The sequence below is a fragment of the Lolium perenne genome, chromosome 2 (genome assembly GCF_019359855.2).
Source record: "Lolium perenne isolate Kyuss_39 chromosome 2, Kyuss_2.0, whole genome shotgun sequence".
In the NCBI taxonomy this organism is placed as follows: domain Eukaryota; kingdom Viridiplantae; phylum Streptophyta; class Magnoliopsida; order Poales; family Poaceae; genus Lolium; species Lolium perenne.
Window position 1 is genome coordinate 162,351,420 of NC_067245.2, and position 72,089 is coordinate 162,423,508.

Consider the following 72,089-nt stretch of genomic DNA (forward strand, 5'->3'; position numbering starts at 1 on the left):
TTGCAGAACATCGCCAACCAAGGCCATGGAAATCATGACCACCCCGGTTCCAAGCTCAAGAATTTCCAAAACACCAACCCTCCGGTGTTTAGCAAGACCGAGGAGCCCCTCGACGCCGACGATTGGCTCCAGACTATGGAGAACAATCTTGAGGTAGCCGGAGTGGAAGCCAACGAAAAGGTCTTGTTTGCCACCCACTATCTCGCTGGACCAGCCCGCGCTTGGTGGACAAGCACCCGTGCCATGAACGGAGGTCAATTCATGACTTGGGAGGATTTCAAACTCAAGTTCAGCAAGTACCATGTACCCCCGGGTCTTATCAAGAAGATGAGGGATGAATTACGTGAGCTGAAACAAGGTCGCATGACGGTGGTGGAATACCGCGACAAGTTTCTCACCTTGTCAAGGTATGCCCCTGATGAGACCGACACCGTTGAAAAGAGGAAGGAGAGATTCCTGAACGGACTGCATGATGAGATGCAGACTGTCCTCGTCAACATCCCCTTCACCGACCTCGAAGCTCTTGTTGATTCCGCCATCCAGATGGAGGGCAAGTTAAACCAAGCCAATGAGAACCGCAAGCGCCGCATGGCAAGTCAGAGTGGATCAAGCCACCCCCAAAAGTTTCGCCCTAGCTCAAGCGGAGGATTCACTCCGAGAAACAACAAACCCCAGATGCAGAATTCTCGCCCCGGTTATCAGAATCGGAGTGGAGGAAACTCCAAGCCAGGAGGCTACAACAACTACTACAACAGCAACAACAACTACAACTGCGCTCCACCCCGAGTCCCTAACAACAACAACACCAACACCAACACCGCTCCCAGAACCGGAAGCAATGCCATTCCCGTTGCGAACAAGCAGGACAAGAGCACTATCACTTGTTATGAGTGTGGTGTAGTGGGGCACTACTCCAACGAGTGTCCCAAGCGTCTTGCCAAGCTCGCCGGCAACACCGCTGCACCTGCTCAGCAGCAACGCCGTGTCTCCACCGGCAAGAAGTTCGTCCCCAACAACCCCAACAACCGCAACGGCCGCCTCTACCACATGAACGCCGAAGAAGCCCAGGAAGTACCAGATGTTGTGCTGGGTATGTTTTCTGTCAACCACATCCCTGCTAGAGTGTTGTTTGATTCTGGAGCATCGCATTCCTTTGTCACCAAAGACTTTGCATCAACAAGTAAAATTCAACCCCTCAGTTTGAAACATGATGATAGTTCAAATTCCCGGATCAACCACCAAAGCCAGAAAATTTTGCAAAAATGTACCAATCAAAATCCATGATGTAGATTTCTTTGCAAATCTAATCATACTTGGAACCAAGGGTTTGGAAGTTTTCCTAGGAATGGACTGGATGTCCAAGCACAATGGATTGATAGACTGTGACAAGAAAGCCATAACCATGACTAGCAGCACCGGTATCGTAGTTGAGCACGTCTCTGAAAAACTACCCAGAAAATTTACCTGCAACCAAAGTGTATCCAAGCCAACTCTGGATCAAATCAGGGTCGTCTGTCGCTACCCTGATGTGTTTCCGGATGATCTACCCGGTATGCCCCCGGATCGGGATATCGAGTTTATCATCGAGTTAATCCCCGGAACTGGACCCATCGCCCAGAGAGCCTATAGCATGAACGCAACCGAGCTTGTGGAGCTGAAGAAGCAAATAGATGACATGTTAGCCAAAGGTTTGATTAGACCAAGTGCATCCCCCTGGAGATCCCCCGTCTTGTTTGTCGACAAGAAAGATGGTGCAAATCGTTTATGCACGGACTATCGTAAGCTTAACGATGTCATCATCAAAAACAAATACCCCCTACCCAAGATCGAAGACTTGTTCGACCAACTCACCGGATCCCGAGTTTTCTCCAAGATTGATCTTAGAACTGGATACCATCAACTGAAGATTCGAGCCACCGACATTCCAAAAACTGCCTTTACCACCAGATATGGGTTGTATGAGTACAACGTCATGTCATTTGGACTGACCAATGCCCCCGCTTATTTCATGAATCTCATGAATAAGATCTTCATGAACTTTTTGGACAAGTTTGTCGTGGTTTTCATCGACGACATCCTCGTCTACTCCAAGTCCGAAGAGGAACATGAACAGCATTTGGAGATTGTCCTAGAAACCCTTAGACAGCACAAGTTGTATGCCAAGTTTAGCAAGTGTGAGTTTTGGCCGGAAGAAGTTGGATTCCTCGGACACATCTTGTCTGCAGGAGGAATTGCCGTAGATCCCGCCAAAATCAAAACTGTTATGGAATGGAAAGCCCCAACCACACAAACCGAGGTCCGCGCTTTTCTTGGATTAGCCGGATATTACCGCAGATTTGTAGAAGGCTTTTCGAGCATCGCTCGACCAATGACTCAACTGCTAAAAAAGGACAGAAAGTTTGAGTGGACCGACAAGTGCGAAGAGAGCTTTCAACAGCTCAAGAGTAGACTGACAACAGCCCCAATCCTGATCATGCCAGATATCGCAAAGCCCTTTGACGTATATTGCGACGCCTCCAAGACTGGACTTGGATGCGTGCTTATGCAAGAAGGAAAGGTTGTATCCTACCTTTCAAGACAACTCAAGCAACATGAACAGAACTACCCAACCCACGACCTCGAGCTTGGAGCCGTGGTCTTAGCCCTGAAAGTTTGGCGTCATTACCTCATGGGTAATCGATGCGAGATCTACTCCGACCACAAAAGCCTCAAATACATATTCACCCAGAAGGAGCTGAACATGAGACAACGCCGATGGATCGAATTGATCAAGGATTACGACATGGAGATTCACTACCACCCCGGCAAGGCCAATGTGGTAGCGGATGCTTTGAGTCGATCGCCGTGCCGCTGAACTCCATGCTCGCAACCGAACAGCCCAGCTTGCACCAAGAGTTTGAACAGTTCAGACTTGAACTTGTTAGTGAAGGATTCCTAGCCAGCATAGAACTGCAACCCACCTTGGTTGGTCAGATCAAGGAAGCCCAGAAGGACAACGCTAGCATTGACGGAATCAAGAAACAGATAGCCGAAGGAAAAGCCCCCGGATTCACCGTAGACGAAGCCGGAGTGCTTTGGTACAAAGAACGTCTCTGCGTACCATCGGACTCTGACTTGAAACAAGTCATTCTGCAAGAAGCCCATGACACCCTTTATTCAATTCACCCCGGAGGTACTAAGATGTACCAGGACCTAAAAGAACAGTTTTGGTGGCACGGAATGAAGAGAGAGATCGGTAGCTATATCGCTAAGTGTAACATCTGTCAGAGAGTTAAGGCAGAACATCAACGACCCGCTGGATTGTTACAACCCCTCCAGATTCCGGAATGGAAATGGGACTCCGTAGGAATGGACTTTATCACCGGACTGCCCAAATCCAGCAAAGGCAATGATTCAATATGGGTAGTGGTCGATAGATTGACCAAAGTCGCCCATTTCATCGCCGTCAAAACCACATATCAAGGCCCCAAGTTAGCTGAACTTTACATCTCCAGAATAGTCGCTTTGCACGGAACCCCCAAATCGATAGTGTCAGATAGAGGATCCCAGTTCACCTCAAGGTTCTGGCAGAAAGTGCATGAAGGACTAGGCACTCGCCTAAATTTCAGCACCGCCTATCACCCTTAGACCGACGGACAGACTGAGAGAGTAAACCAGATACTGGAAGACATGCTTAGAGCATGCGTACTGGAATACGGATCCAAGTGGGAAGACTGCCTACCTTACGCAGAATTCTCTTACAACAATAGTTACCAAGCCAGCCTACAGATGGCCCCATTTGAAGCCTTGTACGGAAGGAAGTGCCGTACCCCCCCTGAACTGGTCAGAAGTCGGAGAAAGCCAAGTTTTAGGCCCAGATGTTCTTCGAGAAGCCGAAGAGAAAGTCCACAAGATCCGCGAGTACCTCAAGACTGCGCAATCCAGACAGAAGAGCTACGCCGACAAGAGACGTCGGGAGATGACCTTTGAGATCGGAGATTTTGTCTATCTCAAAGTATCCCCCTTGAAAGGAATGCAAAGGTTCCAACTGAAAGGAAAGCTTGCACCCCGCTATGTCGGACCTTTCCAAGTCCTTAGCCGCCGAGGTGAAGTATCTTATCAACTGGAGTTGCCTGAAGAAATGTCGGCTGTGCACGACGTGTTTCACATCTCACTTCTCCGGAAGTGCCTTGAAGTCCCTGAGAAGACCGAAGTGTTCAAGAACATCGATCACCGATCGGTGGATATCAACAAGGATCTGACTTACCGCGAAGTGCCGATTCGCATTCTGGAAGAAGCTTACCGAACCACCCGCACCCGAAGCATCAAGTTTTTGAAGATCCAATGGAGCAATCATACCGAGGATGAAGCCACATGGGAACGCGAAGACTTCATGAAGAAGGAGTACCCAGATCTCTTTAGTACCTAACTTTCTTTTCGATCTCGGGACGAGATCTTTTGTAAGGGGGAAGGGTTTGCAACACCCCAAATTTCAATAAAAAGAAAGTTAGAGAATTCCAGAAAACAAATTTTCAAACCAACAAAAACTTTTCTATTTGCACATAGTACCATGCATAGGACTTGTGCATTTGAGTGAGAGTGATATGCCATGATGATTGCTTTTACTTGTATTTGCTATACTCCAAAATCCTAGTGTGATCATATGAAGATCACCAACCAAATAAAACAAAGAGGATGAAAATCCATAAAATGCAAAACCCTAAAAACCCTCACATATGCCCTATGGCATTTTTTATAAATTTTGACCCTAGACCTATTTGGTCTTCACCATTAGTTGAATAATGTTTTTAAACACTTATTACAACTTTTGGAACCAAAGTTTCACAATTCAAATGAAATTCAAACATAATTCTCACTCACATGTGATAGTGGTCAAAACTGAAATTTATAGTCTGATCACCACTTTGAGCCCCTGCAATTCAATTTTCCCAAACCAATTCTTGCTAACTCTTTGCACCATTTCAAAGTCAACATCAAGGTGAACAACTTTGATGAAGATCACCCTGCCAAATTCATCTTGGAGCACTAGCTAGGCTCATCCAAAGTTGCAACATTGTAACAAGTGCAACAATCTCTACTTAGCCATTTTGGCCCATCTTTGAATTCTAATTTTTCCTCCACCACCTCAAATCACCTCTGGTCATTTACAACTAATACCAACACTCACTTTTCAATAACTTTAACCTTTTGAATTAATTCAAATTTGGAGAATTTTGCAAATTGCAAAATATGGCACTATTTGACACTATTTGAAATAGTGTTCTATACACACCCAACCTACACTACACTACCCCAAATGGTCCCCTGGTTGCCTCTCTCACTAACACCAGCAAAGAAACCCTAGGGAGAGAGAGAGAACAAGCAAGACATGGCCATGCCGGCCCATGCCGGCCATGTTCTTCTCCCCCTCTCATCCTTGCACCTCAGCCCTGGCCCTGGTGCCCACACTCGCCACCGCATACTCCTACACCACCCTAGTCCAGCCACGGTCGAGCTCAACGCCGACCATCACCGGAGATCGCGCGCCAAGATCAGCCCTGGATGCCGCTCGCGTCGCGCATGGACGCCACTGGCCACGCGCCGTTCCACCGCCTCGCACTCGCTCTGGCCCCGCTTGCTACGCGTTGAGCACCGCAGTGACACCGCGATGCCGCCAGACACGCGCCCAGCCCAGACCCGTGACCGCCGGCGCCGGAGACGACGACTTGTTCCCGTACGCGCCGCGGCCGTCGCGGAAGCAATGCGACCCTACCAGGCCCTCCCCAACCAAGCTGTCGCCACCGTTCGCCTCGCCTGGACACGTAGAGCATCGCCATGACCACGCCTAGCTCGACCAGCCGCCGGAGAAGCAGCGCCATGGTCGACCTTGCCACTGCCCCGCACCCCTTGCTCAATCCTATAAATAGAGCGTTCCCTGGAAGCAACTGAGCACACCACCTCACTCCCCACCCTTCACCACTTTGCCTAGCACCGTTAGCCACCTCGATCGTTGCCGGAGCAAGGCCAATTGCAAGATCGGAGCCGCGGAAGCCCTGGAGAAATCGCCATTGATCCAGGCCACCTCGAGCCCCGCCACTGCTACCAGCTGCTTCGCCGTCGTCCACACCTTCCCCGAGCACACTGCCATCCCTCGCTGGAGCCGCGGTGAGCTCTCCGACCCCCTACCCTCGCCGCCAACCTCTCTGCCTCTCGCCGGAGAAGACGACGCACCAGCGCCGTCCGATCCCGATCTAATCCTACGCCCCACGTTAAAACTTACCGTTTCGGGTTTTAAGAGAGACTGACGGGTGGCCCCCACCCTGTCAGCAGGCCCGCGTGCACTGGATGCGTTGCTGGGCCGTTTCTCCTTTTTTTCAAATCATTTGGGCCCAGTTAGTTTCCCGCCGGCCTTTTTAGTTTAAACTGAGTTTATTTAATTCAAATGAATTTCAATACTACCTCCACTTTGAAATTCAACCATTTCAAATTGGCTAAACCAAATTTAGTGAATCTTATGTTGTTAGAAAGCCACTGAAATTCTCTACAACATGCCACTGGCCCCATGGTCAATTTCCTTGTATAATTAATGTGACAAAAATAACAAGACAGGGACTTTTCCCTATTCAAATAATTCTTAAAAATCAACCAAAATAGATATTAAGTTAATTCCAACTCTAATAGCTCACTTTTGACTTACACTAATTGTTTTTGCAATAAAATGGTGTGGTCACTTTGCATGATCATACCATGGTTTAATGAATGGATATTTTGACTAGTTTAACTAGTTGATATTGTCCAAAACTATTAAAGTTAAATTGTGTGAAGTGTTACACTTCATTTAAACTTGTCTCACATGGATTCATGGGATGTTTGGACCCCTGGTTCCAAACTCTCTTATATGAATTACTTGAGATTTAAATCAAATGTAGTGTTATTTAAATAGTATGAGGTGATCCACCTCATTTAAATCATTTTCCCAAATGATGATGATGAACATTGGACTTAGGTCAATATGAGTTCATGCATGATTGTTGGAGAAATTAAATCTTAAGAAGGTTTCAATGAGAGGAAATTATTTCTCAAGAACCCTATGGAACACAAAGAAGTGAATCCTATTTAAACCCCACAACCCATGCACCCTAGTTAATTTATTTTGTGTGCATAGAGTAGTTTGAGTGTTTATTTGTGATGTGTGGAATAGCCATTGAATTAGTGAGTAATTATACTCGTATTCAAATTTAGACGGTAGCACCGGAGAGTACGCCGAAGAAGAAGGTTGCTACCAAGAGGAGGAGGAGGAACAGTTTGAGAACTACCAAGGCAAGCTAATATTCTTGCAAAGTGCAAAGCCCCTTGGGGCAAGGCACCATGTTTCTTATCTTTTCTTATGTGAACCCATCCCAAGTTTTTACTTTACAAGTTTTTACTTGTTTTCTAAATGAGTTACTTTTATAGTTAACTTTGGTCAAAGTACAAGTTGGTTACTAGAGTAGTGAGTTAGTCTTCTCCAAGCAAAGCAAGTTAGCACCCCTCAGGAACTAGAGCTAGTGCTAATGAATTAAAACTTGACTACTCTAGATGGGAACTTTGTGATTTTTGAAGGATTTTTGAAACCTTGGAATGAAGATGCATTCCATTGAATGATTTTTGAAGGTGAATATGACCAAGAGAAGATGGTGATTTTTTTTTTATAAAACAATGATGTTGGTTTGAATGCGATACCTTTCCAATTATTAAGTACCCCCACAATACCTGATTATGGGTAGGGCTTAACTGGAAGTTTATGCGTCTTAGTATGGGTTCCCTCTAAACAAGCGTCATCGGGGTTATGCCGAAAGCTGCCTCTACAACAAAAGAAACGATATGGTATGATGCGAAATGAGGTGAATGTCCGGCCCAAGCCCTGTGCAGTTCCCAGGCTGACTGTCTGTCTTCACTGGGAGGCCAAGCTCATGGGGAGAGGTGCTCATACTAGGATTCGTAAGTGAAAGGTTATGGTTGATGATCCGCGTACTGTGTTACGATGATTCGGGGAAATCCCGATGGATGAAATCAAATGTTGTGGCACAAGTGTGCAACCTCTGCAGAGTGTAAACCTATTCGAATAGCCGCGTCCACGGTTACGGACGGTTGGAAAGGCCATACAGTTTCCGATGTCATATCTTTGAAAATGATGTTGAAAAGGATGATGGTGAAATGACTTGTGGTGGATTGAATTGAAATCACCACTTGAATGGTGGGAATGACACTAATGTTCCCACTTGAGTTAGTTAGCATTTGAATAAGCTTTTCCCAAACTTTGTGAACTAAAACTAGCTTTATGCAAATAAAACTAGAGCTTAGCAAACCATACTAGAATGTCTAGCACTTACCTTGGTATTAGTTTGCGAGTACTCAATGTACTCACGGCTTTGTCCCTGGCTATTCAAATGGCCAGAGTATGAAGATGAACAAGGAGACGACCAGCAGGACGCCTACGACAACTAAGCGCCTTCCGACGTCAAGCGTTGGCCTGTGGACTAGAGAGTCCTTGTATCTTACGCTTCCGCTATGTTGAACTATGAACTTGTGTTGTTCGTTGATCAATAGATCAACTATTCATGTAGTATGGATCATGTGATTCCAATTTGTAAGACTTATGGGTTGTAATGAATGATGACTGTGATACTTAACTATTATGCCTCGCAACAACAATATTCCTGGGATTGCGATGTATGACATAATAGGCATTCGGACTTAAAAATCCGGGTGTTGACACCGGGCGAGGCTCCCGGGCTTACTGGATAGTGCCCGGTTGGCACAAGTGCCGCGGCCGGTTGAAACCGGACGGACCCGATGCTGGATCCGGTCGAACCGGGCCTGGGACCGAATGGTTCGGCGGCACGGCCGGTTGGACCGGATCTGGCACCAGCATGAACTTCAGCTTCCCCTCTCGCGCATGCCTCCCGCTCCTCCCTCGCGCGTCCATGGGATGTCTTCATGTCCAGCTCCATGTCCAGCTTCACGTCCATCTTCTGATCCAGCTGCTCCTCTCCTCCTCGTGTGATGCTTGTTCCCTCCTCATACCTGATCATACATAAGTAATAGCACTTAGGTAGTATAAAGTTCTCATCAATCAAAGTATCGTTTAGGAACAAATTCACCTGTTGTTTAAGTAGCTTCGCATGAGCTCGTGTCATTGGTCCAATCCTGACTTCATTGGACTTGAGCTTCACAGCAGGATCATCTTCTTGTAATGATGGAGGTAGTAGTGAGGTAGGGATGTCCTCATCAGCCTTATTGGAGAAGAAGCCAGGCGCTCTTCGCCACTTCCACCACACCTCCTACCACCGAAGACGAACGGCGATGAAGAGGAGAACCAGGAACACCTAGATCTAGCCCATGTGATCTGGACTCCAACTTCGGGCATAACGCCACAGCACATCACCAAGCCGGCAAGATCTACAACTACCTAGACTATGATCGGTGCTTCTCCTCCACCACCTCCGAATGGCATCGCCGCCGGCGAGGGCTTCAGGTTGGCTCGGGACGAGGTGAGCGACTCTCAAGGGGGGCAGGAGCGAGAGCCTTCAAGAGAGGGGAGATGAGAGAGCTGGGGACTTGCAAACTAGATAGGCAAGATGCTCTCATATGGAGATCGTCTAGTCCTTATTAACTCCGCTATAACGAGCTTACCCATGTTCCTACTATTTTTCTTTGATTCCGAAAGGTGTTAGGAAAATATTGGACTTTTTTAGGTCTTGTTTTTTTTTTTGGAAAAGTGACGACCTGAAAAAGAAATATCTTCTTTTGAAGTGGAACATTATCTGTCGGCCTAAAGATCAGGAAGTTTTAGGCATTAAAATAGTGGAGATAAAGAATATGTGATTACTAAGCAAGTATCTATTTAAACTACTGAACGGACAAGGGGTGTAGCAGGAGTTGCTGCATAACAAATTCCATAGTAAAAAAAACTCTATCCTAGGTACAAGTCAACCAACTGATTCACCTTTTTTGAGAGGGATTATGGGGTCAGAGATGAGTTCTTTAGTTGAGGCTTGTTTGTCATTAGGGGACGGGGCTATCACTCAATTTTGGGAAGATGTTTGGATAAGTAACACACCTCTATCCTCTGAATATCCATCCCTATATAACATTGGGCAACATAAAGATGCTACGGGTGCAAATGGGTTGTCCAATACACCGCTAAATGTTAGTTTTAATCAGGTTTTGACAAGAGACAAATATTAAGCATGGTTAAATTTAGTGGAAAATTTGATGAGTATTAACCTGGTCGATGAACCTGATAGGTTCTCGTGGCGTTTAACTTCTTTCATGTCTTTCTCGGTTAAATATATGTACACAGATTTTATGAATGAACATACTAGATTTGTATAGAAGTATCTTTGGAAGTTGAAGGTTCCATTAAAGATAAAGGTCTTCATGTGGTTTCTTCACAGAAAAATTCTTCTCACTAAAGATAACTTGGCGAAACGACATGGACCAGTGTACGAAGGGTGTTTTTTGTCACGCTCGGGGGACTATTGATCATCTCTTTATTTCATGTCTATTTGCTAAACTTATTTGAGGAGTTATTCATTTTACTTTTAATGCTCATCCACCTGCTAATGCAACCAATATGCTTGAGAATTGACTTAATGGGATTGAACCAATTGTTAAGGCTAGAATTCGCGTGAGAGTTTGTGCCTTAGTTTAGGGCGCAATTCAAAAGTGTCGAAATGATGTTGTGTTTAGCAAAAAGAAGTGTGCCAAACTTTTTGCAGGTCATCTACAAAGCCACCTACTAGATTCACATGTGGTCTTTCCTCCTTCCTATCGAGCAACGGGAGCATATGAATTTTGGATGCACTCGGTTGATGGCGGTCCTTCGACTATATTCAACCGGGGTGGCTGGCTGAAATATAATACGTTCCAAAATGATGTTTAGAAAGTTTTGCTAGCTATTTTTCGTTGGTTGATCCATGTTGAAACTTTGTGTGATCGTTGAGATGTAAACTCTAAGTATATAACTTGCAATGAATAAGGTTGTGTGTATGATTTTGATGCAGGGTTTGGGGCTTCGTTCCCCGATTTTAAAAAAGGAAAAAATGGTTTATGGCCTCCCCTCCGATGGGTGAGTTGCGAGAGAGGAACCATCACTGAGAGGTTCTCACCGACCCAGCATCGTTTTCTCTCTTCTTGCTCTCTTCTTGAAAACCATGTGGCCGATGTTTCAGTCTATTCTCAACCACATGTGCTTGTAAGATAAGTGATACTCTATGTTGAATAATGTAAGATCTTTTTTGGTTTTTATAGGTTCATTTTTTGTTCCAGCTACTTTTAGTACGCAGATTCACTCATTTTAATCCGTATCCGGTCCTCTTTGAAATAACTAGACAGTCTTACATTAGTGAACCGACGGAGTAGATTTTTGACAACGAAAATGATAGTAAACCAATAAAATAATTGAAACCACCACATATTTTCAGTACAATTTACCGGAAAGTGACTAGCATAGGTTTAAAATATAGATACAATATGAACTGCGAGATCGTTGCATGGTTGAACACATCGTATCGTGATGATCAAAGAAGCAACCATGATTTAACATATTTTCTCGTTCGAAAAGTGATTGTGGGTTGCTAAAATTGTCAGAGTCGTCAAAAGAAAACCCAACAATCCTATTATTCCAATCCCTCAACACGCTGAGCCTATAAAGAAAGGGTTAATTAGCCTAGATAGATGCCACAATAATTCTGCCTATTTGAGAAATGCCACTACAACTTTCATCTTTTGTAAAACGCCACTACAATTCTCTGTATGTTTATGCCTATTTAAACACATATATTATACAATATACACTCGTATTTCCTTCGTACATATGTGTACATGGTAGTCCCCACCTAAATAAAGCTTTGCAATACGCCAAAATGCAGCCTAGGCCGATCCGCGAAGAGGAAAACATGTATCGCAAATTCTATCTCATAGTCGACTTCATTTTCGTCGTACGCCGAGGTCGCGCGTCCGCGCCGTTGGATGAGATCGGACGATCGCGCGTCGTCCCACGCGGGGCCACCACCTGGTCGTAACGTCCGACCGCTTTTTTGGTGCGTGTAGTAATTTCCCAGGCGGTTCAAATTTCGGGACTCGTGCGGTCGTCGTCATCCATTTCGCCCTTCGCCCAAATCTCTCCCGGAGCTTCGCCAAATCGCCGGCCAAATCGCCGCCGCTCCCCCGCGATTCTCGCCGTAGAGTAGAAGATCCTGTCCGCGGCGGGTGTACACCATGTCGGCTGGCGGCTGATTCGTCGTCGGAGCTCCATTTCCGTCCGCTCGGCGGGGGGAAGGTTTGCTTCGTCGCGCGCTGGTCACATCCCTGCATCGCTCGTCGACGGTGAGGTCTGGTTTGCGCCCTCTCCTCCCTCGACCGCAGCACCCGCATCTGTTTTTGCTCTCTGTGGTTACATCCTTCGCATGTTCTGGCAGGGATTCGGGGATTTTTCGGCTTTTCTCTGTTTGCTGCTACATCTACTTTTGCGCCCGACCTATTCCTGGTAAGTGATGGCGATTTTCATTGAGCATATGTTAGGATCTGTTGAAGCATTCACGGATCTAAGTTATTTTTCGAGGATCTCCCCTCCGCAACTGCTGATTTTAGTTGTAGCAACATATACATGGTCAAGCTCATAGCTGATGTTTGTGGATCCTTTTTTTTTGATGCAAACAATGTTACATTCTAATGGTATGCTCTTTCCTATCTAGTGGTTACATGCACCCATGGTTTTGCATGCAGCGTGCTATGTATGTGGGAATGAAAATGTAACAGTGTAGCACATGGTTATCAAAATCAAATGCTAAGTCTAGTTTAGTCCCTGCAAAAATGGTTATCAGTTGTTTCAGATGGCACAAAGCATGTAGCACATGGTCCACAAACCATGTAACTAAGTCACACAAACCATGATATAAGTATCTGTATTACTGCATGTCACATGATAACTATACCTGGGGGCATGTAACTGAACATGATATGTTTGTGTTCATTGCCAGCAGCTGTAGCTGTGTAAGTGGCCGTAACATATTTTGCTAGATGTAGCAAGGGGAAAGGGATTTTCTATTTTTTTTTGCTAGGTGCATGTAACTGAATCTGGTCAGTATATTACCTCCAGACCTCGACGTAGTATGTTACATGAGATATCTTTACTTAAATTTTTTTTCTGGCTGCTTTAGTGGCATGTAAGGTAACTATAGATTTTATCATCTTACATGCAGTGTTTATCGCATCACGTTGACCTTGTTTAAAATTTGTAGCTCCCACTCTCTACCATCCCTTTTTTCTACGATTTAGTTTTTTGGTGAATGTAACATCATAATGTGTAGGACACAAAATGGAACATGCAGCTTACATATATGCTATATGCAATAATAGATTTGAGCTAGCTTTTTTTCCTTCTGTATATTCAGATTAGTTGTTTTTTGTTTTCAGAGTAAAACTAACTAATTTTCTTAGACAGAAAATATAACTATGGACAACAACGAAGAATCTAGGAACCCCATGGTTTCTCGTTTAGTTATGGATTACCTTAGTCTGCAGCCTGGCCCAGTAATTGGTGTCCTCTTGGTTTGTGTCCGTTTCTCTTCATCACCTGAGGCAATTTTCCATGCACTCCACACAGTCAAAGCTTTGACTACTGCTCCTATCAATTATGTCGTAAACAGCACACGGCATGCTCAACTGATTGTTAGGTGCACAAACCCAGTTGATGCACTAAACCTAGATTACACAAGGGGCACCTTCAAGTTTAATGACACGTTGATCAAATGCATCAACCTCGAAACCATCAGCATGTTACCTTATGATGAAGACGATGTTTACTCATGCACTGTTGAGCATTTCCTTGCATGCCATGAGGGAAATTCTATTATGCACTACCCTAGAGGGTTTGGGACTCCAATCGAAGACATGGACTTGCATTACTACCCCACGTTGTCCGCCACCACAATGGACATTCTTGGTGTACAAGAAGGCCCTTCAGATTCTCTGCTCAGAGTGGAAATCAAGTATTTCAGACGCCCTAGGGATTTCCTGTATGCCATACGAGTTGCCAACCTCCCAAACCATAAGTTTGCTGTTGACCAAGATGGAACAATGTACATGAAGTACGGGACCACATTTGAAGCTCATTACACATCTATCCATCACTTCTACGTGGGTGGACACATGATGATCAAGTTCTATCGAGTAGCATATGTCAACAAAAGGATTGCTGCCCTTGACGCGTCTTTCATGCCAATATATTTCAGGGCTTCAATTGATGATGCATGGGAACGTGTTGTCTAGTGCATCTAGGGGAGGAAATACCATCAGGCTGCACCGGGGGGGGGGGGGGGGGTAGGCTTCGAGTGATCGTTTTTTTTTTGGAATTTCATAACTAGATTTTTGGGAGGATGTTCCCAAATCTTGTTTGTCATATTTCCCCTGTGTTTTTTTACCTATGTTGCAATGTACTTCTGAACATGGAAATGTAATAAGTACTTTTTATTATGTCGAACCTTCATTCTCATTTTGTATTAGTTCCTATGAACGACATTTATGGTCTGTAATTTTTTTATATATGTGTGGATTGTTCGTTTCTTTTTAGAGAGAGTCTATAACTCTTTTCTGTAATGTATTCCATCTCAATTTCTATTACTCTGAAATTTTAAGGGTTCACTTTTTTCTGGGGAAATGTCTTATGCAGGTTACATTTTTCTAATAAATTGTAACTTCTTTTTTTATGCAGATTTTTTGTTACAGGTACAATGACAAGATCTAGTAGTAACAAGAAAAACAAGTTTGTCAGAAGATATTCAAAGTACAACCAGATGTGCCATAAGCTTACACTGAAGCATTCCATGTCACCAGTCCAATTCCTAATCAAGCAAGAGGAAAATGTGCCTGAAGGTAGACCAGCCATTCAATTTGTGAAACAAGAATCTCCAGGGGCTGGTAATGAACATCACCAAGATAATATGGTTAGTCACTTTGTAACATCCTAGTCTAGTGCCTTTTTTGCTCTTTTTTCATTTGTATTTCTGTAACTGTCATAGTGAAAAATACATCCTCTGATTGTTTTCAACTACTTCTTTGCTTTGTTCTGTAGACAAAAAGTAAGAAATTGTTTCAGAGGGCTTCACCTATGAGGATGGTCAGGTTATACCCAAACATTACAGAGGAACAACAGCTGTTGATAAGGAACAATGACTATGGCGGTCTGCTGGATATTAAGTGTTCTAAGTTGCATCCCGATCTGTGCCAGTTTCTAATGGAAAGCTTTGATCCAGCGTCTTGCACATTAGTGTTCCCGGGACGTGGCACAATACCTGTGACAGAAGAGTCTGTTCAACAAGTTATCGGTGTTCCATTTGGAGATATTGATGTCATTTTTGCTCGAGATCGAGACGCAACTGCTTTCATGAAGGAGCAACTATCGCTTACTGGGAGGAAACAGCCAACCCTTACCTCATTAGAAACAAAGCTCACTGCGATGAGACCTGCTAACAGCAAATTTCTGAGGCTTTTCATAACTTTTGCAATGTGCTCTGTTCTGGCTCCAACAACTGGAATCCGCGTCAGCCCTAGAGTATATCCTTCATTGATAAATATTAAAGAAGCAAAGCGGCTCAACATGTGCAAGTTTGTTATAATGATCCTTTGTAAATCATTGAGTGTAGATGCAGACAAGGAACAAGTCAGTCCATGCATGCTGTACCTCAAGGTACCTCTTCCTTCTCCAATTTATTCATATGTTTTTGAAATCTAACTTTTACCCATGCATCGTCTCTTCTCAACATGATTCTACAAAGGAAACGCTTTTACTTACATCCATGGTCTTCTTTTTCTTCTCTTTTTTTATGACAGGTAAAATATCTTGACTCATTACAGTTGCGGGATTTGGATGTAAACCCTGAAGGTACTAGAGTGTCAGTATGGACAAATGAAATGGTTAGAAAAGCTATAAAGCAAGACACTAAAGAAAATGGCTCATTCGGTGCATTACCGGTGAGTTTTTCCCTCTTCATTTAGGTGCTTTTGGTGTTTGTTTTTTCATAAACTCCATTACTCTGACATGTTACATTGCATTTCACACTCATGTCTTTTTTAGAAACAACCTTATTATATCCTTATGTTTTTTTCTCGATATAATTGCAGCTAAAGCAAGAATTCTCAGAAGTACAAGATGCATCGGATGACAGGACAAGAACACATGGAAGTGATAATGAGAATGTGAATGTTGCATCCGATCCAGAGATGAATGAAAGCTGTGGTAATGATGGTTCCATGTCGGAGTCTAAAGTTGCACAAAGCATAACAAGCGGCCCATCTGATGCACCAGCGCAGGGGTATGAAAACAACAATACTGCTAATGACAATGGGCAATCAGAAGAAGATGAATATGTTCAGATGTCACAAAGCATTCTATTCTCAGACCCTCGCAAAATAACCAAGTTCATCGAAAAGAATGCTCCACAAAACGTTACACAGGAAGTAAGTCGTGCAATCGTTTTTTTTATACTTGCACATTTAAATGCTGACCACTATCATTACATCCTTTTTGAAAAATTTATATAAAACACCATTTTCTATGAACAACAATTTTAAATTTCTTCTTCTACAGTACATCTCATTTCTTTCCAATTATCTTCTTTTGTAGGACAAAAGGAGATTTACAGAAGCAGTTGAGTATGCGTGCCATGGTTTTGAAGCTTCCTTGCAGATGCTAGTCAGGAAACTAGCCACGAGCCGAGGTGACCCAACGACATCAATGAACCACAATTCTATGCCAGAGAAATCAATATTACCCAGTCCAAAACAAAGCAAGAGAGCTCCTCCAAGGAAACCAAAGGTACACAAAGACACAGAGTTGCAAGGTCCTAAACATGAGGATGTTGGTACGATTCATTCTCAAGCGGAAACCAAGGATTCAAGTAAAATAACGGCAGATGTAGCTAAAGCAAGACCAAGCAATACTACCAGTAAAGAGAATGTACAAGGAGAATCAAAGTTGGATGTCAACATGCATGCCGCCCAACATCCTTCAGTTGGTGCAGTCATAGCAATTCGAGAGTCAGAGAAGAAAGAGTCTGATCCTGCTCCTGCAAGCTCTGATGCCAAAACCAAAATGCTTGTCAGTGAACATGCGAGTTTGGAAAAAGAAGATGAAGCTTCAGTTGATACGAAGAATCTTCAAAAGGATGAGGAGCATGTAGTTATAGTTAACACAGAAATATCAGCACAAAAGAATGCAGTGTTGCCCATAGAGGACCAGCACACCACGAAACATGCTCTTCCCACTGTAAAAAGTGCTGCCACATTTGATAATCAGCTCAGTGATCATGGAAAACTTGAAGAACAAGCTGAAGTTACAGTAGTGGAGCAGGAATGTGGAAATGTTATTCCACTCGTTGGTGGCAAAGGAAATAAAGTTCTTGAAGATGCAGAGGTTACATTGGCAGATACTGATAATGTCACAACCAACACCCTCAAGTTTACTCACATTGACAGTACAAAAAATGAACACATAGTGGCTTTGATGAGGGATCTGAAGAGGAAAAGATGTAACAGAGCAGAGGATGATGTTGACCAACATGAAATCAATGAAGAAGAAGTTAAACCAGAAACTACATGCATCAATTTTCCTGTCATCGATTGCAACGCAAACATGACTTCATCACAGAAGGAACATGTGGTACAGACAGCAAACAAGTTAGCAGATGACAACACTTGCAGTGAAGAATCAGAATCCAAACTAGAAGAAAATAGGAGGAAGGAGTTCTTGAAGTATGTTGGCACCGAGATACACAAACATCCTGAATTTCCTTTGTTCGAAGAACCTGAGTTCGTTGATATCGGCACACCTATTCTAGATAGGTTTCAGTTAATGAAGAACATACCACAAATGGAACCTTCAATGGATGGGTTGGAAACTGTGCATGATGCTATTTTGAGGCCTGAGTGCCAACAAATTCTTGCTCAAATGGAGCCTAAAATCATACCAAAGAAAAGGAAAGATGTAAGGTTTGTTGACAAAAAAGACAAGAGAACAAAAGTTGAGGAAACCAATGTAACATCACCAGGCAGGTACCGAACTAGGTCTGCTGTGCGTCAAGAGCTCAAGAACAATCCTATGAAGGATGGAATAGGCACAACACCAAGGAAAAATGCAACTGAATCGGGAGGCAGCCCAAGCAGTAGCAATTCGCGCAGGCAGACTAGGTCACAAGTTGCTGCAGCGATCAAATCAGAGGAGGAAAATTCAGTACCAAGGACACTGATGACAGATGTGCCCCAATCCACTGCACATGATCCTGTGAATAGAAAGCTTGACTTCGAAAGCTCTGAATCGAAAAAAAGGGAAGAAGCAATCAGACGGGCTGCAGATCCTCCACTATTTGTTCTCGACACTCCTCTAGATGTGAATGACCTAGGCGAAGGAACTGGAAACAAACAAAACAATCTTAATGGAACTGAAGCCAGGAAGGAAGATGTAGCTCAAGATCGCATGAATCCAAAGTCAAAACAACCAGCATCTAGCATTACACCAGTGCATCATGAGTATGAAAAGAGGATTTCCAAGCCAGGACAGTATGCGAAATCACCTTTTGTCAACTCACAAACTAGTAGAACATTTTATGTCAACAAGTCTGTTGACGAGGTGTATAGCATGGTCTGCCAGCATGGATGGAAACATGCACCAAGGGACCCTTTCAACAAGGAAATAGTTATAGACCTGGATGACATATATGTTAGTCTCGGTGACCTTGCTGAATCTGTTAGGCCAAGGAACAAGTTGTACTACACTGTTGCAGAAATTGGAATCAACATCATCACAAGGGAAAATCAAAACCCCAAAAAGGTCATTATGCCTCTGCGTATAGCTGTAAGTTATGTCCAATTTGTTCTCTTTCTCTTTTTTTGGATAATCAGATAGAACTTGAAATTAGTGGAACACATGTGCACCTAATTGTTCTTTCTCTTTTTGTCAATAGTAATTGGTTTTACTTTTTATCTGTTCGAACAGTCGTACCTAATTGAGGGACGTGATAATCTCAAGGAAGTAACCCGATGTTTCGAAAACAGTCCATCAAACAGATTGGATCACAAAGACATTGTAAGTACTAACCTGATTTTTTTATTACTAATCATTTTCCTGATCAAACCTTTTTATTACTAGAATGTTTTTTATCTTTTCTGATTCCTCATCACAATTCCACATCTATTTTTGTTACATTACATGTTTGTTTCCCTACACTTCAAGCTTTTCCTGGAACACCAAAGGATGCATCAGGCCATTACTGGCTTGTTAACCTGAACATCAAAGCTCAGAGGTTCGAGATATATGATTCACTAGGAAACAATTCCGAGCCAGTAAACATGCACGCTTGCCACTTGCTAATTGCTGGCATAAAGACTAACTGGACCAGACAGTACTCCAACTCAAAGATAAAGATCATGGACTGGCCTATAGAGATAATTGATAGCCCGCGCCAAAACAATGGGTAAGCTTCATAATACTTTTCAATTCAAACGTATAACGCATTTTTTATATTTTTTTTAGAACAATGTAACTTCATTTTACTGTAGGTTTTTCATTTCTCATTGCTTTCTAACAAAACTAAACACACTATCTGTGTTTCATCTCCCAGGTATGACTGTGGTTTTTTCACACTGAAGAATCTTGAAGCATGCCCAAGCAGGACCCCAGCAACGTACTCACAGAAAGACATTCCAAACATAAGGAAGTTGTACACAGATAAATGGTTACGTTTCACGAAGAAAGCAAATTGGCAGTTATTTGTCTAGCAAATGTGGTCAAGTGGTAATTCATATCGCTAACCATGCTCTTTTTTTCCTTTTTTAATGTTACCTATGTATCAATACTGACTTTACATAGTTACTTTATTTTTACTCTATCGAAAAGAATTCAGCAAATGCAATAAAGTATAAGTTGACAATCATAAGATACATTTTTTCGCATGAGAAAACATTCTGTCTCAAAAATCATTTAAATATTCGCAAAAAGGTCTCGTACAAATTTGTTCGACAAGGTAACATGAGGCCTGTAATGTAACACATAATTTTTAAATCAAACACAATGTCCTTCACTTCTTATATATTTTCCTTCTTTTTTCAAATCAATGAAAAAGGCCCAACAAACTGTACTTCTCTGGGTTTGCTAGTCGCACCTCGCACGTACGAGCATCGTGACCTGGTTGCTTGCACACACCACAAAGACCTTGTTTTGGTTTCTGTAACTGTAGACCACCTTTCTTTCTTTTTGAACCTGGGCGCCCTTTTGTCGCTGACATTGGTGGGTTCCTAGCTTTCCGATTCTCCACAGTAGCAGCATCTTCTTCCATAGGTACACTTTCTTGTGACTCATTAGCAGGGTTGGTGTTTACTGGATGCTTGGCGCTCTTCCTTTTTTTGAGTGCATCAGCATTAGCCTTTTTCAAATCTGCTATCTCTTTCTCCATTGCTCTCATGTGCCGTTCAGCTATTTCATTAGTTTTCTCTGAGGCCGCTAAACCAACAGCAAGCTTAGCAAAATCACTGCAGAGGTTACCATATCTAAGCAATCTCATATCTTTTCTAGATAGTTTCTGGCCAACAGGCTTTTCTTGCCTCTCATCCCGCGGTGCAACTATGTCGGGAGGGGGTAGACACCACCTGGGTAGGATGTAGTGCTCTGGGTATTTTGTAACCATCCCTAGATGTGTCATAACTTTCATTGCATGGCAGCACAGGATACCATCCCTGTTAATTTTGCAGCATTCACAATTGTAGATTCCATTAGCTACATCAGCATCGACACGATAACTCCTCCTACCGTACCCGCGCACGGATCCTTGTATTGGGAAAACCTCATGAATGCTCCCTTGTTCAGTAACACCAATGTCACGAACATTGTAGGATGTAATCTTCCGAAGCTCAAGCTGAAAGCGGTTGTAGATGGGCATGGTGTATGTCTGAAGGATCTGCTTCTCCATGGGAAAGTCCCCCCAAAGCCTGACTGTCTTCTCATCACCATCAAACTCATGAGCATCTTCTGTTACATCTATTCTTTCCTGCAGTTTCATGTACTGCTTGAAGAAACGAACAAGGCTATCATGTGGATGAACATACTGCTTAAGAACAACATTAAACCCTTCACTTCTAGATGTAGTTTGAAGGAATGGAAAAAACCGGTGGCGGAAATATGCTGGCACAAAATACTCACGCAAATCATAGAGGTCAAGAAAATGTGTGTTATCTGCAACCCCATGCGTTTCCACCATTTTTGCCCACCGCTGTTCAAACTCTTCCGGTGTCATGCTGTAGTCAATCACATCATTGAACTCTAAACGCAAGTCTTCTCTCTGAGCAACAAAAGTACCAAGTTTTTCCTGTACTTTTTGCATTATATGCCATCTGCAGAACCTGTGTATGATGCCAATGAACACAATGAGGATAGCAGTTCTGATAGCTGCATCTTGATCTGTAATGATGTTCAATGGATGTAGTCCATCCATTGCCTCTAAAACCGCTCAAACAACCACACAAAATTCACAGAAGATTCATTCCTCACAAAACCACAACCAAGCTGGATTGATTGACCATATCTATTTATTCCAATGAAAGGAGCACATGGCATGCTGTACTGGTTTGTCATGAATGTTGTATCAAAAGAAATACAATCATTGTACAGGGGGTAGACATCTCTTGCTTTGCTATCCACCCAGAACAGGTTCTCCACTTTATTTTCTGCATCTAGCTTGAACCTGTAGAAAAATCTGGGATCATTTTTCTTGATTTCTTCAAAGTACTCTAGCAGGTCTGGGATATCTTTAATCCTGTCATAGTTCCCTAGTTTTGCAGTGTAGTTACTAACAGTTTTGCTGTTGTATAGGACATTCTGCTTGCTCCCATATAGCTCCCCCATGATTTCCATGATTCTTCATGAAGTAAGGTTGACTTCATGCAACAAGTCAATGAACTTTTTCTCTTCTGCAGGGATCTTGTTGTGTGATGTCAAGTACTTCTTAAGCGCAAACTTGTCAATCACCTCATGTGTATGCACGTCAACAAACTGAGTTACTTTCCATCTAGCACCATCACGTTTTACTCGAAGCTTTGCTTTGCAGTCGGTCAGCACAGTTAGCTTACGATTCCTCTGCTTAACTGGGACTGCTTCTTCTTCTCTAGGCTTCCCAGATTTGTTGCAGACATAAACAAATTTATCTAGCTCACCATCTTTAGCACATCTCCTAGATGATTCTATCTTCACTGAAAAACCAATGTGGTGAGCATATCTGTTGTAGTGCTGCAAAGCTAGTTCAGGTGTGTCAAACATCATGCCAACAAATGGAACCTTTGGAACATATCCTTCAGGCGTTGACTCAACCTCAGCTTCACCATCGCTTTCCTCACTAGAAAGTGTAACACCAGTCCGTGCACGCGAATCAGCTTGCTGATCATTGTTTGAAGGACCTGCTTCATCTCCTTGGGGATCGACACGATGGCCTCCGACTTCTGGCGGCTGCCCAGTATGTTGATCAGTTGATGTACTAGCTTCAGGAGTTGCATTGAGATCAATGCCACCAAACCAGTATTCAAATCCGCGAGCCCTTGGCATTCTTCTTCAAAAACAAATATCTGCATGGAATCAATGACATGAATCATTAAGATTTTTTGGTTGCACGACATTTTTTAAAGTAAATTTACATCTGATTTTTACCATCTTCAGTTAAATAACATTCTCCTTTTTTTATTTTTTCCCTGTTTTACAGGTGCAAGTTGTAAATATCTTTGTGTTCCGCAGAAAACCAAGGCAATACCAGGAAAGATCATGTGACTGACATGGCAACCAGTATGGGCAAATTTTATGCAGTACTACTTTTACTAATGGCAAACCTGTATGAAACTGATAACCAGTATGAGCATGTAACATACCAGCTGCAGTCTAGTGTTCTTTCTAGCTCTGCCCCTAACTTTTCTGTTCTACCTAGTTGTTCTCCCAGTTACATGCTTTTTTCTTGTGTTCAACATGGTTGTCCTACCTTTGTGTTCTACCAGTTACCTTTGTGTTCCATCTTTTTTTTTGTTATATCCTGTGTTCTACATGCTATCTTTGTGTTCTATGCTCTTTTTTTTAGACTTGTTACTTTTTGTTTGTCCTATAGTTACATTAGTGGCACATGTAACATAGCAGTAATTTATTTCTGTTTGAAGGCAGTAGAGAAGTCACCTACTAAGTGCATGTAACATAGATGTCTAAAGACTTGATGCTGCCATATTTTTCACTAGATGTAGCAAAGGGAAAGGTGCATGTAACTGAATCTGGGCAGTACTGACACTCTAGTACCTTCAGGGTTTACATCCAAATCAGATTTTTCACTAGATGTAGCAAAGGGAAAGGTGCATGTAACTGAATCTGGGCAAGATAGTACCTCCAGTCAACTGATTTTGCAGAGGGATAGACGATGTACCAGGGGGATGGGCTGGAGGTGATTTTCCTGGACCTGCTAGTCGTCAGATGTAGCAGATCCCTCCCCTCAATGTAGCAGATCTCTCCCTATATGTATGTAGCAGATCTGAAACAAGAAAGTATGTAGCAGATCTCTCCCTCAATGTAGCAGATCTCTTCGTCAAGTAGATTGAATCGATGTAGCAGGTTTAACTGGTGGCAGGAACTGGACGAGAGGAGAGAAGTTTTTTTTCAAGAATCTGGATGTGACTGTTCTTCCCTGGTTCATCCTTGTTCTTGGCGTGTTGAAGAAGAAGATGGGGATCCAGCGCACATGTAGCAGGTAAGAAGAAGATGGGATCCGATGTAGATGTAGCTTTATGCTGTGGTCCCCAAAAAAAGTGGCGTTCACGTGGGAGATGATCGTATGCTACGGGGTCCCCACGGTGGGCCGAAAAAGGAAAGTGCGTGGTCCCCACGGTGGGCCAGAAAAGGAAAGTCCACCTGGTCGGACTGACCTTGTTTTACCAGGAATCGAGGTCGACCTCGATGTAGCACAGCTCAACATGTATATAGTTGGATTAAGCATCAAAGTCGAACATTTTTCTTAGAAAAGGAAAGTGGTAGATGGGACTTACTGTACTTTGTGGCCGAATCGACATCATACATTCATGTCTTATGGATCGTGTCAGGTCGTGACATAGGATAGTTGGCTCGTTTACTGCTAGATTGTGTTTAAATTTCACTAAAAAGAAGATCATGTTTAAATTAGAACTGGGAGCTATTCCCATGGTCTTTTTTTCGATAGAGGAAATATATTAATATCGAAAGATACCAATTACAACCAGCCTTTGCAACAACGTCCCGCCCTAGTGGCAGTACGGATGCATACAACCAAAAAAGATAAAAGAAAACTAAGAAACAAAAGTCCCGCTACAGTATTCTAGGCCTAGCAACAACAATACATCCACCACCATTACAACACCTGAAATACAGACTCTCCAAAAGTGACGCCTCCAAGAAGGAAACAGTGCACCAACACCGTCATCGTCCGATCAAAGATCTTAGGTTTTCACCCTGAAGATTGTCCCCGCTCTCAAAACAATGCCTCCAACAAGGTCATTGCCAGACACAACCAGTTAAGGCCAGACCTTGGATTTTCACCCTGAAAGCTAGGACTCTGAACTTCACATGTGTTGCCGCCCCCGCTTTCATACCACTGCTGCGAAGCCCAGAACACCAAGTCAGTCACTAAACAACGCGGAGACTTGAACCTCCATTAGCTAGTCCTCTGATCCGACCTTCATGATATTCTCTTCTTCTGACTTCACCATGGACGAAAATGTCACTTGATGTCAACACATAATAGAGCTTCGTGTCGCTCCCTCCATAACCAAACGGCTGGAATAAAACATTGGGTGCGCACGACCGAATTCCACCCGATCCAGCAAAACTCCAGGCAAAATGCACTGTTCCATTCGCCGGCGGCGCCTTCCGGAACTCAACACTCCGGCCAGATCAAGAAGCACAGACCTCAGGAAACTCTCCATCTTCGCGCAAGCGAAACCCTAAGACCACCACCTTCAAACCGCGAAGCAGACGAACAAGCCCCCTCGCTGCCATCTGCTAGCCAGCGAAAACAAAGGAGGAATCGGAGTAGGCACCATCCGAGACACACTCGACCCAGATCTCAGATCGGGCCTGCCACGCCACGCGGTGTTGGACGCCGGTACCACACCATCCACGACTCGCAAGGTCGCTGCCCCTTCTCGCGCCATCAGCTGAACCGACGGCGGGTCTATGCGGGACCTAGACCCACAACCACCAGCACCACCATCATCGAAGGCCATGGAGGGATCATCCGCCGCCGCTCGTCAAGGGATCTCCGCCCCGGACGCCGTGCGCGCCTCCCCGCAGCCGCCGCCCCAGCCGCCACAACGGATCGTCGCCACCACCACCCCCCGACCCCCTTTGGCGCCGGGGCCCGCCGCCACCGTGGCCGACGCCGACGGCAGCGGCGGAGGGAGGGACGCGAGGGAGGGCGGCGGCTGGCGGCGCTAGCGTTCGCCCTAGCGTCGCCCTGGGGGACGACGCGAGGACGCGTACCGCTTTATTATTCTTTTATATACATTCGGTGCATGCATGCAATTATGGTTCATGTAATCAGACTTATATCCACCTGATGAACCTTGCCGAATAGAAAGTTGCATTGTGCTTGTATTATTGTACCTATATGTGACAGGCAATGTGGTTGACATATTATTATTATATGAACAAAAATTTGTTGTATTGCTCATGCCTTTTTCTGCCAGTGCCCCAGCCCATGTCAGCCTGATTCAGGTGGGGTCCGTCATGTATACGTATGTACAACGAAAATAAAGTATATATGTGTGGTATATGTGTGTAAGTGAGCAAAATGGCATTTATAAAATGTACATAGAATAAGAGAGGCGTTTTTCAAAAGACGAAAGTTGTAGTGGCATTCCTCAAATAACCTACAGTGAATTGGGTCTCGAATTGAGGAATTGGAATTCGGGTCTCTAATTCCAGTCCGTTGGATACGCATAGAATCTGGATCAGGAAAGGCAGCCAAATTCCAGCCCGCTCCCAATTCGGAGGGTCCGACCTCCGTATTCCCTCGGAATTGCCAAGCGGTACGAACGCGAGTCTTCCTGTTGGACCGCGACCTCTCCCGAGCTCACGACATCCCCATCCCTATCCTGGAGCAAGGCGATGGCCACGCGGCGAGTCTTCCCAGTCCTCCGCCCTCCTCTCGCTTCTCCGCCGTGCCCTTCCTACCCTGCCCTCCCCTTCTTATCCAACAACAGCGTCTGCCCTTCCATAGCCCTGCCCCAATCCCTAGGTCATGGGGAACGGCGCAGGATGGGCAGCGTCGGCCGCCGGCGATAGGATTAGCGGCGGGAGGCTGACCCATGCATCTCCCACAGTCAGCGACGGATGGGAACATGGACGCCCGGCGATGTGGTTCCCAGCCACTCCCCTTTTCTCTGGTCCCCTTTGAACCCACCCGCACCTGACATGGGTGATTTTTGTGCATTATGTGCAGGGCACAATCGATCAGGATGGCGCAGTGCAGATCCCGATCGGGGCCTGCTCACCTCCACCCAGGCGTTGCTCGCCGACCACAACACCTTGGCGGCGCAGGTCATCGGATACACCAACAACTCCGCTGCGTTCCTGACATACTTGGTGCTCATCAGCAGCAGCAGACTATCAGCATGTACATCCAAACAGGAATTAGAATTCGATGCTACCATTTAATTCTAACATCAAATAGCATGCACATCCAAACAACAGAATCGAATTGGAGGCCATTTCCTTTCCAACTCAGATTTAGAATTCTCACTCAATTCAATTCTAGGACTCAATTCTGTGCATCCAAACACAGCACGTTTATCCAATTAACCCAAAGAAACTAGGCGAGCTTAGGGCTGTTCTTTTTCAAACATCGGCAGCAACACATTAATCATTTGTGAATGAATGTAATCCTCAAATTACAACACTTCCACGTTGGAACCCACAAAAGAAATAAATAGAAGCCAAAATATAAAAAACATAATCTATATATGAAAGAATTCAATCGCGGTAACAATATTTGAAGGCTTTTGGTAGTCGCCTAGTCTAGCTACCTCAAACACTTACGAGCAAGTGATAACCGAAGAAAATAAAAAGGTACACTCCTCCGAGGCCCCAGGCCCCAAAGCACACCGGCCGGTCATGCATCGATCACAGGACACACATATGCCGATCAATCGACAATCGTACCGCAAGTGTGAAGAACTGGCGCTCAGAACATGAACGCGGCTGCGGCTACGGCGCAAGCCGCTGCAATCGCCTGTGAAACCGCTCCGCTGATGAACGAGGCCGAAGAGGATGGCGGGGCAGCCGGGGACTGTGCGGTGGAGTCGGCGGTGACGACGAGGAACTTCATGCCCTGGGCGCAGTGGTTGCCCACGCCGCAGACGAACCACCTCCTCCCGGCCTTGGCGAGCGGTACGGTGTCGCTGCCGGAGTTCCAGGTGCCGAGCGCGTTCCCTGTCACGTTGCAGGCCTTGAAGTCCGCGCCTGTCACTTCCATCACGTTGTGCTTGTCGGAGGGGTACATGAACGCTGCGAACAAACGCAAAGTTGTTAGCAATTGCGGTACGAGTTCTAAATAAGTGTTGCGGATCGAAGGTGCGTGCTCCCAAAACATACTTAGGCTGTCACCGACGACGAAGGTTTTGCCGTGAGTCCAGGTGGCAGGGTATTTGAGGGTCCAGCCGGCGGCGTCCCCCACAGTGAAGACCTCGGCGGAGGCTGGCGCCAGGAGGAAGGTGGCGGCAATGGCAGCGGCAGCAACGAGTAGCACTTGCCGGGAAGCCATTGGTTACTGTTGTGTATGAAGCGGCAGCAAAGGAGTATACGGTGATGTTCTTGTGTATGACAACCTCTCTGTTTCGCGTAGTTAGTTGCAGATCGACTTGTAGTTGTAGGCTTGCAAGATAAATGCCATTTCGAATGTATTTATAGGGCAGAGGTACCGACCTAGTCAATGATTACTGTGATGATTTCCAAGCGGAAGAAGCTGCAGGTTGATGGCGGCATGCCGGCATTAGCTGGTGAATGACAGGACGCCTATACCATGAGAAAGACAACGTTTGGCACATTGCTATTTCCCCTGGTCGACATTATACTCAGTTTTAGAGTTGACGGTTTCTTCGGTTAGGGTTGACATGTTCTCCAGGGTTCTTTTTGTTCTAGAGTTGAAAGATTATCTTGGTGACCCCTAACTTTGAGTTTTTTTTTTGGATAAAGGGTAATATATAAAAATAAGATGATACCAATGAGCGGTTCGGAAACCACCACCTCCCCCTAGACCCCCCCCCCCCCCTCAGGCCTTCCCCACCCTGCCACCGTTCGTCCCCTCGTCATAACCATCTCCCCCGTCATCGGGTGAAGCCCGGGCGACACCGGCGGCGGCGGATCTTCCTTCACCGCTTCATCGAGGCGGATCGGGGCCCTCCCCTTCCCTGGCGGCGGTGCACCTCGGGTAGCTCAGGTGCGGCGCGATCGTCCTTCGGCTACGAGGATCGACTGTAGGGGCTCTGATGACGGGTCACTACTAGGAAAAGGCCTATAGCTGCAAATATTATTGCCGGTGCACTAAAAAAGATGCCCGCCAGTGCTAAATACTACCGGCGCTCCATGTTTCGGCCATGCCGGTGATGACCCAAGACCGCCGGCAGGAAAAAATTAGTGCGCCGGGGATAAGGCTGAACCAGGTCCGGGCCGAACTGAAAACCGTAGCTCCCCTTACTGTCGGCGCACCACCATGTTGGTGCGCCGGGGGTAATTTGCTTACCACCGGCGCACCAACATGGTGGTGCGCCGGCAGTAAGGTTAGCTGCAATTTTTCCTCTCCACCCCCTGGACCGCCTTAAAAATAAAATCTTTTGAAATGCCCATGTAATATGTCATCTAGTTTTAGTGAAAATTTAAAAATATGAATTTCGATATATTATGCAAAATGACGCCATCTTTCGGTAAAACAGGATTTCTGGTTGCATACAACCTCCGATGAAAACTGTTTATATCAAAATCTATCTACGCGAAATTTCCTATCCGAATCCAACGACCTACGGTCCTTTAGCGATTTTTTTGATTCCCAAAATTTGAAAAAGGAAAATAGAGTTTTTTGAGGTTTGAGATTTGGATAAAAAAAAAAAAGTACCCCCGGCGCACCACCATACTAGGTGCGCCGGCAGTAATCTCTACTATATATGCGCAGACTAGCCGCCTCCTCCTCCTCTTCCATTTCTCCTCCTCTCCTCCTCCTCCTCCTCCTCTTCTCCTTCTCCTTTTCTCCTCCCTGACGGGCTCCTCCTACTCCTCCTCCAGTGACCTCCTCCTCCTCCTCCTCCGACGACGACGACGACCTCCTCCGGCGACCTCAACCTCGGGCCTCCTCCGGCGACCTCAACCACGGGCCTCCTCCTCCTCAACCTCGGACCTCCTCCTGCGGTGACATCCTCCTCCTCCTACACCGGTGACATCCTCCTCCTCCTCATACTCCACCTCGGGCCTTCTCCTCCTCCTCCTCCACCTCCTCCTCCTACTCCGGTGACATCCTCCCTCTGGTGACATCTTCTTCTTCCTCCTCCTCCTCCTCCTCCTCCTCCTCATACTCCACCTCCGGTCACCTCCTTCTCCACCTCCACCTCCGGCCTCCTACACCTCCTCCTACTCCTACCTCGGCGCAACAACGACAGGCCCATATTCATGGTTTTCGAGGACGAACCTGAGCTAGATCCAGATCGACATCTAGATCTAGATTGGCCTTTTTTAAAAAAAATTGAAAAAGCATACCGCCGGCGCACTAGCCTGGTGCGCCGGGGATAACTCATTTTACTGTCGGCGCACCAGCTGGTGCGCCGGGGGTAACCCAATACCACCGGCTTGTTCCCACCGGCGGGCGCTGGTGCGCCGGCAGTAGGATTTTTTGGTGCGCCAACAATAAGGCTTTTCCTAGTAGTGGGTGGTACCTAGTCTGGGTCTCATGGCCCCAGATGGGCTCGAGCGGTCTAGGCTCTACGACGGGTGGGATTCCTAATGGTGCAGGAGATGACTTGGCGGGATCCCGGGACGGCGGCTCTACGGCCAGCTTATTTCATAAGGGCGACCATAGCTTCATGAGCCCATCCGAGCCTGGCTGGACCTGACGGGGCCCGGTGTGCTCCCACTGCTATGTCCGGTCAATGAATGCCTCTCGGCGGTGGAGATGGGTTCCTCCCGCGTGGTTGTGAGGCTGCTATTCCTAGCCCCAACGACGTCGTGTGTCTCTACTATTCAGGCCGCATACGAGTGTCATGAAGCGGCTGATGATGGCGCTACAAGATCATGGTGGCGCATGCTAGGTTGTGGCGCTTCGTTGTGCTAGGGTTTTTTTGTGGACAGGGGCGGGAAAAATCCCTGTCAGCATGTGTGGCCCTGACACGGTCCTGCCTTCTAGTGGCACCATTCCTCCCTGGAGCGCATCGTGGACATCCCATGTCCATTATACTATACATACCGGAGGAAACCCTAGGATCGGTCCTGATGCGGGGTGGCCTTCGGTCACCTCCACACCAAGACCAACAAGTCCCCCAAGTGGACCGATGACACGAGCCCGAGTCAAAGCTCTACATGATGAGGTGAACTCGCTCCTCACCACCCTTGATCTTGGTACCCCTTTGGATGGATTGCTACCTCATGCCGACGTGCTATGTGTCATTAGGTACAAGGCGCACCAAGACCCCGAAGAGGAGGAGACGCCAAGGTCAAGAGAGGAAGGGAAGCCACTGGACATGGAGATGATCTTGAAGCCGAAGCTGACGTCGCTCGAAGCGCTCCAAGGAAGAGACGGAGGCTGGCCGGTCACAGGCCCGGTCAGACCGGACCCGCAACCGGACGCCCCGGTCACAGGCCCGGTCAACCGGGCACAAACCGGACCAGCCCCCTCGTACCGGACAACGACCGGACCCAGGACCGGATTCCTCGCAGAAGTCCGGTTTGCGCCCGGTCAACCGGATCCATGACCCGACAGCCCGGTCACTGGCCCGGTCAGACCGGACCCAAACCGGATCTGATGGGAATGCCCCACCAAACTGCCTTAACTTATCCATTCGCGTACCTGTTCGCCCTTGCTGGCCATGTGTGCCTATATAAGTAGCTGGGACCCCTCCTTTACCCCTTAGACTTGTTTTGAACTCAAACCTACCTTTGAGCTTAGTCTCCCTTGGGTATCATCCCTCTGTAATCAAGGCACCTTGGTTGTTGACTTTGATCTTGTTGAGTGAGATTCTAGTACAAGTTACTCTCTCTCCCTCACCAAGCTCTTCCTCTCCAACCCCAATCTCTCTCCGGGAATTCTACCACGTGCCTCTTCCTCGGAGATTCTATTGGCGTGGTCCATCGAGCCACGGAGGTAAGCATCGGGTGTATCGGGTTGGTGTGCGTGCGTGAGTCTCGGAGTTCCTCGTGTTCGTCGTGTTCTTCGTGTTCCTCGCGTTCTCCCATCTCTCCCCTTGGTTTCGAAGTCAATCCGCGAGATCGGGCCACACACGGGGTCTTAGACCTCATCATATGGTATCAGCAGCTCTTGGTTACCGCGGATTTGACCTTCAACCCACCCGATTTCGTTCCTAGAAAATTTTCCAAAAAAATCCCCAAAAATAGCCCCAAATTGCCTCTTGACCGATCTGTGATTTGGTTGCGTTTTGAGTGGTTTTGGTCCGTGGATCTGGTGTTGTTGTGCTTGATCTACTATTTCCCCAACTTTGAGCCTCCAATTCCATCGTTTCCTTTCGTTTTGGTCGATTTGGATTTGGTTTGGGGAAGAACAGGAGAGAGAAATCTCAAATTCGTGAAACCCGGTTTCGAGCCCGGTCGACCGGGCCACAGACCGGACGAGCCAGCACAGAACCCGGTCGATCGGGCGGCAACCGGACAGGCCGGTCCAGGATCCGGTCCAACCGGGCCCCAGACCGGGCGCATCTTCGCGCCCCTTCGACCTCGTTTTTCGGCGATCACCACCACCACCACCACCACCATCGCAGGTATAACTTGCAGCTTTCACCTTGTAACCCCTCTTCCTTTTGCGATCTATCCCATCGAGCATTGCTTGTCTAGTGTGGCGAGACATTGCACGTGGCCCCGCATTGTGAGGTGTGTATGTCGCGTTGAGTAAGGCATCCAAGCAAACACTCGTGTGGCAAGATAGCAAAAGCGAGGCTAATGCTAACATAGTGCGTGAAAAAGCCCCAAAAACACAAAAAGAGTGCGAGTAGCACCATACATCCATACATCCATACGCCCATACATACAAAAGTGTCCACGTGCCACCAAAGATACAAACGAGTGCAAGTGCCACCATATACAAAAGAGAAAAAGCTTTTAAGCAAAAGAGAGATACGAGAAGAGAGGCCGCGTGTGAATCTTGTTGTCTCTTCCTTTGCAACCGAAGCTTTGGCTCTCATTGTGTTAGTGTGACACCGAGCACTTATACATACACTTTTCCGCTCACTTTTGGTTGCACTAACCCCGCTTATCTCGTGTGTGTGTTCCACAACTTTTTCCGTGTTTATAGTGATCTTCACATTGACATTTGGATTTTTGGACCTTACCCACTTTTAACAACATACTCGATCTTGGATTTGTCTTTTGGCTTTCCACAACACTCGCCTAATACCATATTTGCTAGCTTTTGCGTGTGGTTTTGCGTGTGTCCCCGATACACTTGATCTTACTTTCGGCTTGGTGGATTGCCTCAATACTATCTTACCTTGGTAAGAGTGCGAGGTAGTCTCCTTCCACTAACATACACAACATAGTTCTTGTCTTTCCATCATGGATAGGAACGGAGATACCAATAGGGATGAAGAGATCCTCCGCAACACCGAGAGGTTGGCTACTCAACACAACCTATGGACGCAACGACAAGAGTTCAAGGAGCAACTCACCCTCTTCGAGACGCGCATCGATGAGCAATACGATGAGGTGGCTCACAACTTCTTCGCCGTGAACCAAGACTTGGCTCTTCTTCGTGAAGCTACGGACAACTTGAATGGCCAAATGGCGGCCAACGATGCCAACATGGAGCGGCGCATGGATAGCCTCGAGCGCGCCATCACCAACTTGGGTCGCCATCGCCGACACCGCTCTACTTCCTCTTCATCAAGCTCGCCGCAATATTACTATTCTCATGGTGGCCTTTCGTCCTCAAGCTCCTCTTCAAGGCATGAAGACCATCATCGACCTCATCGCCCACAAGCTCGTCATGAAGACTCCCGCTCCAACTCTAGGCGTGGAGAAATACATCGCCATGCTCGTCCACATGAGCGTCCTCCACAAGACCAAGTCCTTCAACAAGATCGTCACCAAGCGGATCGCCATGCCCACCATGGGCGTGACGGCCAACCCCAAGAACAAGGTCCTCAAGATCAACCTCGGCGAGATCTCCGCCGCCACCCTCGCCATGACCAACGTGGACGAGGAGAGCCACACCATGATCAAGATGAGAGACCCAACCTTGAGCATCGTCATCAACCACGACAAGATCTTCAACCACATCCTCACCGTGAACCAAGTGAAGCAAGTGTGCACCTCCAACGCCAACCCAATGCTATGGTTGGCCGTAGAAGACCTCCTATTCCTCCTCTAGCCGCAAGAGTTGAAGGTGCCCCTCCTCGAAGAAGAACCTTGGAGGATGAAGAGAACATGTTCGGAAGGCTCAAGTTCACCATGCCAAAGTTCAAGGGAGAAGAAGATGCCGAGGCCTACCTCTCATGGGCACTCAAGGTTGACAAGATATTCCGCATCCACAACTACTCCGGTGCCAAGAAGGTGGCTATGGCGTCTCTTGAGTTTGAAGACTACGCCAACACTTGGTGGGAGCAAGTCCTCACTATTCGAGAAGGGAAGGGTGAACCTCCAATTGACACTTGGGAAGAAATGAAGAAAGAGATGCATACTCGCTTTGTCCCCACGCACTACATGACCGACCTCTTCAACAAGCTCCAAAAGTTGAAGCAAGGCACCAAGACCGTTGAGGAGTTCTACAAGGAGATGGAGCTCACTATGATGCGAGCCAACATCCAAGAGTCCGAGGAACAAACCATTGCTCGCTTCTTCAATGGCCTCACTTACCCCATCAAGAGGATCGTCGAGTTCCAACCCTACTCCAACATGGTTGAGTTGGTCCACCAAGCATCGAAGGCCGAGCGCCAAGTGATTGAGGACATCAAGTACTCCAAGGCCAAGACCTACTTCTCCTCCAAGCTTGCTACATCAACTCCTCCTACGACATCAACTCCCCATGCTACAAGTGCCAAGGCCGACGTGTCCTCTACACCATCCAAGAAACCGACTATCCAAAGTCGCATGAAGCAAATGGTCTCCTCCACCGCCTCCTCTAAGGCATCCACGGGACCCTCTAGTGTCACTTGCTTCAAGTGTGGCACCCAAGGTCACAAATCGTTTGAGTGCAAGAACACCAAGGTTATGATCACTATGGAGAATGGCGACATCGAGACGCTTGATGAGGATGAATATGAAGCCCTTGTGCAAGCCGCCGTGGAAAGTGAAGAAGCTTATGAGCAAGAAAGTGGAGAAGATCCTCTCTTATGTGAGCATGACCCAAGTCCCTCACTTGTGGTCACTAGGGTGCTAACAACACAACCTCATGCTATGGAAGAACAACGGTGTAACATCTTCCAAACCCGTGCCAGAATTGGTGGCAAGTCGATCAAGGTCATCATAGATGGTGGAAGTTGCCATAACCTTGCAAGCACCGAGTTGTGTGAGAAACTCAACCTCACCCTCCGCAAGCATCCTCACCCTTACCATATCCAATGGTTGAGCGACAAGGGCAACGTCAAGATACAACATACCGTCACCGTCAACTTCAAGATAGGCCCTTATGAGGACACTATCGAGTGTGACGTGGTACCCATGACGGTGTGCCACATGTTGCTTGGCCGCCCTTGGCAATATGACAAGAAGGCTATACATGATGGACTCTCCAACACATACACCTTCAAGGTCAACGACAAGAAGTTCGAGTTGCGCCCGATGACTCCTAGCCAAATCATCACGGATAATGCGAAGGCTTTAGCGAGGGCACAACTCCGCACCCACCATAGTGAGATGAGAGGAGAGGGAGCGACCCACCACAAAGATAGTGAGCGCCACAAGCCATACATGAGTGAGTCCAAGAGTGTCCTTCTAGCCACCAAGAGTGAGTGGAGAGAGCTCCAAGAGAACCCATCCACCATATTGAACTATGTGCTCATATGCAAGGGACCCTCGTCGGCGACTAACGACTTAACCAACATTCCTCCGTCTTTGTTGTCTCTTTTGCAGGAATTTCAAGACGTCTTCCCCGACGAGCTCCCTCATGGACTACCACCACTCCGAGGCATAGAACACCGCATCGACCTCATACCCGGCGCTCCACTTCCAAACCGTGCCGCCTACCGCACCAACCCCGAAGAAACAAAGGAGATACAACGCCAAATACAAGATCTCCTCGCCAAAGGGTACGTCCGCGAAAGCCTTAGCCCTTGTGCAGTTCCCGTGATTCTTGTGCCTAAACCGGATGAGACGCAACGGATGTGTATGGATTGTCGCCCCATCAATGCCATTACCGTCCGTTACCGCCATCCCATTCCGCGTTTAGATGACATGCTTGATGAACTTAGTGGTGCCACGATTTTGTCTAAAGTCGATTTGCGTAGTGGTTACCATCAAATCCGCATGGCCATTGGTGATGAATGGAAAACGGCATTCAAGACCAAACTCGGTCTCTATGAATGGCTCATTATGCCTTTCGGTCTTTCCAATGCTCCATCTACTTTCATGCGCCTCATGAATCACATCTTGCGTCCTCTCATTGGCAAGAGCGTGGTTGTCTACTTCGATGATATTCTTATTTATAGCAAAAACCTCGAGGACCATGTGCAACATGTGAGAGAGGTCTTGTGCATCTTGCGACATGAAAAGCTTTATGCTAACCTCCCTAAATGCACATTTGCTCAAAACAAATTGGTTTTCCTTGGCTTTGTGGTTTCCGCTAATGGGATTGAAGTTGATTCTTCCAAGGTAGAGGCCATCCACAATTGGCCTACTCCTACAAATGTTGGTCAAGTCCGAAGCTTCCATGGACTTGCCGGGTTTTACCGCCGCTTTGTGAAAGATTTTAGCACCATTGCTTGCCCTTTGAATGAGCTTACCAAGAAGAATGTTCCATTTGTTTGGGGCAAGGCCCAACAAAATGCTTTTGATGAGTTGAAGAAACGCCTTACCGAAGCTCCCCTTCTTGTTCTTCCAAATTTTGCAAAAACTTTTGAGATTGAGTGTGATGCAAGTGGGCTTGGTATTGGTGGTGTTCTTATGCAAGAGGGCAAACCCGTGGCATACTATAGTGAGAAGTTAGATGGTGCACGCCTCAACTATCCTATATATGACAAGGAGCTCTACGCTTTGGTTCGTGTTCTTGAAGTTTGGCAACACTATCTTTGGCCAAAAGAGTTTATCATTCATTCCGACCATGAGTCCTTGAAATATTTGAAAAGCCAACACAACTTGAACAAACGACATGCAAAATGGGTCGAGTTCATTGAGTCCTTCCCATATGTGATCAAATACAAGAAGGGCAAGGACAATATTTTGGCGGATGCTCTTTCCCGCAAAAACACCCTTTTGCTAACTCGCTTGGATTTTCATGTTTTGGGACTTGAAGAGATCAAAGAACTCTATCCTTCTGATTCTTTCTTTGCTCCAGTTTTTGAGAAGTGCTCTGTTGAACGAGGAGTGGATGATTTCTATTTGCATGATGGCTACTTGTTTAAAGCTAACAAGATTTGCATTCCTGATGACCCACAAGTATAGGGGATCGCGGCAGTCTTCGAGGGTAGTATAACCCAAATTTATTGATTCGACACAAGGGGAGGTAAAGAATACTTATAAGCCTTAACAACTGAGTTGTCAATTCAGCTGCACCTGGAAAAGCACTAGCAACAGGGGTGATGTGAAAGTAGCAGTAATATGAGAGCAGTAGTAACAGTAACACAGCAGCAGTAATAGCAATATGAGAGCAATGGCACCAGAAGATAGTTGATACTACTTCCAATGACATGTAGAACAAGTATATGATGATGAGGGATGGACCGGGGTTCCCAGCGATCTACACTAGTGGTAACTCTCCAATAAGTGACAAGTGTTGGGTGAACAAATTACAGTTGGGCAATTGATAGGAATCAAAGCATTAAGACAGAACATCCAGATTATTAATTAGGGATTTCTATTTTCGTGCCCTCGGTTCCTTAGTTGTACTCAGTTTTCCCCAGCCCCTTAGTTTTTCCTCACTTTTCCCCAAGTCCTTGTTTGAAACCCGCAGAAGGCAGCTCAGACGGCAGGATTCCCGTTAAGTTGACCGCTCCGTTCTGACGTGTGGGGCCACGTCGTGTGGGCCCGCGTCGCGTGGGGCTGGTAGAAAGGGACCGCGTGGGACAGGACGAGATTGTGTTTGGTTGCACGTGAGCAGGAGCTGGGTTTTGTCTCTCTCGGCCATTGGCATTTCCCTTTTAAGAGTACCTTTTCTGCCTCCTTCTCTCTGCCTTTTTTCACATAATTAGTATCAAATCTAGAGAAGCTTGCATTTCTGTCTTTCTTCAATTATTATTTGTGCCTTTTGGCCCTGGTTGTTTTCCCAATATGGCAGCAAATCTAGTAGGGAGCCCAATCTAGTACTCCATCTGGTCCATATGTATGTAGTTAAATCTAGAAGCAAATCTACAGGGAATGTACGATAAATTCACAAGGTCATATAGTAGAATAGGGATAGATAATATAGATAATAAGCTGCATTCAGCAGCCAAACATAGTAGGGTTCGAGGTTCTTCACAGCAAGACAAAGCACCATCATACTAACAACATAACAACGAGGGATCCCTAACTAACAACAAAGGGATCCCAACAACAAAATGGAGGAGGCAGCAGCAGATACGTCCAGGACTCGCCTACCCCATCCGCCTCTGCCTCCACTCTGTTGCTCCCCTTGGGAGCCTTGGGCTTGAGCGGAGGCATGCGCCCGCCGGAGATCTCCACCCGCGGGATGCTGCGGAGGTGCATGCCGAGCGCCAAGTGCTTGGCGCGGAAGGAGTTGGGGTTCACCGACGCGCCGACCTTGGGGTTGGTGTGGCCGATGTTCTCGGCATGCGTGAGGACGCAGCTGAAGTCGTTGCCGCCGAGCCTCCTAGTGCGTAAGGGGCACCTGTAGACACCCTTGGCGACGTCGAGGTAGGAGACATACTGGCCGACCTGCAGCCTCCGCAGCACTGGCGAGTCTTGACGTCATGGTGCTCGTCGTCGCTGCCGACGTCGCCGCTGCATACAGCTGATCCATATCAAACGGAATTTATTAGTGAATGAGTTGCAAACGTGCATGATAACAAAGTTAGGAAAACAGAGGCAGCCTCGCTTAGAGTGGACACGATTATATGTCTACAGGACGGTGTAAGCGAACCAAAGCTCATGCACAACAGATTTGTACACGTAAATGGTTCGCTGAACCCTCCCCGTAAAAATCTGTGCCCACCGATTCATCATAGGCAAAGAAACAGATTCCGCATCTGAACTTGAACACATTCCAGATTATTTGCAAAATTAAACGGTTGATATCTTTTGATTCGTGCATAAAATAACTGATTGAGATCCTATGATTACTTGCATAAATTAACTGATTGAGATCCCATTATTACTTGCATAAATTAACCGAACGGCCGAAACCCAAATCTTGAACGAAATCAAGGAGGGATCAAAGCAAAATGGAATAAAATCGGCGCAAATATTAGCCCAATACTCATCCATCCACAGATCCATCTACACCAGCACAAATAGGGTTCAAAAAGGAATGGGGAACAAAAAAGGAAGCAAACCGTAGTTATTACCTCGTTCCATGGGTCCTCTATGGAGGTGTCGTAGCGGTTCGGGGCGGGACGTACGGCACCGGCTCGTAGGGGTCCCATCCCGGTGGGATCTGGACCGCGACCGCGCGGCAGCAGCCTCCGATGCACCGGCGGAGGCGGCGGCGACGTCCGTTGAGGGGACGGCGGCGACGTCCGTTGAGGGGACGGTGTCGAAGAGGGAGGCGTCGCGCTTGGAGCCGACGGCGCCGTGGACGATGGGATTGGCATTCTCCTTGTCCATCTCGCCGGCAGAGGAGAGGGAGAGGGAGAGGGTTTTTTGCTTTGGAGAAGATGATGGGACGTGAGAGAGGCGGCGTTGCGTAGGCGAGTGAGAGTGACAGAGATAGTGGGAGGAGGCGTCTATAAAGGCTAGTGGTGGTTAATGCGACCCGCGTCCTACGCGTCCACCGCCGCACGTCCGCACGTCTTGGACTTCTCGCAATGCGCCACGCGTCCACGATTGCACGTCTTCGACTTCTGCACCGCGACCGGCGTCTACGCGTCAAATATTGCACGTCTTTCATTTCTCGCACCGCAACACGCGTCCTCGAGTCTAACCCTGAAAATTTAGATATACTCAGTTATAACCTCGAGCATTATACTAGCATTTTTTGTGTGCTCAGTTTTCCCCTTGAGTGCTAGTACTGGCTAGTGCAATATGCTCAGTTTTACCCTCAAGTAGCTGGTCAACAGACAGTCAACAAATGGGATTAACTAGTTAAATGAGTCATTTAATGTGCAAAAAATTCCTAAACCTAGTGGCACATACTCATGGAGTCTTTACCACAAATTTCCAGTTCTCAAAACATAGATAAGTCATAGATAAATCAAGTTTTACCACAAATTGCCACTTCTCAAAGGCCTTCTCAAATCACCTAGTAGCTATGAAGGTGCATGGTTTTCCACAATAAGCCCTTCCCAAAACAGCTTTCCCCAAAACATACTTTGTCTAAATGAGGCCACAATTCTCACACTCATGTATATTTGTATTGCAAATAGTTTGAGATAGGCCAAGATGGGTTTTATTCTACAAAACACGCATTTTTCATTTTTTAAATCTCATATTTGAATCCCTTAGTCTGTTTATTACATATGTGCCCTTGGTTTCTTGATACTACTCAGTTTTGCCCTCTCCCTCCACAAATTCTCTCACACGTGCAACATTGCCCTGATTGGTCTAGCCCATGTCACGCGGATCGTGCCCGCCGAATCGTTGATCGTATGATCTAACGGCAGGATAACCCCTCCCTCTCTCTCGTCGGCGGTTACCTTCCACTCTCTAAGTTTGCTAAATGGCGGTTTTCGTATTTATTTTCACGCGCTAAAAATTATAAACTCTTTTAGGCATTACTTTTCACGCAAAAAATGATAAACCATCACCGATTTGTTGTAGCCATAAATTTTCACGCAAAAAATGATAAACCGTCACCGATTTGTTGTAGCCATTAATTTTCACGAAAATCCCAAATGATAAACCATCACCGATTTGTTGTAGCCATTACTTTTCACGCAAAAAATGATAGACCATCACCGATTTCTTGTAGCCATTACTATTCACGGTAAAAATGATAAACGAACCAATCTATCTATCTCTGTATTTGAAGTTTGGAAGGGTTCACCATCTAGTTATGTTAACTTTCGAGGTTTTGATCTGAAAACAAATGGGTATTATAAAGGGAAATAAAAGTTCAAAATATGTAAAAACGAAACAATCTACCTATCTTTGTATAGAAGATCGTCGTATGATTTTTGAGGTCATTTAGAGAAGGTAGAAAAATCCCTTTTGAGAAGGTCGAAAAAACCTAACTTGTTACAAAAGCTGGTTTCAGTGAGACCTAACCAAATTTGGCATACATTATGCCATATCTATAACAACAAGGAATATCTAAAAGGGAAAGTTTCACAAAATTTGAAATTTATGGCGAAAATGATGCCATACATGATGCTGTTTTTCGAGGTTTTGACCTGAAAATCAATTGGATATTATAAAGGGAAATAAAAAGTTCAAAAAATATAAAAACGAAACAATCTATCTATCTATGTATAGAAGATCAGCTGTATGAAATTTGAGGTCATTTAGAGGAGGTAGAATAAATCACCTTGTTAGAAAAGCTGGTTTCAAAGGAGACGAAACGGCATGCGTTTAAGCAAAGTGATTTTTTCGAACATCTCCAAATGATCCCAAATTTGCCATACATGATGCCATACGTGTAACAACAAGGAACCCTATCTAAAAAGTGTCAAAAAGTTTGCCCAACCGTATAGCTCTATCAAAAAGAACCTCACCATGGCGCTAGTATAATTTTGGGCTTACTTACAAACTTTCGTTACCTAACCTTCAACACGAAACTTGTTTCAAATCACTTTTGGCGTACAAGAAACAAATCCCTCCTTGATTCGAGCACCACAGCCTCCAAACTTTGCCGATGCCGATATCGGCATGGTCAGAACGGCTATGCTCGACGCCACTGCTAGGTCACCGTCGGGATATGCACCCTCAATCCCGTCCCCTCATTCGATCACTGACACACCAGAGATACCACCGAGGCCAATGCCGAACGTACATGCTGATGCCAATGCCGAACATGCATCCACGCCGATGTGGGCACAGCCACGCCGCCCCGCTATGTTGGACGCCACAGACCACCGCGAGGTCTTTCCCTTCGCCACCACACTCTTCTAGCACCCATCTATACACGCCAGAAAGGAGAGACACTAGTTTTCTCTACATTGCTCGCGTTCGTGTCGGACACGGTCAGTCAAAGTTTTGAGGTAGTCGTCGATGTCGTTGACCATTTCTTCTCTTCTTTGCATGGTTAAACGCGTCTAGTTCATATCTATCTAATGCGTCTGGTCTCGCCTCATGCAGTTCTTTGTGGACGTCGATCTCATCTCGGCACTCCGCAGGCCACCTCCTCCGTGCCATCGCTGTAGAGCTCCATTTAAAAATCTAATCCTACCCGTGTATTGCCCCTTGTATCAGCGCCATGGCCCCACTTGTCATTTGATATAGCGAAGCCCCACTCGTTCGCGTTTTGGTCAGGGATACAGCGATGCTTACGGTCAAACAAAGATGGATGGTCTAACGTGTCTTTGCAGGCTCTACGTGGCCCCACTAGTCAGAAGATAACGGTCAACCGTCGGGCAACCGGGCGTTACATCACGTGTGATGGTTTCAGACAAACGCTTGGGTAAAACTGAGGAAAAACTAAGGAGCTGGGGAAAACTGAGCACAACTAAGGACCCGAGGGCACGAAAATAGAAATCCCTATTAATTATGTAGGCATGTTTTCCAATTATAGTCGTACGTGCTCGCAATGAGAAACTTGCACAACATCTTTTGTCCTACCAGCCGGTGGCAGCCGGGCCTCAAGGGAAACTACTGGATATTAAGGTACTCCTTTTAATAGAGTACCGGAGCAAAGCATTAACACTTGGTGAAAACATGTGTCCCTCACATCACCGCCATCCCCTCCGGTTGTCCCGATTTCTGTCACTTCGGGGCCTTTGGTTCCGGACAGTGACATGTGCATACAACTTGTAGATACAATCTAAGCAACAATATAGAGCTCAAATCTAAGATCATGCCACTCGGGCCCTAGTGACAAGCATTAAGCATAACAAGATTGCAGCAACAATAACTTCACAAACTTTATAGATAGACTAATCATAATGTATCATCCATCGGATCCCAACAAACACAACACCGATTACATCAGATGAATCTCAATCATGTAAGGCAGCTCATGAGATCATTGTATTGAAGTACATGGAGGAGAGTATACCGACATAGCTACTGCTAGAACCCGTAGTCCATGGGGGAACTACTCACGGAGCATGATGGAGGCGATGGCGTTGATGGAGATGGCTTCCGGGGGCACTTCCCCATCCCGGCAGGGTGCCAGGACAGAGAGTTCTGTCCCCCGAATTGGAGTTTCACGACGGTGGCGGCGCCCCTAGAGTCTTTCTGGAGTTTCGTCAATTGGTACGGTGTTTTTAGGTCGAAAGGGATTTTATAGGCGAAGAGGCGGCGCAGGGGGGCACCTGGGGGCTCCACACCATAGGGTGGCACGGGCCCAGGCCTGGCCGCGCCGCCCTATGGTCTGGTGGCCCTCTGGCCCCTCTCCGACTCTTCTTCGGTGTTCTGGAGTCTTCCGGGAAAAATAGGAGGTTTGACGTTGATTTCGTCCAATTCCGAGAATATTGCCCGAACAGCCTTTCTGGAACCAAAAACAGCAGAAAACAGGAACTGGCACTGTGGCATCTCGTTAATAGGTTAGTTCCGGAAAATGCATGAAATCATCATAAAGTGCAAGCAAAACATGTAAGTATTGTCATAAAACAAGCATGGAACGACAGACATTATGGATACGTCGGGGACGTATCAGCATCCCCAAGCTTAGTTCCTGCTTGTCCCGAGCAGGTAAACGATAAAAAGAATAATTTCTGTAGTGACATGCTACTTACATAACCTTGATCATACTATTACAAAGCATCTGAAATGAATGAAGTGACTCAAGGCAATGATCTATAGTCGCTAACAAATAGATAACATATAGCAAAACTTTTCATGAATAGTACTTTCAAGACAAGCATCAAAAGATTGCACAAGAGTTAACTCATAAAGCAATAGATTCAAAGTAAAAGCATCGAAGCAACACAAAGGAAGATATAAGTTTCAGTGGTTGCTTTCAACTTTCAACATGCATATCTCATGGATAATTGTCAACACAAAGTAATATGATGAATGCAAATATGTAAGTATGTAAGAATCAATGCACAGTTGACACAAGTGTTTGCTTCTAAGGTGGAAGGAAGTAGGTAACTGACTCAACATAAAAGTAAAAGAATGGTCCTTCAAAGAGGAAAGCATCGATTGCTATATTTGTGCTAGAGCTTTGGTTTTGAAAACATAAAGAGAGCATAAAAGTAAAGTTTTGAGAGGTGTTTGTTGTTGTCAACGAATGGTAATGGGTACACTAACTACCTCGCCAACCGGACTTCCAAGAGCGGCTCCCATGAATTATTTGCTTATTTATGTGGCACTCCTTCCAACCTTTCTTACACAAACCATGGCTAACCGAATCCTCGGGTGCCTGCCAACAATCTCATACCATGAAGGAGTGCCTTTTTATTTTAGTTTTATTATGATGATGACACTCCCCCCAACCTTTGCTTACACAAGCCATGGCTAACCGAATCTTCGGGTGCCGTCCAACAATCACAAACCATGGAGGAGTATCTATTTAGGTTAATTAATTTGGGACTGGGAATCCCGTTGCCAGCTCTTTTTGCAAAATTATTGGATAAGCGGATGTGCCACTAGTCCATATGAGAGTCCGTCAAAAGTAAATGACAAGGTTGAAAGCTAAACACCACATACTTCCTCATGAGCTATAAAACATTGACACAAATTGAGAAGAATTTTGAATTGTTTAAAGGTTGCACTCAAGCAATTTACTTTGGAATGGCAGGAAATACCACATAGTAGGTAGGTATGGTGGACACAAATGGCATAGTGGTTGGCTCAAGTATTTTGGATGCATGAGAAGTAATCCCTCTCGATACAAGGTTTTGGGCTAGCAAGGTTATTTGAAGCAAACACAAGTATGAACCGGTACAGCAAAACTTACATAAGAATATATCGCAAGCATTATAATACTCTACACTGTCTTCCTTGTTGCTCAAACACTTTACCAGAAAATATCTAGACCTTAAGAGAGATCAATTATGCAAACCAATTTTAACAAGCTTTACGGTAGTTTTCCACTAATAGGTTTAAACTACATGAAAAACTTATGATCTACTTGAGAGCTCAAAACAATTGCCAAGTATCAAATTATCCAAGACATATGAGGCATTTTCTGCTTCCAACCAAATAAAGATAAGTATTGTAGCTTCCAACTTTTATCATTGAACATTAAAAGTAAAACAAAGAACAAGTGTTCATATGAAAAAGCGGAGCGTGTCTCTCTCCCAAACAAGGATTGCTAGGATCCGAATTTATTCAAACACAAACAAAAATAAAAGCACACGGACGCTCCAAGTAAAGCACATATGGTGTAACCGAATAAAAATATAGTTTCAGGGGAGGAACCTGATAAGTTGATGAAGAAGGGGATGCCTTGGGCATCCCCAAGCTTAGACGCTTGAGTCTTCTTGAAATATGCAGGGATGAACCACGGGGGCATCCCCAAGCTTAGACTTTTCACTCTTCCTGATCATATATCATCCTCCTCTCTTGACCCTTGAAAACTTCCTTCACAACAAACTTCTCATAAACTTCATTAGAGGGGTTAGTACTCAAAAAATTTGAATCCACCTTGGTCCTGTAGTGGCACATTGCAAGAACTCAATAAAACATTAGCTACAGCTCTCTATGTCTAGAAAAGCTCGCTTAAAGTCCACAAGAGACAATGCAAAAAAAACAGAGACAGAATCTGCCAACACAGAACAGCCAGTAAAGACGAATTTTTAATAAATACTTCCGTTGCTCAAATCAGAAAACTCAAAACTAATGAAAGTTGCGTACATATCTGAGGAACACGCACGTAAATTGGCATATTTTTCTGATTTTTCTACAGAGAAAACAGCCCAGATTCGTGACAGATAGAAATCTGTTTCTGCGCAGAAATCCAAATCTAGTATCAACCTTCGATTAGAGGCTTCACTTGGCACAACAAAACACAAAACTAAGATAAGAAGAGGTTGCTACAGTAGTAAACAACTTCCAAGACACAAATATAAAACAAAGTACTGTAGCAAAATAACACATGGGTTATCTCCCAAGAAGTTGCTTTCTTTATAGCCATTAAGATGGGCTCAGCAGTTTTAATGATGCACTCGCGAGAAATAGTATTTGAAGCAAAAGAGAGAATCAAGAGGCAAATCCAAAACACATTTAAGTCTAACATGCTTCCTATGCAAGGGAATCTTGTACACAAATAAATTCATGAAGAACAAAGTGACAAGCATAAGAAGATAAAACAAGAGTAGCTTCAAAATTTTAAGCATATAGAGAGGTGTATTAGTACCATAAAAATTTCTACAACCATATTTTCCTCTCTCATAATAATTTTCAGTAGCTTCATGAACAAACTCAACAATATAACTATCACATGCAGCATACTTCTCATGATTTCCAAACACATAATTTTTATCAACTTCAAGAATAATGGAATAAAAACTTTCAAACTTACTTTTATTAATAATATAACAAGGTAGTTGATCAATCTCAAGAGATATGGGACTCATAGAATAAGTTAAATCTTCTCCAATCCCATTTTCATTAGTAGTACAATTAATAGTATCAAGTAACATAGGACCATCATCTAAAGCTTTATCATAAACATTTGCCAAGCAAAATTCTTTAGTACCATGCATTTCGACATCAGGCACAAACAAAGCATTATCATAAGATTTATCAAAGTAGCATGGATTATCATATATAACAGTAGCATAATTATTCTCACAAGTATTACTCATAGGTACTATTTCAAGAGAATCCACAGGAACATAACATTCAACCTCTTTCGGTAAGCATGGAGGACAATCAAATAGTGTAAGAGATGAAGAGTTAGTCTCATTAGAAGGTTGGCATGGGTAGCTAATCCATTCTTCCTCCTTTTGTTCGTCGCTCTCCTCTTCTTTTTCATCCAATGAGCTTTCAGGTTCATCAATTTCCTCCTCTTTTTCATCCAATGAGCTTTCAGGTTCATCAATTTCTTCTTCCACCGGTTCCTGCAAATTGTGAGTGCATTCTTGTGCATTAATGTGTCTCTCTTTATAATCAAGGATATAAGGATTCCTACTGTAGCATTCTATGCAAGAATTAAGGATAGTAGAGACATAATCTTTAAGGTCCTTACAAATAGCACAAGTTTCATAATTCTCAACCATGAAGGATTCTATCTCGGAGGCTCCCATAAATAAGACAAATTGTTCTACCTCCTCGAACCCATAATGAATATAGCAATTCCGACTATAGCTCTTAATAAAATATTCCTCACTAAAGCCACATTGAAATTTAAGATGTTTAGTATCATGTTGAGAGCAACAGTTTATATCATGGCGTCTAAGCAAGATTCTAGCAATTGTATTTAATTTTTCTATCATAGCACTCATTATTTTACCAGTTCTTGATTCTCTATAACAATTATAACATTCCATAAGCTCCAAGTAGGTTGTTGGTTCTCCCATAACAGCAGTTTTTAATTTTTTGGTTTTTCAAATTTTTATGGATTTTTGGGTATATGAGACAAATAAAACAAGACAAAAATAAACTAAGCAAAAGTAAACTACGCAAAATAATACTAGACAGAAATAAACTAAGCACAAGTAAACTAGGAAAAAGTAAACTAAGCAAAACAAAAAAAACAAATTAAAAACAGAGAGAGAGGTAGAGTGTACTCCCTAGGTGAACTTATGAGTAGAGCTATGCCTCCCCGGCAACGGCGCCAGAAAATAGTCTTGATGACCCACAAGTATAGGGGATCGCGGCAGTCTTCGAGGGTAGTATAACCCAAATTTATTGATTCGACACAAGGGGAGGTAAAGAATACTTATAAGCCTTAACAACTGAGTTGTCAATTCAGCTGCACCTGGAAAAGCACTAGCAACAGGGGTGATGTGAAAGTAGCAGTAATATGAGAGCAGTAGTAACAAGAATACAAAGCAGTAATAGCAATATGAGAGCAATGGCACCAGAAGATAGTTGATACTACTTCCAATGACATGTAGAACAAGTATATGATGATGAGGGATGGACCGGGGTTCCCAGCGATCTACACTAGTGGTAACTCTCTAATAAGTGACAAGTGTTGGGTGAACAAATTACAGTTGGGCAATTGATAGGAATCAAAGCATTAAGACAGAACATCCAGATTATTAATTATGTAGGCATGTTTTCCAATTATAGTCGTACGTGCTCGCAATGAGAAACTTGCACAACATCTTTTGTCCTACCAGCCGGTGGCAGCCGGGCCTCAAGGGAAACTACTGGATATTAAGGTACTCCTTTTAATAGAGTACCGGAGCAAAGCATTAACACTTGGTGAAAACATGTGTCCCTCACATCACCGCCATCCCCTCCGGTTGTCCCGATTTCTGTCACTTCGGGGCCTTTGGTTCCGGACAGTGACATGTGCATACAACTTGTAGATACAATCTAAGCAACAATATAGAGCTCAAATCTAAGATCATGGCACTCGGGCCCTAGTGACAAGCATTAAGCATAACAAGATTGCAGCAACAATAACTTCACAAACTTTATAGATAGACTAATCATAATGTATCATCCATCGGATCCCAACAAACACAACACCGATTACATCAGATGAATCTCAATCATGTAAGGCAGCTCATGAGATCATTGTATTGAAGTACATGGAGGAGAGTATACCGACATAGCTACTGCTAGAACCCGTAGTCCATGGGGGAACTACTCACGGAGCATGATGGAGGCGATGGCGTTGATGGAGATGGCTTCCGGGGGCACTTCCCCGTCCCGGCAGGGTGTCGGGACAGAGAGTTCTGTCCCCCGAATTGGAGTTTCGCGACGGTGGCGGCGCCCCTGGAGTCTTTCTGGAGTTTCGTCAATTGGTACGGTGTTTTTAGGTCGAAAGGGATTTTATAGGCGAAGAGGCGGCGCAGGGGGGCACCTGGGGGCTCCACACCATAGGGTGGCGCGGGCCCAGGCCTGGCCACGCCGCCCTATGGTCTGGTGGCCCTCTGGCCCCTCTCCGACTCTTCTTCGGTGTTCTGGAGTCTTCCGGGAAAAATAGGAGGTTTGGCGTTGATTTCGTCCAATTCCGAGAATATTGCCCGAACAGCCTTTTCTGAACCAAAACAGCAGAAAACAGGAACTGGCACTGTGGCATCTCGTTAATAGGTTAGTTCCGGAAAATGCATGAAATCATCATAAAGTGCAAGCAAAACATGTAAGTATTGTCATAAAACAAGCATGGAACGACAGAAATTATGGATACGTCGGGGACGTATCAATTCCCGAGTCTTCGCTTCGAAAATTGCTTTTGCAAGAGTCACATGGAGGTGGTCTTATGGGACACTTCGGTCGAGAGAAGACATATGCCATGCTCTCAACCCACTACTATTGGCCAAGAATGTACCGCGACGTCGAACGCCTTTGCCGCCGGTGCACCACATGCTTACAAGCTAAGTCTACCTCCAACCCTTATGGTCTTTACACTCCATTGCCTATTCCACATGCACCATGGACCGATATTAGCATGGATTTCGTTCTAGGCTTGCCTCGCACTAAGCATGGTCATGATTCCATCTTTGTTGTAGTGGATAGATTCTCTAAGATGGCTCATTTCATACCTTGCCATAAGAGCGACGATGCTTCACACATTGTTTCATTGTTTTTCAGGGAAATTGTTCGCCTACATGGAGTACCGCAAAGCATTGTGTCGGATCGAGACGTCAAGTTCATGAGTTATCTTTGGAAGTCGCTCATGGCAAAGTTTGGAGTGAAGCTCTTATTCTCATCATCCTCGCACCCGCAAACGGACGGCCAAACGGAAGTGGTCAATCGAAGCCTCTCCACCCTCCTACGCATCCTCGTGAAGAAGAACTTGAAGTCATGGGAGGAATGCCTTCCACACGCGGAGTTCGCCTACAACCGCGCCAAGCACTCGACTACATCAAGGAGTCCCTTCATGGTCGTCTACGGGTTTGAGCCGCTCACGGCACTCGACATACTCCCGCTCCCCCTCCATGAGCGGATCAACATGGATTTCGACAAGCGGACCGCCACCGTGAAGAAGCTACATGAAGAAACAAGAGCTACCATTCAAGAACATGTTCTTCGTCAAGCTACCCGCCTCAACGCCAAGAAGAAGGAACGCATATTTCAAGAAGGCGACCTCGTTTGGATCCACCTCCGGAAGGAAAGATTCCCTCATGAACGCAGCTCGAAGCTCAAGCCAAGAGGAGATGGTCCCTTCAAGGTCCTCAAACGCATCAACAACAACGCTTACGTCATCGACATCCCCACCTCCAAGTACTTGGTGAGCAACACATTCAACGTTGCGGACTTATCGCCATATCATGAAGATGAGGAGGAACAAGAGTCGAGGATGACTCTTTCCCAAGGGGGGGGGGGAGATGATGCGGGGTGGCCTTCGGTCACCTCCACACCAAGACCAACAAGTCCCCCAAGTGGACCGATGACACGAGCCCGAGTCAAAGCTCTACATGATGAGGTGAACTCGCTCCTCACCACCCTTGATCTTGGTACCCCTTTGGATGGATTGCTACCTCATGCCGACGTGCTATGTGTCATTAGGTACAAGGCGCACCAAGACCCCGAAGAGGAGGAGACGCCAAGGTCAAGAGAGGAAGGGAAGCCACTGGACATGGAGATGATCTTGAAGCCGAAGCCGACGTCGCTCGAAGCGCTCCAAGGAAGAGACAGAGGCTGGCCGGTCACAGGCCCGGTCAGACAGGACCCGCAACCGGACGCCCCGGTCACAGGCCCGGTCAACCGGGCGCAAACCGGACCAGCCCCCTTGTACCGGACGACGACCGGACCCAGGACCGGATTCCTCGCAGAAGTCCGGTTTGCGCCCGGTCAACCGGATCCATGACCGGACAGCCCGGTCACTGGCCCGGTCAGACCGGACCCAAACCGGATCTGACGGGAATGCCCCACCAAACTGCCTTAACTTATCCATTCGCGTACCTGTTCGCCCTTGCTGGCCATGTGTGCCTATATAAGTAGCTGGGACCCCTCCTTTACCCCTTAGACTTGTTTTGAACTCAAACCTACCTTTGAGCTTAGTCTCCCTTGGGTATCATCCCTCTGTAATCAAGGCACCTTGGTTGTTGACTTTGATCTTGTTGAGTGAGATTCTAGTACAAGTTACTCTCTCTCCCTCCACTACTAGGAAAAAGGCTATAGTTGGAGGCAGTAGGTACCGGCGCACCACCAAGGACGTGCGCCGGTGACAAGTGTTGCCGGCGCACCTCTTTTCAGCCGCGCCGGGGGTGCGGGCCTTCTGCCGGCGCACCATAGGAGCAGGCTCGCCGGCGCTATTTCCTGGCATGGCCACGGCCGATTCGGGCCAGGCCCAAGAATCATTGCCGGCGCACCGGCCCAGTGGTGCGCCGGTGGAAAATTTGCTATTGCCGGCGCACCCCTGGGCCGGTGCGCCGGCAATGATTCTTGGGCCTGGCCCGGGGGTGATATAGCCGAAAAGGCTATGTGCTGTCGGCGCACCCATGCCCTGGTGCGCCGGCAGTAACCTGGGCAGTTATTTCTGCTCAACAACCACCACCCCCACTACTACCACTCCACACTCCTCCACACAACCCGACCCTTCTCCCAACCCACCTATTTTTTGCCCATTTCTATCCCAAATTTAGCCAATTTGACCAAACAAAATCATATTTTTTTACCAAATCTTCCCTTCCTACATGCATCTCCCACATCCCCCTATGTAGATCTAGATCTACTATCCCGCATTGACCGCTCAATCTAGATCTAGATCTAGAAAGTCGGCTTCCATACGCCGTGGTAGCGGCGCGACGTCTCGATCTTGTTGACGAGTATATCAAACCAATAGGTGATTAATGAACAAATTGAGGAATGAAATCAACGTATATGGACATTAATTTGAAGCAAAGCTCGTGTGTGGCATATATATATATGTTGTGTTTGTGCTTGTGCTTGTGTGTGTTGGCGTTGAAAATGAGTTGCCAACGTTGCGCCGAAATGTTGATTCTTTAAGTTTCCGTTTCGGCACATTTCTGGCGCTCCTATGTCCTACCGTGTAGGAAGGTCATGCCGAAATTTTCCGTGAAAACTACCGACGGATGCATGGTTCTAATCAATTATGTAATCTTACCATGCAGGCGATAATGGTTATCGAGATGAGTGAAAGCATCGTGATGAGATATCTGAAACACGCGATCATCGACATGTATGAAAATAACCGCACGGAGGTATTGTGTCCGTGCCGGAGATGCAAACGAGGGAAATGGTTTGACCCGTATTCAGGCAAATTGCAGGGGCACCTGCTCACTAATGGTTTCATGCATGGACACACTCAATGGATGAGTGATGATGGCGCGGAGGTCAATGGGGCGACGGCAGCAGGTGGTAATAATGGCCGGCAAGAAGGAGGGCATCATGATATTGATGACGATGAAGAGCTTGTCGCACAGGACGATAACCTTGACGACGACAATAACCTTGACGACGACGAAGAGGTGCCGCTAGCTTCAGTCGTGCGGGACCCTCATCTTCAAGATCTGCTTCTCAAAAAGACGAAAGGCGCCAAGCGGAAATCAAAGCTTGAGCAACTCGAGATAGACTCGAATACTCCGTTGTACGACTCAGGTCGCGGGTTGGGGGAGTCTCGCTTGAGAGTAGCTCTCGATGTGCTGCAGATGAAGGCGAAACACGGATGGACGGACACAAGCGTCGACGACATCCTGGAATACGTGAAAGATCTCCTTCCTGCTGGGAACACGTGTCCTGGTAGTCTAGCCGAGGCCAAGAGAATCACGTGCCCTCTCGACTTACCCCACGAAAAGTATCACGCCTGCATCAACGACTGTATCATGTATCGCAAGGAGCACATGGACAAGACCAAATGTCCTGTGTGTGAAGCTGAACGGTACAAGAAAGGGAAGAAGAAAGCTCCTCGGAAAGTTGTGTGGTACTTCCCGCTCGCCCCCCCGGCTTCAACGGTTCTACGCGGACCGCAAGGAAGCAAAGCTCATGCGCTGGCACGCAGAAAGAAAGGAGTCAGTGTTGAATGATAAAGAGCGGATTGAGCACCCAGTGCTGACGCACCCTTCAGATGCAAGCCAGTGGAAAGCATTAGACAATGAATTCGGAAGTTTTGGGGCAGATCCCAGAAACATCAGGTTGGGTGCGAGCACGGACGGATTCAATCCGTTTGGAAACCAGAGCAGCACACATAGCACATGGCCCATGTTTGTATGGATCTACAACCTCCCGCCCCGGCTGTGCATGAAGAGGAAGTACATATAGATGAGTATGCTAATTCAAGGGCCGACACAGCCAGGAAACGATATCAACATGTATCTTGAACTATTAAAGGAGGAGCTTGAAACGTTGTGGGCGGAGGAAGGGGTAGATACATGGGACGCCGTCGCAGAAGAATATTTCCCTTTGAGAGCCGCGTTGATCACGACGGTGCAGGACTACCTCGGATACGGTTACATTTCGTGCTGTGTGTGCCATGGACACAAGGCATGTGTCGTGCATGGAAGAGACGATGTTTTTGCAGCTTGGTAAGGATCCCGGCTCTTCGAAAACAGTTTACATGGGGCATCGAAGGTGGCTACGTAAGACTGACCTCGTGGAGAAAGCGTGGAGATCTGTTCGATGGTACAAATGAACCCCGAGGACCTCCACGTAAGAAGAGCGGCGAAGAGATCGATACATTACTGAAAGGTTGGAAGGAGTGCCCTGCGCCGGGAAAGATTCGTCAAAAGCCTGGAGAGAAGAAGAAGAAAAAGGAAACGACGCCGCTCATTGGTGTATGGAAAAGGAGGTCCGTGTTTTGGGACTTGCCGTACTGGAAAATTCTCGATACACCTCACTGCCTTGATGTCATGCATATTACAAAGAACGTGTGCGAGAGCTTGCTTGGCACTCTTCTCAACATGCCGGACCAGACCAAAGATGGGCCGAAAGCAAGACACGACCTGAAAGTTTTGGGCATCAGGGAAGAGCTTCAGATCCCGCCGGCCCAAGAGGGACAATGAGGAGGAGGCGGACGGCGGTCGAAGCGCAAAAGGATTAAGCAGCCAGACTATTACCGTCCCCCTCCTCGCTTCACTTTTAGTCCGGCCGAGGTCGATCAATTTTTCAATTGCCTTCTAGGAGTCGTGAGTGCCCTTCGGTTACTCCGGCCAATAAGCGTATACATGGACCCCAAGAAACGAAACTTCAGCGGCATGAAGACTCATGACTGTAACGTGATGATGAAGCAGATTCTTCCGGTTGCAATCCGAGGTATAATGGATGACCATGTCCATGCAACGCTGATCGGGCTCAGAACTTCTTCGACGTCATAACTCGGAAGTCGATAAGCGTGAAGAAACTCGCAAGGCTCCAGGAAGAGATCGTGGTGATCCTATGTGAGATGGAGATGTACTTCCCGCCTGCATTCTTTGACATGATGGTCCATCTGTTGATCCATATCATGGATGATATCGTCAGTCTAGGGCCGGCATTCTTACACAACATGATGCCGTTTGAAAGAATGAATGGGGTCATTAAAGGATACGTTCGTAACAGGTCACATCCGGATGGAAGCATCGTCCAGGGCTGGCTCACCGAAGAGTGCATCTCTTTCTGCACGAATTATCTAGACATCGAGGACCCTGTTGGTTTGCCTCAAAACAAGCACGTCCGCAGGTTCGAGGGAGTAGGCCACAAAAATGGAAGGAAGGAACTGCACGTGCACATGTCTGGTCGGACTTCCGACTTTGACAGGGCCAACTTAGTAGCGCTACAACACATTGACTTGATCGATCCTTGGTTGAAAGAGCACAAAACCATGATAGAGAACAGTGGCAAGCCGATGATGATGGAAGCAGAAATATACAGAGAGCACAACTCCTCTTTCGCGCGCTGGTTCAAAGACCACATTGATGCTAATCCACCACCAATGGATTCTGACAAGGATAAACTAGTATTGGCCTTGGCACATGGCCCCGCGCCCAACATCATGACTTACCAAGCGCATTTATATCAACGGGTACACATTCTACACGGAAGAAAAAGACAAGAACAGTGTTTACCAGAAATCAGGGGTAACGATGGATTCCTGGACGGGTGACGTAAAGACTAGATACTACGGAAGAATCGAGGAAATCTGGGAGCTTAACTACGCTGGGGAGAAAGTGCCGATGTTCCGTATCAGATGGGCTAAGAGCGTCAGAAAAGAAGACCGGTATTTCACCACCATGTTTCTACCCGAAGCCAACAAATCAAAGTCCACGAATGCCACCGCGCAGAATGAGCCATGGGTACTGGCAGAACACGTGCACCAATGCTTCTTCATAACCGACCCATCCAGGCCTAGCCGTGTTATCGTGAGGAGAGGCAAGAGGACCATCGTCGGAATGGATGGAGTCGCCAACGAGGAAGACTTCGAAGGACAAGTCGGAGACCCAATGATGGAAGAATCCGAGGACGAAGACACAACATACACCACAAGAAGAAGCAGGACCACGCTACCGAGGTCAGGTCGACCCTTCAAAAGAAGAAGTCACGACACGGGGCTAAATTATTCAACGACGAGCAAGAAAAGCAAGAAGAAAGCGAAACACTCTTCTCAATCGATGATGTAAAACTTTATTTGCAATGTATAACTCATATTTTGTGTAATTCATAACTACTCATATTGTCATGGCCAATATTTTATGTATGACTAATTAATATTGTGTTGGTCTATTTTCTGCATGCATGTATAACTAATATTAATTGCTTGGTTATTATCTTGAAAAGAGAAGGAAATAAAATAGTAACTCACATATCTTGGTTATTAATATGGTGTTGGTCAATATTTTGTGTATATGTAACTCACATATCTTTTTGTTTTTACATAATAACACTCACATATATTTTTGTTTTTGCATAATAACACTCATGTATAACTAACATATCTGAATAAAGAAACATAAAATAAAGAAAAAGAAAAGAAAATGGAATCAAAAAAATAACCAGGGCCTATAGCTATCTGTGAATTTGGTTAAGTCGCAGCTATAGCAGACTAGCCTTATTGCCGGCGCACCAGGGCATTGGTTCGCCGGGGACAAGGTTATCCCCGGCGAACCAATGCCCTGGTGCGCCGGCAATAAGACTAGTCATATGACTTAGTCGTTTCGGCCGAACCCCCATCTTCCCCAAACGTAACCATCTCCCCCTCCAGAGTTCGAGCGCCGCCGCCATCCAGAGTTCGAGCGCCGCCCCAACTCCCCCTCTCGAGCGCCGCCGTTCTGCCCCTCCACCATCCCCTCCACTAGCCCCCACCACCTACCCCCCACCGCCCTCCACCATCCCCATCCACCAGCGCCTCCACGCCGCCGCGGAAGCCCCCAACCAAGCGCCTCCACGCCGCCGCGAAAGAGGACCCGTACGCTACCGCCGTTGGAGGAGGGGACGTCGGCGCCGCCGTTGGAGAAGAAGGAGCCGCGCGCTAGCCACGGTGAGCTTCCCTCTCCCCTTCCCTCTTCCCTTCCCTCTCCCTTCCCTCCGCCTTCGCTCTCCCCTCCTCGGTAGGGTTAGGATTTACCTACTGCTAGTTAGGGCTAGGGTTCCTGCTAGATGCTCTCTAGTTGCATAGATAGATTGCATCATATTGTTCATGTTGAAAATGAAATTGAATCTTATTCATACATTCAAATGAACTACTGCTAAAATTTTTGAATAAGAAAATGGAACAATTAAGTTCATGTTGCTCTCTGGTTAGGAAAATGAAATTGCATCATATTCCTTGTATTTGAATGTATGAATTGTGGCTGAATACAATGCAATTTGGTGAAAATGTAGTAGTTTCAATTTCAAAGCTTCTTTCTCTGTGAACCAATTCAACTAATGATGCACATACTGCTAGGATCGACCAAAATTGCATGAAGGGCTTGCATATGCTTAGGTTTAGTTTCTAGGAACATGATTTTGGCCTATGGTCACCATGTCCTACACAAATATATCTATTGAAAATATATTTAGATGTACATGGTTCTCTGTAAATGAATTGGGTGAAGTGAAAATAAAAATGCTACTGGTTTAAAATGACAAATGAAAATTTAAAATGCAGTAGGTTTGTTTGCTAGTTGCTATTTGCTTTAAATAATGAAATGCAGTAGCAAATTCTTGGTTCATTTAACTTGTTGGTAAATGCTTGCAGTAGGTTAGTGTTAGCAAATGAAATGAGTTAGTTCTCTGGCTATTACTAAAAAATGGTTCATAAAATGCCAGCAGTAGGTTTAGTAGTCATTTTTGAAAGGAAGGGCTAATGGAAAGTAAGCTCTGGTTCATAAAATGCTACCAGATATTCTAACAATTTTTGCTCTGTTATGTTAAATAAATATATGATGTGCTGTTGCAAATGGACAGTAGCTAGCTAGGTTCATTTAGTTGATTTATAATTGGAGCTTTCTGATAATCCACAAATGAAAACTGGTGCTATGTTCCTTATCTGGTTCATTTAAAATGATCCATATATATGCCACTGCCATATATATATATGCCACTGCCATATATATAAAATGATCTGCCATATATACCTAATGAAAAATGCTAGCAGTAATGCTAAGTTGTTGCTGGTTATATTTGATGTGTTGTTGCAAATTTCTCTGGTTATATTTGTCTCTGGTTGGAAATGTTGTCTCTGGTTATATATGATGCATGTGCCGTTGCAAATGTTGTCTTTGGTTAATTTCATTGCTGAAATATTTGAAGTGCAGTGCTACTGCTACTAATTTCTGAAATATTTGAAGTGCAGTGCTACTGCTATTGCTAGGTAATTAATGCTATGCTACTGCTAGCTCATATTCATTAGGTATTTAGTTCATTAGGTGGAGTTCATTGCTGGTTACTATTTAGGGTTTCAATTTATGTTTCACTAGGCAGTACACTAAAATGAATTAGTTATGCTACTACTAGTTAGTGCTAGGTAATGCTATGGTACTGCTATATTGGCAGAGACTAAAGTGGTCAAGTTCTATTGTCTCTGGTTATATTTGTGCTGTTTTAGTTGATAAAGTGGTTCTTCATTTAAATGCCTACTGCCAAGAATTGGTTGATATATAAAATTCACTATGTTCATTCTCTGGTTTTAAATGGATGCTGTCAAGTGTTATTTTTATGCTGATGTAAAATGCCACTGTAATGTATATGCTGAAATGCTACTGTAATTTATATGGTGATGGTTATGGTGATGGCATGGTTATGGAGATGGTTATGGTTATGGTTGAGCTCCGGTGAAAATGTATATGTTTGCATTTCTGTTACAGGGATTGAGTTGCTATTGAGTGCCGGAATGTCGATTCATTTCCGTTCCGGCAATTCTAGCACTCGGCATGACCAATTTTTAGCAAAGGTCATGCCGAATTTTTCCGTGAATTCTAACTCTTTTTCATCTTCTATTAGTGCAAGCCACCATGTCGTCTCAAGAAGAGTTATAGGAGCACTACAATAGGCACTTCTTTAGGACGGAGGAGGATGCCAAGGCCGCTGGTGTTGGCGGCGACGAGGACCATGAGATGGAGGATGCCGCTGGGGGTAGTGCCGACGAGCCGAGCGGCAACGAGGCAAGCGCCGCCGCCGGGGGTAGTACCTACGAGCCTAGCGGCGATGAGGCAACCGGCGCCGCCGGGGGTGGCGGCGAGACAAGCGGCGACGATCCTAGCGGCGCCGCCGGGAGTAGTGGCACCGGGACAAGTGGAGCCAAGAGGCCGCGGAAGGCAAGGCGCCAAAACATGGTCGGCACCGGCAGAGACACAGTCAAAGAGGTGGACCCCGCCAGTGGTTTGCCGGTGGAGCCTAAGGATGTTGCCAAGGGGTACGGCAACCAACTGGCATGTATCCTCCGAGAGGTCGTCAATCTCAACGAGACGGACCTCCGAGCTGAGAGCAAAGCGCCTTTGCGAGCCCAGCTCATTGCGAGGTTGCACGCACGATACAAGTTCCTAGGCGACTACGCCTCCAGTCATCAAACCAACAACATTGTGAACTCACAAGCCCTCCTGAAGTTCACCAAACACCTCAGCAGCTATAAGTACATGGTGTGGAAGCTGATTGCTGAGGGCAAAGGTTTCGAAGAGGTCCACTCCGCCTTTCCGCATGTCACCTAGGCGGACTTTGATGCTTTTGTGGCCAATGAAGAGCTACAAGCAACCAAGAATCGCAAGTTGTGGGGGAAGGAAATGCGGGAGCTTAACATCGGCAACCACAACCTTGGGAGCCGTGGGTACGAGGGAAAGGAGCCCTATTGGGCGAAGGAGGACGAGGCGTATGTAAATGCCGGCATTGAGAACCCCTGGCTCAAGTACAAGGACCCGCTTGAAAGAAGATTCATCAGGTCCCGGTACCATAAGAAGAAACTAACCGGGGAACTTGTCACGGACCCGAAGGTCGTAATCGACATAATTTGGTTCACGAACGACCAGAAGGTCCTGGCGTTGGAGAAAAAACTGGTAAGCAATTTACCGGTTTAATTAGATCAAGTATCGTTCATATAATAGTAGCAATATTTCTAAATGGTTCGCGTTTCTTCCGCAGGAAGAAGAAAGACAAAGACTTTCTCAAGGCTCCCAAGGTGACGAAGGCTCCTCGTCCCAGGCGTCGACGGGCAGGGTAGCCTGGGACAAGCCTCTCGTACGGGCGCTAAACATCGTTAATGAGCATTCACCGACGAGAAGGCCGCATAGAGGCCGTGTGGCTGGCGCCGGTACAGGCTACAAGCATGGTCACTATGGCTTGTCGTCTGCGGCCGATAAAAATGCGCGTAATGAGAGGAAGCAGCGGGAGGCGGAGGAAATGAGGGAGTCAATCCTAGCCCAAGTCCAAGCTGGTTTGGTACCGCAACTGGTACCGCAACTCAAAGCTACACTCGTACCTGAAGTCAAAGCTGAAGTCGCCGCTGGAGTCCAAGCAGATTTCAACGCTCTACAAGCGTGGTATGAGGGTGGCAAACAAGCCCCCGAAAATGCAAGTGGTTAGCTTCAACGGCAGCAACTCGATGGTGCCGCCGTCCGCCGGCAATGACAATGTTATAATGGAGACTCCTCCGGCCGCCGGCAATGTCGCTGGTGCTAGGGATTCACCGTCCATGCCGGGTAGCAGCCCCTCCGTCACTTGCACGCCCGCCGCCACATGTGCTGGCCCGTCGACATTAGCCGAGCTCAACGCCCTCACGGTAATTAACTAATGTGTACATCAAGTTAATATATTAGTTTCGTCATCCTTGCCCTCTCTCTAACGCCATACACATGTTCTCGCAGGCGCTCTCGACGCCATGCACCTTCTTGATGAGAGTAAACGACGAACTCAAAGACGTCGCGAGGGGGTCCATCCTTCGGCCCCTGGATAAGAAGTGGCACACACGAGATATGGCGGATGACGTTTACCGGGTTGAAGTGGATCGGGCGTTACCGGGCTGTGAGGATTTGTTTCCTCCTAATCAACCGCATGGTGCCGATGACGATAGCCCGTTGAATCTGGCCTCACTGAAGGGTTGGGTACTGCTATGGCCGAAGACCCTAATTCGGATCAACACCTACTCGGGGTCGACGGCAAGCAAAGACAAGCACCTTGCGGCGCCACATGTCAGCGTCCCTCCACGACAGCCAGCGGCGCCCGTGGTCATCGCCCCACTAGAACGGCCAGCTGCGCCAGAGGTCAGCGCCCCACCACAACAGCCAGCTGCGCCAGAGGCCGAGGAATACGAACGTGACAACTTCCAATGGGATATTCCTACGTCTTCACAAGTTGTCCATGAGGATGCGCCGGCCTTGAAATATGTGTGCTCCAAGAAGCTGTTCGATTCTCAAGAAACGGCTGAGGAGGAAAATCCTGAGGAGGTTGCCACCGCCGCCGTCAAAAATATGTTGAGCCCAAACACACTCCGTGCTACGGCCACTACGGCGATGGAGGGTCCATCAGTACAACCCAAGAAGAGGAAGAGGCAAAATAAGAAGGACGCCCAAGACAAGGCGGCGGCCAAATCCAAGGACAAGGTCCCACTCCTTGACAAGTTGCCAAACAATTGGCGACCTCTGCATCACTTGGGTCAACCGATGCTGCCGGAGCATGTCGTGAAGAAACTCACCCCGGATATGAGGAGCTTGCATGAGACTGTCTTGCATGTGGAGAACTTTCTTCTCAAATCAAAAGATCCTGGTTACCCTCTCTTCGTGGCGAAGGTGCCAACTGGCATGAACTTCGTCGATAAGTACCCCGCGGACTTGTGCTTCATCCGGTTCAACGACATCTTCAGCATCTATCGCATGCAAGCGCTCCACTTTAGTGTGGTTCGCCTAGTTGCTTGTCTTCCCAGATTGTTAAGGAGGGGACGCCGACCATCGCGATAATGGACCCCTTCTATATGCGGGAGAGCATCATCTGCAACGCTGGGGATCGCGCGATTGCCACCCAGCAGGTCGAGGATTTCATGCTGGCGAACATTAAGAAGGGCGCCATTCTCATCCCTTACTTCCCCGAGTAAGTAATCACTCGCTAGTCCCCCATCACCATTCTATCCTATATCTCCATTTGCATTTCCAAAGGTTAATCCGTGTGTTTTCCGCAGAGACAAGTTCTGCACCCTCATCGTCGTGCACCCGCAACACTCGCATGCAGTCTATCTCGACTCGGGTAGGGACCGCAAGAAAGACTACACCCACATCAGGGCCCTTCTCAATGATGCTCTCACCGGCTTCGCCAACAAGGCAGGCCCCCTCAAAGTAGAGAGGAAATCCCGAGGAGGCTTGGTCTTAACCCACACAACCAACTTCCCTGCCTCAGGCAGTCGACACCCGACAATGGGATGGACGCGTGGTACGCCATCCTTCAGATGCAGGAGTACATAAAGTACGCAGATGACATGTTGCTGCCAGAGAATCTCAGAAACAGGTTTGCAAACATGGCGGATGTCCCTGATAGAGAGATTAGAAAGAACTGGGGTCGCATCCAGCAGTTCATTTGCACGATAATCCTGCAGGATGTCAACAATAGGTCTGGCGAGTTCTTCTACGGCTATGGTCTACCACCTAATGACGAGATAGAACTCCGCTTGGAGATGTCGCGTGATGAGAGGCCATTCAACTCGCTTGAGGGCTGCCGTCCATTCCCCCCTAGGCGTACAACCTGATCCTACGACGGGAACACTTGCTAAAGCTTGAACGATATGTCCTTGAACTTCCGTACTGTAATAATTGCTATATATTCCCATAGAATCGACTAGTTGCTTTTATTTAGTTGTATGAATGTGCATGTGAACATGTGTCTGTAGTTTCATTTACTTTGCTATATATTTCAAGATTATGGCGTACATAGCTTAATAATTATTTGCATTTACTCGACCGCTACTTGCCTCGTATTTGGAGTTCGCCGATGATTAGAATGTTCGGTCAATCGTACACTCGGGGGTGGAGCCAGTGAGCCTTGGTGCGACGGCCACAAGTATCAATCTATTGTGCATCCTACCTAGCCTCACTGACTCCATCCCTGGATGTTAATATTTGTTTCGACCAACAAAGTATGAGGCACGCTATTTAATTCGTACTACTTGTCTTCTATTTGAGTTCGCACTTCTTAATTGCATTGGCCGATGATTAAAATGTTCGGTCACTTGTACACTCCGGGGTGGGGCCAGTGAGGCTTGGTGTGATGGCCACAAATATCAATCTATTGTGCATCCTACCTAGCCTCACTGACCCCATCCCTGTATGTTATTATTTATTTCGACCAACAAAGTATGAGGCACATGCTATTTAGTTCATACTACTTGTCTCTTATTTGAGTTGGCACTTGTTCATTGCATTGGTACTAACGTTTTACTTGTCTTGTGAATGGAGATGCCGACGACATATGTCGTGTACAAGGGGAGGGTTCCTGGAGTCTACGACGACTGGGAGGACTGTCGGAGACAGGTGCACCGTTTCAGCGGCAACAGCTACAAGGGATACCCCACTAGGGTGGAGGCGGAAGGAAGATACGCCCGTTATCTAGCGGGAGAGATGAGGGACATGAGGAGGAACCGGATGAAGACCATGGCCTTCGTGATGATGGTCATCATGACCATGTTGGTCATGTTCTATGTGATTGTAGTTTAGGTTAGGACCTACATTGTGAGGTGTATGACGATACTTGTGACGACTATGTACCAAGACTTCTAACTTTGTGAAACTTCGTCGTTCGGTGTTGCATATGCACATGTGTTGTATGAATCAACATTCCGAAACGAGACTTGCGTATTTGTGTACTGATACCGAAATGAAACTTGGATCTCTATGTGCTTCTCATATTGCATGTAATACTGTATAAATATGAACTGCGTTGTAAATATATACTGCTGTCAAATATGTATTGTAATATGCTGGAAAAAAGCTGGAAAAAAGAATTTTCGAATTAATTGCCGGCGCACCTAAATGACATACTGCCGGCGCACGTGGCATGCGCCAGTGCTGGAAGCACTACTGCCGGCGCACCTGATTGTGCGCCGGTGAAAAAGGTTCTTTGCCGGCGAAGCGTCGAAGGTGCGCCGGCAGTATCCATCTATCGCCGGCGCACTGCCTTGTGCGCCGGCAGTGACAATTTATCACCGGCGCGTTCGCACCGGCGGGCTCGTGGTGCGCCGGCAATGGGCATTTTTGGTTCGCCGGCGGTAGCCCTTTTCCTTGTAGTGCTCACCAAGCTCTTCCTCTCCAACCCCAATCTCTCTCCGGGAATTCTGCCACGTGCCTCTTCCTCGGAGATTCTATTGGCGTGGTCCATCGAGCCACGGAGGTAAGCATCGGGTGTATCGGGTTGGTGTGCGTGCGTGAGTCTCGGAGTTCCTCGTGTTCGTCGTGTTCTTCGTGTTCCTCGCGTTCTCCCATCTCTCCCCTTGGTTTCGAAGTCAATCCGCGAGATCGGGCCACACACGGGGTCTTAGACCTCATCAGGTCCGGTCCGGACAGCAGTGGCGTGTCGACGGTGTTTCCCTTCTTGAAGTTGTTAGTTGGTACGGGGGCCTTTGGAGTGCTTGGAGCGTGGTGGTCCATAGAAGGATGGTGCATCGGATGTGGGTCATATTTATGTTGTTTCCCCAACATTTTGTCTCTTCACCGTTGCCTTCATTTTTTCTGGTTGGGCATATTTGTGTTGTTGCCTCAGCATTTTCTTGGTTTCAAACTATTGTATCCGTGTGGTTGCTATATTATATAGCTAGGCGAAAGCCTGTTTCGAGAAACATGATATCAATTAACTAACATCTCTAACAAAATAATGTTAAGTATTAATCAAAACTTTAAGGATACACACCAAATTATTAAGAAAAAAACATAGCCCTCAGATAGCAATCAACCACTTGCGGCTGCTGGAAACAAACATCACCATTTGCAACACCTAGATCATGAAGAGTTTCCCCAAAGACGACACCTACAGAAAGAAAACAATTCAAAAAGCTATTAACCCACCACCTCCCCTAACCCTAGACCCTTCCCTCCCATCTCCCCTCCCGACGCCACCATATCCCAGCTGGGAAGGCCGTGCGGGAGGATGAATAATTTAAAAGTCTCTCACATGTCATTATAATCAAGGTGTGCAAATGGGTCTTCCGAACCATCTTCTCCTGCAAATATTTTCTAGTATGCAATATATGGAATAAATAAGGGTTAACCTCATATAAATCAGTTTGTGGCTTTGGATACGTGTTTGAATAAACCATATTGAATAGACCCCCAAAGTCCTTCATAGTTGTTGGCTGGGGTTGATTCCCAAACACAGCCATGGTGCTCGTCTAGAACCTGCAAAAAACTAATTATGAGTAATGAAATAAAATAACTTGAAACAAAAAACCGAAAACGCGAAGCTCACTGGTAACGACGCCAGAAAATAGCTTGATGTATGAAAGGTTACAGATCGTATGTGGCTAGTTTTCAAAAGTAAGTATTGAATTCACGGTGGAGCTGATTGGTGATGTTTTTATTGCCTCTTGTTATCTTCACTTAAAAGTACTTGTAAGTTATCTTAAGTACAAAACAAGAGTGAAACTAATTGTTTTTGATAAGTTGTGAACAAAGATAACTCAATTAAACTAGAGTCAACAAGACTATGCGGATAATAGTAAAGTGACTTGAAACTCAATAGGGGTAAATTGTTCCTGGAGAGTTGCGGATAAACAACTAGCATAGGTATTGTGATTACATATATATATTGTCTTTTATATATGTATGTGTGTGGAAAGGTTGCTTATAAGGATGCTCCCATAAATCTTTCTATTCTTAATAGGTGATCCCAATTCTCTCAACATGCAAGCATGCCACCTCAGCGGCCCCACAATGTCACACAACTAGATCCATATCATTCCATGCATGCAGTAATCTTTTCTATACGAACACCCTTTATTTGCCGCAGCTCCGATCATTTCGCCTCCCTCTCCTGCGTTTTCCTTTTCCTCCACATGGGCTACGAGCCGATTGTTGATACGTGAGCTGGATGCGAGACACGCATACATGGCCGATGTTCGTCTTCCTCTTTGTGGTATGGTATAGTACACTCTGCCACCGCGACCCAGGAATTCATGGCCATAAATTCTCCCAGTGCGACCTAATGCCTCCTTGCCACAAATGCTCGTGAAACTGCCCATTTCAGCCCAACATTCATCAACCATCATTGTCCTGTAAATGCACAAAAAATTGCTCGGTTGAACTGAGCCGCCGCCTCTTCCATGCCTTATAACGAGACCCGTGTTGTCATGTCCGGCACAGATCCACTCATGTTTCTCAATCTATCAGGTGTCGGTCTGGCTCAAAAGCTTCTCGACGTTTTGCCTCCCCGTCGATTTGGTTGGACTCTCAATGGATTGTGTTGCTGCTGACTCAAGGCCTCCCACAAATTCGTTGGATTTCTACTGGATTTTGCTTCATTGTCAATCTACGAATGACATCAGAACCTGCTTGCGCGTGTGTCTATTGGAAACTCTCACCACCGGCGGCCCACTATAATCCCCTCACGGTTTCAGGTTAGGTTTCAGGTTAGTCCAGATCCCCGTCCCCCAATGCAAAATCATCCCACTACAATATGCTACAGATTGGCTTTTGATTATTTTTGCCGCGTCTCTCAGGAGCATCCATAGATGATTAAATATGTCTACTACTATGGAATCATCTAGCAAAATTTGATACATATTTTGCATATAGAAAAAACTGAGAGTTCCTATTGGCTTGAGTGAATAGATGCACCCAAATCTGAATATTAGATTGACTCTGTTAACACGTGCACCTCTGACTGGCTACATGCAATTCATACGGTTGCTGCAGATCTGATTTAGACTTGAGGTAGCTAATTCTTCTGATTCTCCATCTACGTACTGTTACCATTTGTTATACAATTAGTTCCTGGCTTGCCTTCAGATAAAATTGTTGTAGTTCCTCTATCACATAAGTATTTGATATGTTACTAAAAGAGGCATGACGTTTTGTTTTAGATTTTTCAGGGCCCTAGCTTGCTGGCATGCATGCACGCCAAGTATTTTCCGAAATGTCAACCTACCAAAACTGGGTGAAATCTTTGCACACAATTATATGCTATTGGTAGATACCGCACCATTTCAACCAAGTATGCACAGGCAAGTTTTATTTGATTGCTACAGAAATTAAGGTACATGTCTGTATATCAAAATATGTTTTTTTGTCTCATATAATCATCTAAGGCATTCGGGACAGTGATTGATTTCCATCAGTACTAATGTATCTATTTAAGAATTTATCTTTCATATTTTTCATTTTTTTGAAGTATATTTTTTCAGTTTTGTTAGATACTCCCAACTGATTTAGTCTATTATCTGTTGCTTCTTTGGATATCAATTGCTGGCTACATCAAAGTAGTGGATAAGCTATTTTAAAAGGTTTATTTTTGATTTGTGGTATCGCTCTAGCATAAAACATCTCCCTTTTTGGACTATCAGTGGGTAGTTGGAAACAAAAATCCATATCTGTTGACCCGCACAAATATTGTCGGATCAGTTTTTTTTTTGTATGATCAGTTTATATGAGCTATGGTTATCATCTTTTTGTTCAAAGTAGACACATTTTAAAACTATGTTTGCGTACAATTAAGGTTTATGTCATTGATATATCTCTTAGTTGCATGTGTACTATTTGCATCCATATTTTGGTAGGTGTTTCACGATGAAGCGTGATTCATCATGAACTTGGGTACAATTTCAGAAGCTTAAATTATCCTGTTTTCCGATGATAATTTCTTTTATGCATCAACTTATATTGTGGTATAAGCCGTAGGTGAATCCTATGTTGGCAACACGTTCTTGGTATTAATTGGATAGGCAGGGGATTAGACAATAACAATAGAATGTGGTGTTACAGTATGTTGTATGCAACCACCTTAAATTCGTCCAGTTAGTTGAAAGCAAACACCCTGTCCCACTTTTTACATTCCTTCTATTGCTTTTCAATCGTCTTGCTATTCTTTTTTTGGATTCCATTTACAGTGACTCTGATGCACTATATGTACACTCAAACAATGATATACCATTATTTATTCGCTGGTTATTTCATATTCATGTGACGCACTAATATGGAACTATTACCTTTTTGTGGTTCAGTCTTCTTTATTTACAACAATGATATTTTGCAGGTGATACCATGACCCGCTGAAGCAATTGAAGCAAAACCAGTTTGAAAGACTTTGTCGACAAAGGGATTTCTATATAATGCAAATGAATATTTAAATTTAATGGATCAAGATGGTATAACTTTATATGAGATGACATTCATGGATTTGTATACCACGATGTAATGCCCATGTTATTTCTGAATGAAAAAGCTCTATACCTTTTTGCTCTAATTTGTTGCCAGGTTATTGGGAAGTGCGGTCATATGGTCAGTTAATGTTTGTAGGTCTTATTTTACATTGATATTTTCTTTAAACAAAACTTCGTAAATAGCATAGCAAACTGCGAGCTACGAATCCCGCTGCAACGCGCGGGGTATCATCTAGTAATTACTATTTGACATCCCTCATGACCACTACCTTATCCCATCGCATGCATCGCGGGTCAAGTAATTAAGGGTCTCCCCAAGGCCATGGTTATAGGTACTGGTCCTTGCTATCCTCTTATATGCATGATTTTCAGAGAGGGTGGATTGCTATCACCTATATGCCCATGTATCGCCAACCATATACAACGATGATTCTTACCAACGTCCTTTGGGCAAATATTGCATGGTCGACAACACACATCATCGTTGATAAAAACCAACAGACTTCATAACTATTAGAGAATCAACAAACTTTATTTCATTTCATAATTTGCCTAGGGTTTCTCCATCTCCCAAAAAATAAATGTATCTACTCACACATGGAGGCAAATAACATCATCACGAATCTATGGATGGAAAATGGAAGCTCAAATGATTAGAAATATGAATCCCACTCAAGGTTAAGGATTACAACGAGATGATCAATGGTGATGACAATGTTGATGATGATGAAGATCGATGCCTAGCCTCCAATGATCCAAGCTATGGTGATGATGGATACCCTTCGGCGAGTTCCCCCTTCGGATTCCTCCTAAAGGTTAGGTTTTGGTGTTTTCTAGTGGCTATGTGTCCCGCTTCTCAGATCGTTCTTCACAAGGTGAATATATTTGATGAGGCAGTGTCAATGATGGGTGGTACAGTCAGGTGGTACGGGCGGGCCTAACCATACCACGGGTCTTTAAATCTTCTGTGAATTCCACTTCATAATTTTTTTGCCTTGGCTTCATGTGGGTTGTTGCTGGAATGTCTTTAATGCTCAAAATCATCATTATTTCACCTATATATGGTTCCTTATGAATTGATTGCAAATCCTCCTCATTATTTTAAAGATATTGTAAAAACAATGTATAGGTACCCGTCACCGTGGTAAAATACCAAATGCCAGGCACTACTTAGACTTTTAGGTGATGTATAAAACATGTTGTTTTTTTTGCTCTGTCAAGTAACCCATGAGGCAAGGTTTTGATCCATAGCTTACATCTAGTTAACCTTCAGATTATATTAGGACGACCACAAAGGTTGGTTCTTGATCTTGAGACCACCCCACTTGCCGCCGGAGCTCCCGCTAATTCTTGACCTCGTCTTGTCTTCCCCACTAGCCGCCAGAGATCTCATGCGCCTCGGCCGCTTTCACTGTTCCCTGCAACGCCCCGGCCTCTGCCGGCGAGACTCCTAGCGAGAGAAAGCTAGAGAACCTTCGCCTCGTTCCTTTCCTCTCCCCGCGTCCAGTCCGGCGCCCTCCCTCTCCAAACTCGCATCACAGCACCGCAGGAAACCAGCGGATTGGAGGAGCACGCGAGCTACGGCATGTCGATGCAGATATTGGTCACTGGAGCAGGTTCAGCGCCAGCGGCTGATGCGGGAGAGAAGCTGCCTCCTTCCTTCCTCCTCTCAACCCTCTTCCACTTCTGCACAAGGAACATGGATGGCCGTCGCGGCACCTCACGAGAGGAGGCAGGAGGACGGCGGCGGCAGTCTGCTCCCTCCTGGTGGCTAACGGGGGAAAGAGAGGAGGCGACATAGGAAGGAGGAGCAGTCGGAGGAGCTAGAGAGGCAGCAGTAAGAAGAGGTGATGTGGAAGATCGTCTCCTTGAAGCCCCCTTTCCATCATCCTCTGGCTTGAGGACGCCAATGTCATTCTTGACCACTACAAGCCAGGCAAGGGCACTCATAAGCTCCTCCCCTCTCTCATCCCCTACCCACAATTTCGCATCTTTGTTTCTGTGATGTTTTGTATCTATGCATATAAGGTGTTTGAGGAAAATCCAAATAGGTTGCAGGAACAAATTTATGTTGTATGCTCAACAAGAAATATAAACCATGATGTGAATAATGAAATGCTCAGGTGTTCATCATGCTGACTCATGTTTAACAAGACATAAACACCATCTTCTCTATTTTTTTCCTTTTCTAGTAATTTCACTATGATCCTATTCCTGGTTCTTTGTCCCGTTCCTGGTGTGAAGCAGCAAATTTAGATAGGGCATACTTTTTTATTCATGCACATTGGTGCTAGATTAACAACTTAACTTAATGATGTCAAAGCTTACAAAAATAGGGACTAGGCAAGACACACTATGACTTGAAAATTGCCTTTCAACCTAGCGACCATTTTCTCAAGTTCCAATTATGTTGTTAATCATGGGTATGTAGTACATATGGTTTTGAAACTTATCATTTTTTCACTTATCCAGCGCCGAGTATACTTGGCCATCCTTTGGGCCGGGACGGGCTTCGGGTATGGCTTCGGGCTGAATTTTCGCTAATCCGTGCGTATCACTTAAGACTGTACGTACCTGTTATTTTCATGTTCGACAGGCTATCAAACATTTACTGTGTGGATCCTGCTATAATTTTATAACTCTGCAGACTGCAGCAAAAGCCACAAAGGATGCAACATAGTTACTGTTTTATGGAATGTTCAACAGTATAAGTTTGCCAATATGTTCTACCGATTAGTCATATTTTGTATTTCCCTAATATATCCCACTAGGAACTCATGTTGGTTTAATCCTTCTTCTGACAGGAATTAACACTACCAACATACATGAGTTAATTCTGACATGTGGGAGCTGCTGGAGGTAAATCCAATAATAATATCTATTTTTAAGTGGTTTTCGCAAATGTGAGGTAACTCAGAATGTGTAGTTCATGATGTAAGGAAATGTTAGCAATCCTGACATTTCCCCTTGATGTATACTTGATAGACATTTACAACAAGGGATAATCTCCTGTTTGTGCTTCCAACCAAAATTTTGACATTTGTTTGTAGCCCAGTTTTCAGAATAGGTAGAAGAATATTTGAAATACGTTCCTTTCAGGTTATCATGTTCAGATATATATCAGCTTTCCATAATTTATTTCAGCTCATCATTTTTGTGATCTAGAATAGTAACTTTAATGCATTGTCTTATACAAGGATTGGTGGCTACAAATCATAGTTGCTTGATGTCTACGCACACTTCTTTTCCTGTAGACAGTGTTGGGCCTCCAAGAGCAGAGGTTTGTAGAACAGCAGCAAGTTTCCCTTAAGTGAATCACCCAAGGTTTATCGAACTCAGGGAGGAAGATGTCAAAGATATCCCTCTCAAGCAACCCTGCAATCACGATACAAGAAGTCTCTTGTGTCCCCAACACACCTAATACACTTGTCAGATGTATAGGTGCACTAGTTCGGCGAAGAGATAGTGAAATACAGGTGGTATGAATGAATATGAGCAGTAGTAACGGCACCCGAAAATAGCTTGCTGCTACAACTGGCGTGCAGTCAATGGTGGTAATATTGCAGGAAGTACAGATGCAGTAAAACAGTAAACAAGCGATGATTGCAGTATTTGGGAACAAGGTCTAGGGATCATACTTTCACTAGTGGACACTCTCAACATTGATCACATAACTGAATAGATAAATGTTATACTCTACACTCTCTTGTTGGATGATGAACACCACTAATTGTGTATGGCTACAAGAGCACCTCAATGCCGGAGTTAACAAGCTCCACAACATTCGATATTCATATTTAAATAACCTTAGAGTGCATGATAGATCAACACAACTATACCAAGTACTAACATAGCATGCACACTGTCACCATCAAGCTATAAAAGGAGGAATAGATCACATCAATACCATCATAGTAATAGTTAACTTCATAATCTACAAGAGATCACAATCATAAACTACGCCAAGTACTACATGATGCACACACTGTCACCATTACATCATGAAGGAGGAATAGGGTACTTTAATAACATCACTAGAGTAGCACATAGATTAATAGTGATACAAAACTCATATGAATCTCAATCATGTAAGGCAGCTCATGAGATCATTGTATTGAAGTACATAGGAGAGAGATTAACCACATAGCTACCGGTACAGCCCCTTAGCCTCGATGGAGAACTACTCCCTCCTCATGGGAGACAGCAGCGGTGATGAAGATGGCGGTGGTGTCGATGGAGATGCCTTCCGGGGGCACTTCCCCGTCCCGGCGGCGTGCCGGAACAGAGACTCCTGTCCCCCAGATCTTGGCTTCGCGATGGCGGCGGCTCTGAAAGGTTTCTCGTACCGTGGCTTATTTGTATCAAAGATTTAGGTCAGGGGGCTTCTTATAGGCGAAGAGGCGGAGTCTGAAGGGTTACGGAGGCGCCACACAACAGGGCGGCGCACCCCCCTCCTGGGCCGCGCCAGCCACTTGTGTGGTGGCCCTGTGGCCCTCCTCTGGCCCCTCTCGGGTGTTCTGGAAGCTTCGTGGAATTTTAAGACTCTGGGCGTTGATTTCGTCCAATTCCGAGAATATTTCCTTACTAGGATTTCTGAAACCAAAAACAGCAGAAAACAGGAACTGGCACTTCGGCATCTCGTCAATA

The 72,089-nt window shown here is 45.7% G+C and overlaps 3 protein-coding genes and 1 long non-coding RNA gene across 4 annotated transcripts; 1 reads left to right on the forward strand and 3 right to left on the reverse strand.

Moving 5' to 3' along the window:
- Window positions 1-20,129: 20,129 nt before the first annotated feature.
- On the reverse strand, window positions 20,130-21,506 carry LOC127328910 (protein FAR-RED IMPAIRED RESPONSE 1-like). The gene has a single exon (XM_051355471.1). It carries the CDS (start codon window positions 21,504-21,506, stop codon window positions 20,130-20,132), a length of 1,377 nt encoding a protein of 458 aa, XP_051211431.1.
- Window positions 21,507-21,511: 5 nt separating this feature from the next.
- Window positions 21,512-21,916, reverse strand: LOC127328909 (protein FAR1-RELATED SEQUENCE 3-like). Its single transcript, XM_051355470.1, has one exon. It carries the CDS (start codon window positions 21,914-21,916, stop codon window positions 21,512-21,514), a length of 405 nt encoding a protein of 134 aa, XP_051211430.1.
- A 5,089-nt stretch (window positions 21,917-27,005) lies between these two features.
- On the reverse strand, window positions 27,006-27,924 carry LOC127330264 (mavicyanin). The gene is made up of 2 exons (XM_051356532.2): window positions 27,659-27,924; window positions 27,006-27,571 (listed from the first exon to the last, which is right to left on the reverse strand). Exons 1-2 carry the CDS (start codon window positions 27,825-27,827, stop codon window positions 27,249-27,251), a joined length of 492 nt encoding a protein of 163 aa, XP_051212492.1. The 5' UTR covers window positions 27,828-27,924; the 3' UTR covers window positions 27,006-27,248.
- A 38,187-nt stretch (window positions 27,925-66,111) lies between these two features.
- On the forward strand, window positions 66,112-67,525 carry LOC127333892 (uncharacterized). Its single transcript, XR_011752065.1, has 2 exons — window positions 66,112-66,287; window positions 67,316-67,525. It is a non-coding gene; the product is annotated as an uncharacterized lncRNA (long non-coding RNA).
- Window positions 67,526-72,089: the final 4,564 nt, after the last annotated feature.

Excerpts from the sequence above, each read along its gene's own strand:
- LOC127328909 (XM_051355470.1), bottom strand. The coding sequence starts at position 21,916 with ATGGGGGAGCTATATGGGAGCAAGCAGAATGTCCTATACAACAGCAAA.
- LOC127330264 (XM_051356532.2), bottom strand. The coding sequence starts at position 27,827 with ATGGCTTCCCGGCAAGTGCTACTCGTTGCTGCCGCTGCCATTGCCGCC. Across the intron at positions 27,572-27,658 it reads CGTCGTCGGTGACAGCCTAA|CGTTCATGTACCCCTCCGAC; the intron begins GTATGTTTTGGG and ends GTTTGTTCGCAG.
- LOC127328910 (XM_051355471.1), bottom strand. The coding sequence starts at position 21,506 with ATGGATGGACTACATCCATTGAACATCATTACAGATCAAGATGCAGCT.